This window comes from Suncus etruscus, chromosome 7 (genome assembly GCF_024139225.1).
Source record: "Suncus etruscus isolate mSunEtr1 chromosome 7, mSunEtr1.pri.cur, whole genome shotgun sequence".
In the NCBI taxonomy this organism is placed as follows: Eukaryota; Metazoa; Chordata; class Mammalia; order Eulipotyphla; family Soricidae; genus Suncus; species Suncus etruscus.
The window spans coordinates 128,263,845-128,335,933 of record NC_064854.1 but is presented as its reverse complement, the minus strand read 5'-3'; the positions used below and the strand labels follow the sequence as shown (position 1 = coordinate 128,335,933).

The 72,089-nt window shown below is 42.4% G+C and overlaps 1 protein-coding gene across 1 annotated transcript; it reads left to right on the top strand.

The window, feature by feature from the left end:
• Positions 1-19,569: 19,569 nt before the first annotated feature.
• On the top strand, positions 19,570-37,621 carry WNT5A (Wnt family member 5A). The gene is made up of 5 exons (XM_049776205.1): positions 19,570-19,701; positions 26,006-26,139; positions 27,464-27,714; positions 32,534-32,826; positions 36,861-37,621. Exons 1-5 carry the CDS (start codon positions 19,696-19,698, stop codon positions 37,317-37,319), a joined length of 1,143 nt encoding a protein of 380 aa, XP_049632162.1. The 5' UTR covers positions 19,570-19,695; the 3' UTR covers positions 37,320-37,621.
• Positions 37,622-72,089: the final 34,468 nt, after the last annotated feature.

The following is a 72,089-nucleotide window of genomic DNA, read 5'->3' as shown; positions in this document are numbered from 1 at the left end:
AGAATATATAGGTTATGCATCCCCACAGGAAAAGATCCTTGATGCTGAGATAACATGCTCACAGCAAACATTAAGGCGACTGAAAAATAGTACAGTGGATATAACACTTTCTTTGCATAACACTGATCCAGGTACTGTCCTTCGCATTCCATATTGTTCTTCAAGTCCATCAGGAGAAGCTCCTAAATGCAGAAATAGGAGTAAACCCTGAACACTCTCGGCTGTGGCCAAAAAGTAACCACTTCCACAAAAGGCATTAAGGACTGGTTTAATTATCTTTCCAATGGATATTTCCCCTAGAGAATAGCAACTGGTTGTATGTTCTAATAGAAACAGCATCAAGTTTATAATCAGGATAGCTCAGCTAAAATCTGTTTTAAAACTCCCTTGTTCTCTGGTTATCATACAATCACGTAACATTATGCATTTTCTATTTCAGAGAACAATCCTAGGAATATCTCTTGCCTGCCTTCTTGAAAGGACATAAGAGAGTAAAATGAGCAAATTAATGAAAAATAAATTAGAAAAATATTTTCCCATAATATAATCTTTCCCCATAATACAGAAGCTATAGACTGAAGTGTTGCTATAAAAATTGCCAGAGAGATAGCACAGCAGTCTGGTGTTTGCCTTGCATGTGGATGACCCAGGACAGATCAAAGTTGATCCCTAGTATCCCATATGTTCTTCTGAGTCTTCCAAAAGCTAGTTCTGAGCACAGAGTCAGGATCATATGGGATGCTGGGGGATCTAACCAAGGTCCATCCTAGATCAGCTGTCCACATACAAAGCAAACACGCCCTACCGTTGTGCTATTGCTCCACAATAAAGAAACACTTTTTCTTTGTTTGTTTTTGTTTTGGGGCCAAACCTGGCAGTGTTTAGGGGATATTCCTGGCTTTGCACTCAGAGTTCACTCACAGGATCATATGTGGTGCTGGAGGAATTGAATCATATGTATAAAGCAAGCAACCCTACCCACTATGCTATGTTTCTGGCCCCAAGATCTGAAACTCTTGATCTGGAAGTTAGTCGTATAGACATTTTGGTTTATGAGAATGCCAGTGGCATACTTTGTGTTTATGTGGTTATCTATTATAATACATTTTAAAAGATCATCTTGAAAATCTCTAATGCCAGTCAATATTAATTCCATTTCAAATTACAGAAGCTGGACAAGTAGAGTTCCTTAGGTGATTTAGGCCTTAGGTAATTATTGTCTGGACAGCAAAGTACCTTAGAAGTTTTTGACAGCATACTAACAGAAAACATGGAATCTGGGAGCATAGGAGAAGTAGACATGGACTTGGTGTTGCCTTCATTTGCCACTAAAAGGCCACCTACATCCCAGAGCAACCCTACACATAATTGAGTTTGAAGCCTCCAGAACTATTAGAATATTGACCTCCCATACTGTGGTTCCCATACTAAGCTGGTTACTTAGCTCCCTGTTTGTTTCTTCATCCTGAAATGATAGTATATTCCAGAAGGTTGATTTTTTTTTACATCACCCCCTATATTTTCTTCCTTTTACTAGTGCTGGGAATGGAAACCCAGGCTCTAGCTTACAGAGCAAGTGTTCTACTGCTGACCTACATCTCCAGCCATAAGGCTGTGTTTTGTTTTTTTCCTGAGGATCTAATGGACACTTGCCACAATTTTAGCCACATGATCACTGTTTAACAAAGTGAACTGGTATGCCATTTTAGTAGTAATATGATAAATAAAAGATATTTAGTAATATAAAAATTGACTCTCCATTGCTGCCATTCTGAGTCATGCTCCTACAAAAACTTCTGCTGAGCTGTTCCTTGTTCAGATTCGATTTGCCACGTCAAGGTTTTCTCTCAACCATGTTTAATAACCAGTTTCCAGATCTGGATATTGGGGGCTGTAAATTTCCCTGGTGACTGTTGCCAATGACAGAGAAGGAAAGACTTGTGTAATTACCACTTGTACTTCCACAAAACACACGAACTCAAGTCAGGAGCAAAAGTTTTGGAGAGGAAAAATAAGCTACTGAGTTTTTTTTTTTAATGTCAAAAAAATCTGGGTTTGTTTGATAAGAAATGTGAGTCTAGTTAGAAAGATTTTAAAGTTCTAATACCACAGGGCCAAAGCGATAGTGCAGCACTACGGTGTTTGCCTTGCATGCCGTTGACCCAGAATGGATCTCCGTTCAATCTCTGGCATCCCAAGCCAGGAGCGATTTCTGAGCGTAGAGCCAGGAGTAACCCCTGAGCATCACTAGGTGTGACCTAAAAACAAAACAAAAAAATAATAAAGTTTTAGTACTACTATGGCAAACAACCAAGGGGAGGCTTTGCACTAACCAGGATCCTTTCTTTCCGAAGGTTACATGCATCTGGAAAAAAAAATGGAAATGTTAGGTTTAGCCATGGGTTGGTTGGAATCATTACCTTTGCATGTGGTCAAAATATATGAATCTATGTTTTATTATTACTTTAGTTGATTTATATTATGGTTGCTTAATAGTGATACCATCTTGTTCAATACCTTTCAAGCAGGGAGTTTCATGGGTAATAGGTCAAGATAACAATATCTTTTTGAAGATCATTAGGAAATGCTCAAAATAATTTTTGCCAGGTGGTGGACCAAAGTTCCAAACTTTTAATGCTTTGGCTTTGGAGTAACTTCGTTTTATGAAAAAGGAAGTTTAAATAAGTTGCAGGAAAGACATTTCTTGACTCAAATCCCACAAAGTGTTTTGCTGGATTTGGTGATGGGGGATAGGGGAGATTACCTTTAAGTTTCCTTTCTTCTTGCAGTGTTTGTGCATTGGCAAGATGGCATTCCTTCTATGGACTTAGGTTGAGTTTGTTTCTGGAAGGAGCTGTCCACATCAGCACAGGACCAATGAGTTTGAGAAAGGACTGAAGAGACAGAACAGTGATAATGGAAAAAAATTGTAATTTGTTAAAATTAGCTTTAAATTTTCTTAAATTCTGGAAATTATGAACATGTTGGAGAAATATTTCTTTGAGAGTTTGACTTGTCTGGTCATAATAATAAAATTCAAAAAATTCAAAAGTTACCAATATACATTCTTTAATAAACAAACTCAAATTATGTCATGTCATCATTTTTATGAAAGTACATCTTCTCTTACCAAATTAATGAAGTGGGGTTATGTTTTCCTTTGTACAATAGTTTCATTGATATTTCCTATTGCCCTATACCAGTTAAATGCTGGTAAATAAATTTAAAAAATCTTAAATTGCTAAAAGTTCATATTGAAAAGAGGAACTACAATTTTTCTTCAGGATTTTGGAGAGCATGACCATTTTCAAGATTGGAAAACAGGAATCATTTGCAGAACTTTCTCCAAACTCCAGTATTTTGTGCATCTGCATTAGAATCATTAGCTCAAAGTATGTTTCTCCAAGCATATATGGACATTGACTCTTGGGTTTGGGGGGTTTGGGTGTGTTTGGACCACACCAGGCTGCACTCAAGGGTTACTCCTGGTGTTAGTGCTCTGGGGACTGGCAGGCTCTGGGACCATATGGGATGCCGAGGATTGAACCCAGGTTGGCTGTGTTCAAAAGAAACACTTCCCTGCTGTGCTGTCTCTCTGGGTCCCGGAAGTTGACTCTTGTTCCAACCTGTTACTACAGTTCAAATAATTAAATCCACTATCCAAAGTGTTTGTGCGTTTCAGAGAGTTTATATTTGCTCAATTTCAATATCAGAATAAATTTTAAGATCACCCCTAAACTTTTTGGTTACTATTGATTGTCTTCTAAGAAAACAATACAGGGAGGACTTTTTATAGAGCAATTTTTCCACTACCTTGCAAAATTATGCTCTTAAGAGAGAGATAAAAAAAAAAAGCATACACTTTTTGGAACAAAAGGCGGTATTCTGCAAGAGTCAATGGTTTGGAAAACTTTGATGTTTGTACATAGATAGTAAACTAATCTCTTCAATTTTATGCAAATGTAGAAAGCTAACTTAGAAACCAGGTTTTCTTTCTTTCGTGTGTGTGTGTGTGTGTGTGTGTGTGTGTGTGTGTGTGTGTGTGTGCTAAAGGCTTCTCACTTAATTCCTATCAAATGATGATTATTAGCCAATCAGGTTGTGCATTTGATAGGAAGTACAGAAAGTAATTATTTTATTTCCAGGACCACTATTAGTTCACCATTCGACTTTAGACAAATTGGTTCTTCTCTCCTGGCTTTAGATGGTCTATCTTGAAAGTAAGAAGAAGAAAAATCACTTTAAATTCTCTTATCTCATTCAGTTATTAAGTATGTTAATAAATTTACATTGTAAGGTCCTGAAAATTTCTCAGGAAAGTTCTGCCACTTCACTCTTACAATTACTGCTGGAAATATTTAGAGCCATAAATATAAAGGACAGTATTGGAGGGGGAGGGTCCTCATTCCAGATGGATATGCTCTGCTTCTCTATAAGAAATAAACTTTTTGTAGCATTATTATAAAATATCAAATCCCTGGATCTCTTCTGTTCATTCAAACAATTTGAAAGTCTATAGAATAACAAACTTTCTTCTCTATTTAAATGATCCAATGAACTTCATTGAACCTTCCCCAATTTTATTATCTTCTTCAGAGAGTCATCCAGAATCCTTCTGGAATCAATGTGTCTTTTTTTGGTCAAACAGACTTTTTACTTTAGCTCTTTTCTGAACAAGAAACGCAAAGAAAATCTCACAAACTTCCTGATCTCCAGAGCTTAAGACCAGGAGGTTCTGACTTAGTTCAATAATTGGTTTTCAGAAAAGATCACCCATATTAAAACTGCAACAACTATACCTATTGGCTTGCTGTGTAATTCATGAAAAATTATAATGTGTGTTTGTCTTCAAGAGAAATTACTCACACACTTTCTTCCTAGCCTAGATTAAAACACCCTAAAGATCCTCACCTGACACATTAGAGATCCCCTCCCGTGCTGTGTTACATGTTTTCACAGTATTCACTCTATAACTTTTTTAGGATAAATCAAAACAGAATCTAAAAGTGGTCACAGATTGAGATTATTTAAAAAAATTAACTTTATTGATTGATTGAATGGTTTCTGGGCCACACCCAATGGTGCTCCGGGTTTATTCTTGGCTCTGTACTCAGAAATTGCCCCTGGCAGGCTAGGGGACCATATGGGAAGCCTGGAATCAAACTGGGTCCCTCCCAGATTGGCCACATGCAAGGCAAATGCCCTGCCACTGTACTATCTCTCTGGCCCCTGATCAAGATTATCTTAATTTTTAGGGGATGAGTGTCATACACAAGTAGGGAATAGGCATCTTCCATTTAACCTCAACCCCGTGTTTGCCCATTTTACTTATATGTAGATTTTTCTAGAGCAACCAAACTTTATTGTATCATCAGAACACTTCAAGCTGTGTGAGATGCAACTAACTCACATTGATTTCATGATAGGAAGTGAAGAGGGTAAAAGGACATCAAGCATTACTACAATCAAGAATTCAACAAGAGGGACTGGAGCACAGTGGTAGAGTGTTTGCCTTGCAAACAGCCAATCTGGGACTAACCCACGTTCGATTCCTGCATCCCCTGAGCCTGCCAGGAGAAATTTCTGAGCAAAGAGCCAAGAGCACTACCTGTCCCCAAAACAAAACAAAAAAGAATTCAATAAGATTTAAATGTAAAAGTTTTATTTTTTTCCACCTCCATTTCTGGGATCTGCTTACTTTTACCTTACCTTCCTTTTCATTACTACTTCTCAATCCCTCATGGAAAGAAATCAAGTTAGCAGCATGATACCGATTCTTGTTAGAATTCTAAGACCAAATACTGTCGTCATATCTGTGTCAATGTGATTAGCATGCTCATACCTTGAGTCAAGGAAGAAATGGATGCACTACCACCAATTCATCAGGCCTGGAAGGAGAGAATTTTTCTATTCTCAGAGAATCAAGGACTCTCAAAACAGTAAGTTATGAATCAATGCTGAGTAGGTGTTCTACGAAGTAAGACACTAGAGCTGATTTATCTGGCCTTTTTTATGGCATAATATTTCCCAGTGTTCAAGGATTCCTCCTGGTGTCCATGGCTTTCAGAGGACCATACATGGTTCCAAAACTTGAATGAAGGTTGACCTCATAAAGAGCCTTAACCTTTGCACTATCTCTCTGGCCCCTGTGTTTTGTTCTTATCTTAACATTTCAAGCAAGGACTTGATTTTCTTTTCAAATATGCCTCATATATCCCACTGTGAGATTAAAAAGTTTCATACATTTCATTATTATTTCCTGTGTTTGGGTATTTTGCTTTATTTTGAGTCCCTGAGAGAAAAATACCAATGTTCATTCACTTCTGTATCTCTAGTGCTTATCATAATTCTTGAGAGCATTGGTACTTCAGGGAAGGTTTAAAAAATAAATGAGTACAGGGCAGGAGTGATAGCACAGCTGGTAGGGCATTTGCCCTGCATGCAGTCGACCTAACTTTGATCTCTGGCATTCCAAATGGTTCCTGAGCCAACTAGGAGTAACTTCTAAATGCAGAGCCAGGAATAAAACAGGAATAATGCTGACGGGCGTGCCCCCCCAAAAAAAAACCCCCACAAAAATGAATACATCTTTCCCTTTATATTTTTCCCATAAATTTTATCCCTATTTTTTGTTTTTGGGCCACTGCAGGGGTTATTCCTGTCACTGCATTCAGAAATTCCTTCTACCAGGCTTGGAGATCCATGTGGGATGCCAGGATGGAACTTGGGTCAACAGCTTTAAAGGCAAATGCCCTACTTGCTGTGATACTGCTCTAGTGCCTTTCCCGTATGTTTGGATCAATCATTTGAAAATCGAACTCAAGGGGCCAGTGATGGCGCAGCGGTAGGGCTTTTGCCTTGCACATTGCTGACTTAGACTGGATTGCAGTTCTATCCCCCAGCATCCCATATGGTCCCCCAAGCCAGGAGCGATTTCTGAGTGTATAGACAGGACTAACCCCTGAGCATCACTGGGTATGGCCCCAAATTAAAAAAAAAAATCAAACTCAAGGTGTAGGCAACAGAGTTTAATGGTATGGACATTATTTTATGGTTCAAGAGAAAACTGTCTATTATGAACAGTGAATCCTGGAAGCTTCTAGGTTCAAAATAAAATAAGGAAAACAAAAAGGACTAATTTTTACATTGTAGTCACAAAGCAATTTATTTCTATTTCTATTTAAAAATAAAACCTGTGTTTGATATCCTGTTTGCTGATTCTCTATACAAAGAGTAGAGAAGTCCCTCTTTTTTTTTTTTTTTTTTTTTTTGGTTTTTGGGCCACACCCGGTGACGCTCAGGGGTTACTCCTGGCTATGCGCTCAGAAGTCGCTCCTGGCTTGGGGGACCATATGGGACGCCGGGGGATCGAACCGCGGTCCGTCTCCTAGGCTAGCGCAGGTAAGGGAGAAGTCACTCTTGAAGAATATCTTTATATCTTCTCTTTTTCTTAATTCTCTTATTTCTCATTCTTTATTTCTTTCTCATTCTTTCATCTTTCCCACACACCTTTTTCTGCTGCTTTTTCCTTCCATCACTCTCTTCTGCTTTTCTCTCCTTCTTCTTGTTTTCTTCTTTCCTACTTCTGTTTTCAGGATTCAGGGATCTTGTGCTACAGGTTTAAAGTGTGACCCTAATCTTGATGCTAATTCCTTCTAATTCCTCAGTTTCTATTCTTTATACGTGATATCAATATGATGAATTTTAATATTACTCAGGTCAGCTGAATAATACTATGTATGTAAATGCTCATCACAGACCAGATTGAGAGCTCTTGAAGTGAAATAACTTTTATTTTCTATGTGGATAGTTGTAGAGTTAAATATTTAATGATGGTGCTGGATGGTGGATGGAGATGAAGGGGCCTTTCTGTGCCATTCCAGGCCACGTGGCTCTGCAACCCCCATTCAGCTGGCGGGTCCCAGGTTTAGGTGAATGGCGGAATCAGACTCATCCAGAGACAGGCATCAGGAATTATCAGCTTTCTTCATACCTTATCCACCACATGTGTGGCCTATATCATAACCAATTAAGCATTCAGCCATTTTTAGCTAGCCCTGCATCTTAACTCCTTTCAGCCATCTTCCCTTTAACCTCCATGCTGGCCAAAGATCAAAAGACCCTAGTCAAAGGCCTTATATAACCTTCCAAGACCACTCCCCGGAATGGGAGGGGTCTTGCAGGTAAGGTTACACGTAATATCCGGTTCCCAAGACCCCTCCCAGAAATGGGCGGATCTCAGGAAGATACACCTAAATCCAGGGTGGAGTTACAGATAGTCAGAATTTAAAAAAAATAAACATTTCTTGTTGTGTTTTGTTTTGTTTGGGAGCCACAACTGGCGATGCTCAGGGGTTACTCCTGGTTCTACACATAGGAATTACTTATGGAAGTGTTTGTGAGATCCTATGGAATGCCAGTGATTGAATCCGGGTTGGCTCTTTCCAAGGCAGTATGAAACATTTTAATCCCACAGTGGGATATGTGGGGCACCCCACCTGCCATACTATAGGTCCAGCCCCAATAATCAGGAGTTTAAAGAAAGTTTATTTTAGGTATACTTTCTCCTAAACTCAAGCCAACCTTCATAAACAAGACCTCGGATTATTTTTTCTATATGCTTTCTGTTGAATGATGATTCACAGGAGTTCAACAATGATATGGCTGCATAATATTTGTCTTATTATTTGTGATCCACAGAATCAAAGCCAGTCCTTTTTTTATTAAACCCCTTCAGAAATTCTTGGGTGGCCAGCCAGCACAAGAAGGAATTCGTATGTTGAACTTGGTTAAATTCTTTAAACTCTCTTTTAAACCCTTGAGCTCATAGGCTAAAGATCCAATGACCTTACCCAAGCAATAACGTCCAGGATATGTTTATAAAGATATTTAGGGTGTTTTCATTTCACCCATAGACTGGTGTTGGGTTAAATGCCATACAATCTCTCAGACCTTGTTCAGGTCTTGTACTCAGTAAGTACTCAATAGTTATCTTTGTACTAAACTTAACATAGCAACATAATCTGATACATGAAGCATTCATTTGACAAAAGAGTAAACAAACATCTCATAAATGCTCTTCAAGTAATTGTTTAATGATTCACCATATATGATCCATAGATATTTGTAGAATGGAGAAACAGTGAAGTGACTGAATGAGTAAATCAATTAATGACTATACAATCAGTCATGTCTATAGCTGTTATACTTTGTGTGTGTTAGGCTTCTCTTTGATTTATTGTTTGTAGCTGTGTTCAGTTCCAACAAGCAGACTCTCCAAATTTATTGTTTGTTTTTATTTTCTGTTGTCAAATTTTGAAATAGTTGATGCTATCACATGGACTGAATTCCATTTTCAAATAGCAAAGGGATCTTTTCAAAGAGCCTTGAATTGAACATGAGGAACAGGGGAGGGCTGGTGCTTATGTACCAGCTAATCTCTGTTATGACATATCTGTATGACTGAGAGGATCATGCTTCTTGGTTGAGAAGAAGAAGGCTGTTCATGAATGACACATGAGCAGAGCCATCATGTTACTGTATATACTCAGTAGATATATGTATAGGCTGGAATAGGTAAATATAATCCTCTGCTATTATTCATTTCACTTTCCTGAATTCTGTGGTATTTCCAAGGAGTGGCTGCTTTTCCTCTGGGTTAAGTAGAAATCTTTGCTTAAGTCAAAACCACTTACTTTAACTATGCTCGCTGACAGTGGGATCTTTTGCCCTGGGAGTGTTTCTCGTGTTTTTCAAATTCAATATATTGTCAACCCTAATGGACACTTATATATCACTGAATCAAGGGTTAAACAGTGCGGGGTAAAAATAAACTTTTATCCAAAATTCACTGATTGAGACAATTTTGAAAAATCACAACAAGACCATGTTATTGAGTTTAGTAATTGAGTAATTCATACAAAATTAAAATAATTTAAACTTTAAAAGATTTAATGATTAAATTTAGATTTATTTGAGGTTCTTTTTAAGAAGATAGAGGATATTTGCATGGAAAAAATATTATAGCCACTCCAGTTCAAATTTTGTGAAATTGCTATAATAAGATAAAACTTAAGTTAGTCTTAAGTTTTTAAATATGTATTCAACTTCTTCAATGTTTTATGCACTACTGGGTGTTAGATTGACTCAGTAATTAAATGACTAAACTGTGTTTCATTATGATATTATGCTATTAAATTTTCTGCACTAGCACCTCTAAGATGACTCAATGTATTAAAGAAATTGCTTAACAAGCACAAGACAAGAGTTCAAACCCTACTGCTGTCCGTAAGTGCTGATGCTATCCTGCCAGGCCTATTGTTAGGAGTTCCAGCAAGAAGGAGCCTTGAGGATGACTTAGATTCTTAATAGGTGCCTAGGGCAAGCATGAGGTTCTGAAATCATGGCCAATACTAGAATAGAGTATGCCTCCCAGTCTCCCTAGTCAAAGAATAAACAAACAAAATGCATATCTTTTTCATTAGACATTTTTAATTAAAATTAAATCTCCTATGACTGAAATAAAGAGAAGTATTCCTATTTTAGGTAGCTCTAAGATGTTGGCATACACATTTGTTTTTCAGTCAAGGACCATTTCAATCCATACTAAATTTGTCCTAAAGTTAGGCCTTGCAGGTAGCCTTGGAAAGAATACTATGTGGAAAAATGCAATTGCTCTAAATTAGAATCCAGTTAGAACTGAATCTGAGCTTTATCCGGTTGCTTTTGAATGAAATTGTATTTGTCTGCCAGCTACTTGCAGTTCCACTGAAGTCGAAAACTTTAAAAATGATCACATGTATGTATATAAGCTTTCAAGAAAGAAGAGCTTAACCAAGGCATCATAAAAATTGTTTTCAAAATCCATTTTTTTCATATAGTAGTGAAAGACTTTACTTTTGTTCTTAAACAACTAGTGATAATGTTCATGTACTGAGCACTGAGTCTGAACATTAAACAGGAACACTGAGCCTGACTATGAGTAGAAAGTTTTTCAGGAACAAAATGAACTAAGAAAAATGGCTAAATAAGATTCCCAAGCCATAAGAAAGATTTAGGTATGTGAGATTCAAAATTGTAAGTAATAAATAAAGGTAAAGTCTTCATGGCAGAATTTCCTTCTTTCTCACAAAACAAAGTTAGCTTCTTCCACATTAGTATAAGAAATTGTTCTTCTACGTCCTAAACTCTGAATCTTGTCATAGTGCTCCTCAAGGAATATGTCACTTGCTTCATAAGAAAATGTTAAATATGACCAACCTGGGTTCAATCTCCAGACAGTCCTAGGTATGGCCAAGAGAGATGCCTAAACACACTGGGTGTGCCCCCTCCAAAAATATCAGTCAAGATGAGGTAGTTTTACAAAGAAAGAATATATCAGGGGCCAGAGAGATAGCATAGAGACAGGGCATTTGTCTTGCATGCAGAAGGATGGTGGTTCGAATCCTGGCATCCCATATGGTCCCCCAAGCCTGCCAGGGGTGATTTCTGAGCACAGAGCCAGGACTAACCTCTGAGCACTGCCAGGGTGTGACCCTCCCCCCCCAAAAAAAAAAAGAATATATCAGAACAGGAAAGTAATATAATTCTTCTGAGAATTATCCTTTGAATGAGTTTTGTTTTTTTATTTTCCTGTAACATTTTTAAAATGACAGATAAATACTGGATAGTCCCTCCGCCAGACCAAATCATCACCTATTTATTTTATTTTATTTTATTTTTTGGCTGGGGGCACACCCAGCGGCTTTCAGGGGTTACTTCTGGCTCTACACTCAGAAATCTATCCTGGCAGACTCGGGGGACCATTTTGGATGCTGGGGATTAAACCTGTGTTCGTCCTGGGTAGGCAGTATGCAAGACAAACTCCCTTCCACGGTCCTACCAATGGGCCCCATTCACACCTTATTTAAAGTTGAAACAAACTGACATGTCACAAGACACACCAGAATCTGCTCTGCCTCTTCCCGAAACACTGCTCCTCTGATTTGGACATCCTTACTTCACTTAGAAAAGGACTTCAGGGACTGGTCTCCAGGCATCCCATATAGTCCTCCAAAAAACAAAGAAAAGGACTCCAGTGTGCCTATTAAGTAACTATAGTTCCTGATCCCCCACCTATGAACCTCTCTCATGTTGTCTGCCTGTATTTTTTGCATCCTTATTTGAAAAGAGTTTATCTCAGTTATAGTCATTTGTGTCTACATGTGCCTACTTACTGACGTCTTCACTGACACAGTAGAACATAGAGTTCATTTTTCTGTTCAAACTGGCCAGTGACTGACACAAAGAAAGTCATCATATATGAGGAATGAATGAATACATGAATGATATTACTGATAGCTACGTAATTTCTCCAATAAACTCAGATATTCTGAGGTTTACCTGCCACACTTTACATATATATTAAATAGAGTGACATCTTTGGGGAAAAAAATGTTTCTCAGGTTCCCAAATGTGCTCACACCTCTTTTTCCTGGTCTCTGCTACACAAGGTTTACTTGAAGTGGAAGAGTATGCTAATATAAATAATTTTTCTCTGAAGAAAGTATTATGGAGGGCTGGAGAGATAGCACAGTGGTAGGGCATTTGTCTTGCATGCAGCCAACCCAGGATGGATAATGGTTTGAATCCTGGCATCCCATATGGTCCCCTGTGCCTGCCAGAAGAAATTTCTGAATGCAAAACCAGGAGTAACCCCTACATGCAGCTGGGTGTGACCCCAATAGTAAAATATTAAATTAAATTAAATTTTAAAAAAAGAAAGTATTATCTAGGCCACAGAGATAATACTGCAGGTAGGGTATTTGCTGTGCACGTGGCTGACTGAGTCCCAAGTATGACTAGCACTGATTCCTGTGTGTAGAGTCAGTAGTAAACCCCGAGTACAGCTAAATGCAGCCTCCAAAACACCAACAAAATCCTATTACTCACCTAGTCTGTTTCATCTTAACTGACATTTTTAGGTGTGCAAATATCATCTCCCAATTAATAAGTTGGTTCCCTGTTTGGTTTTATAGTTGTTTAATTTTACTGTGCAAAGCCTTATAATGTGATGTAGTCTAGTTGACCTTAGCATTGAGTGTCCGGATACATTCCTGATATTGAAGATATCAAGTATGTATTTTATTTTTGGGGATCTAATATACAAGACTATGGTGTTAGTGATCTAGTTTTTCTCTTCCATCCTCTCTTCTTCCTCTTCCTTTATGTTTTATTTTATTTCTGCATGTGACTATCCAGCAATGTAGACTAAAAGTTGTATGGAATTAATTGTGTGTGGAATCATTCAGAGGACATTTATTCTATTCTATTGGTCTGCCTGTCTGTTTGGATCAATGCAATACTGCTTCAATTATTATTGCTTTGCATGATAGCTTGAAGTTAAGAACTATGTCACTTCCATTTTTTCCTTTTATCTCACAACTGCTTTTGCTATTCTGGGTCTTCTATACTTTATAAAAACTTGGAGTTCTTTGTTCAACTTCCTTAAAAAATAGTATTTTGATATGGATTTGTGTAGATCTTTAGATTTCTTTTGGCAAGATGACCATTGTAATATTTATTTTTCCAATTCATAAACACAAATTTCTTTTCGTTTTTGTCTCTTTCTATTATAAGATAAATTTATCTTATAATTTTAATGAAGAACATTACACTATTCTCATCTGTATTAAATTGTCAGAGAGACAAGACAAACAGTTAAATACTTGTCTGCTACATTTCTGTATTCTCCTCAGATTTCTGCCCCATACCCTCTTCAAACACTTAGAAACAAACATTCTGGTGTTAAAGTACTTTAAGAAATTATTGCCAGGGGTAAAGGCTGAACCAAGGCAATTAATATACCATCTCAGCTGTTGGAATGCAAACCACATTTTATTATCTTCACTTTGCTAGTGAGAACATTAAAATTCAGAATAAGAAGTGACTATGCCTGCCTGTCGAGAAAGTGAGTCAGCCAGAGGCAGAGAGGGATTCAGAGTGGCTTGAGGAATCCTGATGTCCCTTAAACTAAAAAACACCTCAACAAAGCCAAACAAAACCCAGAGTGTCCATTCAGCCCTCCTCCTTCCCCCAAAACAATTGACTCAAAAGAGTACTGAAAGCTAGGTGGGCACATCAAATAGGACCCATGCAAGGAGAGCCTGGAATTTTGGAACAGCCTTCTTAAGTAGAGTGGCTTGTCACAACACAATGTCCTGGATTACTTTGACTGTGGCCATGTGGTGTGAAGAAGCCCGGACCCTTCCGGCTTCTTTGTCCCCTTTAGTGTCCCATTGGCAAGGCGAGGCGGGAGTAGGGGGCCAGAGGGTCATGCCGGCAACCTCACTGGTCTTGACTCTGAGGCAGAGGAATAAACATCTTGAGTCTCTTTATTAGTTCATTTAAGAAGACGGAGCCTGTTTGTCCCTGGGGCCCATCCCTCTTTTATGGCCTCCTGCCCTTCTTGACAAATTCTAGTGACTGGAGAGAAAACCGTTTTCTACAGCGATCATTAAAACACCACCATAAACCTGGGGCCATAAAATATTATGTGCTGGGCATAAAAGGGGGTACATTTTTTCCCCCAGAAAGACAACCCAGCCTCTGCTTTCTCCCACTGGGAAAGGAGGCACAGAGATGTGATGGTTCATAAATTCCTTATCTTGTACTCTGTTTTGTGAAAATAACCCTTTTGGGAGAGCAGCCAAAAATATTGATTTATTTGTTCCACAGACTCAAAAGCATTTTTAATGAGCAGAGCAGGAGATGCCTTGCCAGTGTGTCTGCAGATGACTTAATTCGAGCGCACACACCCAAATACACAACAAAGCTTGCGAGGAGAAACGTGGAATTCCACAGATTGGAGGTCTACTGAACTAACACCTTAGAAGATAGAGATATGGTTCTCCCATTTCCTGTCTTCCAACTGTCTGCTCATCTGCGAATGAAATAACACCCGGAGAGGGAGTGGATTTTGCAAACCAGAGCGTGATTTTTCCAGAACAACATCCTGTGATTGAAGTGGTTGAAGGCTAGATGTAGATTATTTCATGATACCCATCTTCTTCTGAACGTAATATTTCCGTCCACTAACTCATTCTGCTTGGCAATTCAACAGGATATTATTACCCGCTTACCTCAGTGCTGGAGCTGGACCTCATGTATTGAAAAACAGTGTATTTTCCTGTGACTATCATTTCAACAAGCCTTCCATTATCTGGTCAGATACAATGCATATGCCCCTTTTTGAAATTCTCAGAGTCAGATAGGTTTGTTGGGAATTTTGTAAAGTTTTTGAAAGATAAAATGGGGGGGGGGGTAATGGTTATGTTTTCAAACTACCCTACTGAGTCTAGGGAAGTACCCAAGAAACCAACATAGTTCCTATTTCTCCACTCACTAAAAATGTATGAATGTTTGCTTCAACAAAATTAAGTCACAGGAGGCTCAATGTTGGCACTATGTGAAATGGAAAATCTGTTTTCTGCGTTGTTTTTTTTTTTTTTTTTTGTTAGAAGAGCAGGAGGTGAAATCTGGGATGAGCTGGTCCTATACTAAGTATTCCATAGGGTTATCCTTGTGCTTTTCCTACAGCCCTGATTTTCAAGGTCATTTTCACTGCATGGCCACCATGGAACACCATGGTGTTCCTTATACCTCTCTGCGTGGCGACTGTATGTGATCTGAAAGAATTCTAGGACCCTGAGAGAGAGGCTAACTGCCTTACTGAGCTATTACGATTCCAAAATGGGGGACCCCAGGCTTCAGGTATGGCACCACCTAAGTCCACCAGAGGAAGTCAACCACACAGAAAATAAAGCTGTGGTGGCTGTGTCTACACACGCAAGGAAAACTGGAGGGAAACAATTAGACAGATAATTTAGAACATAGTATTTAAAAAATGTATGTAGGGAGGAGAAGAAATTGAGATTGTAACCCCAGTGTTTCCGGAATGGCTAAATGGGTGGAGCACATTCTCAGGTTAAAGGCCTTCCTCAGCAATAGGATCCTGTGCACACTGCCCTGAAGGCACTCAGGTGCTGAAAGGCTTCTCAGGCATCCTTAGGGAATGCCATGCTTAAGCAACTCACTTCAGACTTTACTTCAGAGCCTCTCCAGCCCTAGTAGGTTTTCTTAGGAGTGACTCCCTTGGGGTCATGTCTTGGGTGTTTGTCCAGGAGGTATGAATTGGTGTTTGGCTAGAGTATCCCAGGTTGCAACCCCAAGGCAAAACGAAGGTGTTTCCACAGGTAAAAGTAGAGGGAACACAAGGCCCAGAATTGACTGGCCCCAGGCAGAAGTCAGTCCCTGGTTTAAGGACAGATGTCTCTGGCTAGACTGGGAAATGCTTGGTCAAGATCTAGAGAGGGAGAGGAGAGGACTTGAGAATTAAAAGGAGCAATCCCATAGAGGGAGGGCTGTGCTATTTGGACTCCCCTTTAAGGCTGAGGTGGCCCCTAGTGAAAGCAAGCAAGCTTTTTTTTTTTTTGCAATTTGTGGGAACACCCGACCCCCTCCCACTGCTTGTTTGGCGTGCTAGCAACAGAAGGGGATCCAATAGAGGGGGGCAGGCAGTAAGCCAGAGCATGGACCAGCTTTGTGGGATAGCCTGGAACTTCTCCCAGAGTTCCTGGGGGCAGTCACAAGCCAGGGGGTGAGGGGAGGAAAGAAAGGATGGCTGGGGTAGGGGGTGGCCGTGGTGGGGTGGGGTGGTGGCAGAAAGAAGAAAACAAATCATCAACCTCAAGTAGAGCGTTTTGAGGTCAAGTGTGTGGAACATGGAGGCTTGAGCACAAGAATAGCAGGAGGCACAGTTTGGGGTGGTCTCTCTGGCCTGCGGAGCCTGGTGCATGGAGCACAGGAAAAAAAACCCCACCCACCCCAAAAATCAGCTACCCCTTGTCTGAAGGAGTCCCTGGAAATTCTGGTAACTGGAACCGGCTTAGTTGAATTTTGCAGGCATCTCACCTGAGAGAGCCTGCAGAGATCCCCAACCCTAGGACCCCCAGATGTGGATGTTAGTCAGGAACGTGCTCAAATCATGCAGAAGCATCCATTCTCCTCTGGCCCCAGGGCGAGGGACCCTTCCCAAATCCCCCTAGAGTAAGAATCTGGAGAGTTGGTCCTCGATGGTGGTGGGGTTCCTTGCCCCGTATGCAGCATCCATGCAGTCCCTGTGGGAGAAACCCAGGACAGCTTAGCCAGGGGGTCCCCGCGTGAAAGTTTAGGGTTCAATTTTCCTGCAGGTCTGCAAGTTTTGGAAAAGAGAGAGAGACAACAGTCTAGCCGCCGGCCGGCAAGAAGCAGAATGGCCCTCACCGACTCTCAGCAGATGCCTGAGGGGGATGGGGAGCCCGGAGAAGGGGGGCTCCGGCAGGGAGTGGAGTGTATCCCGCCTCCTGTGCACCCCAGCCGGTGGTACGGCTTTAAAAATCCGGCTGAGTTTGTCATAGGCCGACCTCATGACGCATGCGCATGGGCAAAATTCAGGATTTTTTTTTTTTCTTTTTCTTTTTCTTTTTTTTATACCCCCCTTTTCCCCCTCTCTTTGCAGTCCCCTTCGGTTCAAAAACTTGGGAGGGGGGGAGAAAAAGAAAAGAAGTTTTTCTTTTCCTTTGAGAACACCAGCAGGGGGAGAAAAGAAAGAAGAAAGAGGGGTCTGGGGAGAGAGAGAGAGAGAGAGAGAGAGAGAGAGAGAGAGAGAGAGAGAGAGAGAGAGAGAGAGAGAGGGAGGGAGGGAGGGAGGGAGGGAGAGAAACAGAGAGGGAGAGCTAGAGTAGAGAGAGGGAGAGGGAGAGAGAGGGAGAGGGAGAGAGAGGGGAGAGAGAGAGAGAGAGAGAGAGAGAGAGAGAGAGAGAGAGAGAGAGAGAGAGAGAGAGAGAGAGAGAGAAAGAGAGAGGCAGCTAGCTTAGCTGGCCAGGAGGGCCAGGGGTGGGTGGGAGAGACAGAGAGAGGGAGAGGAGAGAGACAGAGAGAGGAGAGAGAAAGAAAGGGAGAGAGGGAGAAAGAGAATAGAGAGAGGAGAGAGAGGCAGCTAGCTGGCCAGAAGGTCCAGGGGGTGAGTGAGTGAGAGAGAGAGAGAGAGAGAGAGAGAGAGAGAGAGAGAGAGAGAGAGAGAGAGAGAGAGAGAGAGAGAGAGAGAGAGAGAGAGAGAGAGAGAGAGAGAGAGAGAGCTAGGTAGCTGGTCAGGAGGGCCTGGGGGTGGGTGGGGGGACCGCGGTCGGTCCCTGCGGTCGGTCAGTCTGTCTGCGGGGCTCTCGGTCGCGTGGAAGGCTGCTTGGAGCTGCCCCCAGGCACCGCCTCCCCCGCCTGCCCGGAGTCCAAGGCTCGGTGCTGCCACTGCCCGGAGAGCTGCTCCCGCCTCCAAGGCCGTCTCCACTCCACTTTCACCGTCCCCGCCGCCTCCACCGTCTCCACCGCCGCCGCCTGGCCCCGACCGCTTTCCTGCTCGCCCCCGAAGCTCCTAGGCCCTGTTCAGGACCCAATCCAGGAGCGGGGCCACCGCTGGAACCGAACCGGCCACCGCCACCGAACCAGAACCGCGCGCGCGCGCGCCCAGTGCGCTTTTGCGCTTTTGCGCGCTGGAGTGGAGAAGGACCAACGGGGAGATTTTCCCCAGAAAGAGCCAAGAAGGGGATTAAGGGGAGAGCCCCAAAGGAGTCCAATCTCCCCTCCAGGGGCTCCTAAACCACACCTCGAAACAGAACTTTTCGGGGCGCACGCCTGGAACCCGCTTTGCGCCCCCTTTTTGCCAGACTCTGAACTAAAACTGAAATGCAAGGACGCGAGTCGGCGCTGCCGCTGGCTGCTCGGATGGAGACTTGCGCCCTGGCAGCCGCGTCTCCCGGGGAAAGAGCCACGCGCCACGCCTGAACGTGTCGTGGGACCCCGCAGTTCGCTCCCCGGTGTGGGTGTCTCTGTGTCTCTGTGTGTGAGTGTCTATGTGCGTGTTTGGGGGGCCGGCGTGTGCGCACACAGAAGCCCACAGACTCCTCGGAGCCCGCGGGAAGGGAACCCTCAAGACTGGACACGACGAGATATTTCCGCGCAGGACTTGCACCAGAGGAGGAGCTGAGCATCTCTGCAAGCCTTGCGGTGTCCCGAGTGTACAGAATCCATGGTGTGAATGAACTGGGGGTGGGGGCACCCGGACTCAAGAAAGATCACCCACCCACTTATCCACCTCTCCCTTCTGCGCCCCAGGGCCAGAGTTGTTGGGTTGAAGTTGAATAGTGGTGGGGCTTTGGTTTTTTGCTTCACCTACTTGTGAAGACTTTTATTATTATTATTTTTATTATTATTATTATTATTATTTGTTGTCAAAGTCTTTTGCACAATCACGCCCACATTTGGGGTTGGAAAGCCCTAATTACCGCCGTCGCTGATGGACGTTGGAGAGGGAGCGCCTCGCCGCCGAACAGTCGCCTGCGCGCCCTTGCTAGAACCCGCGGCTCCCTCCTTGCACCCCAGCCTGGCTTGGTGGCTACTGCGGCGGGGGTGCCCAGAGGGTTTCTGCACCCCCTCGGAGCCCCGGAGCATCCTAGCGCAGCCGGGGCGCCCACACCCGGGCGCCTGGGACCCCTTCTGCTCCTGTCGTCGCGCTCCGTGGAACCCCAAAGGCTGCTCCGGATTGTCCCCCTTGGCTTAACCCGGCCCGCTGCGCTCCGCTGCCCTCGCCTGGGTGGCGGCGACTTCCTCTCCCTCCCCTTCACCATGAAGGTAGGTGACTTTGCGCTGCCACTTTTTTTTCTTAAAGTTAACCAAATTCTTCCCCCCCACACACACACCTTGACCTCCTCCTCCAAACCTGCCTAGTCCCCACATTTCTCCCTCTCCCTGTTAGACCCGCAGAGCTAGCAGGGACACCCCCCTGTTTTACCCCTTTGACCCAATCCTCCACCCCAGCGCACAGCCTCGGTATGGTGGGGAGACCTCCGGGGCCACCCCAAATGTGCCACAAACCTTCCCAACTTTTGGAAAAAACAGTGGACAAGCGCTAAAGGCAAGAGGACGGGACTGAATCCCGGTTCAAGGACGAGTCTGCAGTTCCCCCAAAGAGAACCCCCGCGCGTAATTTTGCTTTGGAGAGATTCAGTAACAGGATAAGGATTCAATTCAACCAACATTTACCAAAGCGCCCACCGCGCGGGCACCCAGAGGGTGGCAGGCAGGGGTTGGTTAAAGGAGAAAGGAAAGTCCACGATGGGGGGGGATAAACTGGGCCAGCAAACCCCCAAACCCGAGCACCCCGTTTCTACCCAGCTCTTGTCAAAGGAAGGCCAGGTTGCAAGCTTATCGCAGGCTTGGAGTGGGGGAACCCTAGCGCACGAGGCCCTGTGCCTTTAAGAGTGCCTGGCGGGGGTCCAGCGCGCACCCCGACTCCGGGTGGTGTTGAGGGGGGGTAGGGTCGCCCTATTAGCATTATTAGCCGCCACTCGGGGAGCTCCAGTCTTTTGCGGAGGCCTTGGGGGGCGGGGAGAGCTGGCCGCGGCGACTCTTAATTCTGTCCGCAGGGACCGCGCGCCTGGGGCTCCCTGCGCGGATCCCTCCTGGTCCTTGTTGGAAACGTTCGGGGCCTCTGCGTTGGGAAGGACGGGGCTGGCGGGGAGGGAGGGGGCCGGTTTGTGAACCCTTGTTTGTTTTAATTGTCAGTTGTCTGTAGAAGCCGAGTCCCACACTTCGCGGGTCACTGAGAGTTCACTTTTAGGAAAAGTTCCCATTTTCTTGCCTGCCTTGGAACTGGCTGTTTTTGGCGACCAGCTTTTCCCCTCTATGTCCTTCAAACTCTGATCCTGAAGTCCTTCCCCGCCCCCTGCGTTTTTAGAAAATATGTTGGAAGTGGAAAGATAATGTTTCTTAAATCCAACAAAACCTATCTTTCTCCATCCCCCCTTCCCCATGGGTAGAACAAGCAAACAAACAAACAAACAAACAAAAACAAAAAAAACGCAAACTACTAACCCAAGGAGACCCAATAACTTCTTTTATTTTTTCCCCACTTCCAAACTGGCCTGGCATATGGGGGGATCTGGTCATCTCTGTCTCTCTGTCTCTCTGTCTCTCTGTCTCTCTGTCTCTGTCTCTGTCTCTGTCTCTGTCTCTCTCTCTCTCTCTCTCTCTCTCTCTCTCTCTCTCTCTCTCTCTCTCTCTCTCTCTCCCCCTCCTTTCTGCACATAACACAATCCTCTGGGAAGTAACTTGGAGCTCAAGGAGGGACTTCAGTGTTTAGTTCGTTAGTCCAGGCCCTCCCTTCCAAGCTTTCTCTCCTGCACTTGGCCAGATGCCCAGAGAGTTCCTTTCCAGGCTGCCTTTTGCCTGGGGAGTTCCAGGCCAAAGGAACCCGAAATAGAGCTCGTGAGCGATGCACGGGCGGTGTAAGTGTGTGTTGGACTGTGTTGGATCCCCTGCGTTTGTATGTAGTAAGTGTGGGTGGAGTGGAGGTGTCTAGCAAAAGGGTAAATTTGCTGATCCTGGGCAGACTAGCCTTAGTCCCGCCCGACACCACAAAGGAGGACCCACCCCTAGAGGCCCGGCCCTAGCCTTCCCCTCACCTCTTTTACCCGGCTCTGGTACACAAGGGGTTAGCCCCGGCGCTTAGAGCTCGGCTCAATCCGCTGCCTTTGCTGGCCAGCCGCGCGGTGCCGGCTGCCCCCTGTTGACGTTTTTGAGGTAAGACACTTTCTGGGACGGCTGGCGGGCTCCACTCCTCTTCCCTCCCATCCTTGGCTCAGAACTCACCCATCCTTCTCAAACCAGCACCAAGTTCCCCCGCTCTACCTGGGGAGGGGGGCTCCTCTGATAAATAAACCTCAGAGGAAGAGTTGTTTTACGCAGCTGCTGGAACGATGACCCCCTTGGGTGCGCGCCCCACTGAAGGGGCAGGAGGAGTGAAGGCAAAGTGCTTACCTCTTCTCCTAGACGGAGGAACAGGAGGCACTCACTCTAAGGGGGCCTTGCTCTGGTCTCCACTCAGCAGTTATCCCTCAGTCCCTAACCCGGTGCTGCTTTTTTAGTGGACTTTCTGGCAGCCTCCTTTCTAAAGAAGAAAGAGGAGAGGAGGCTGAATTGATTTTTTAATTTGGAGATGAACCCCCATCCGCCGCTGCCCAATGGACTCTGGGCTTTTCCTCTGAACCTAATGGAGACCCTTGCATGAGAAGGGTGTGTGTGTGTGTGTGTGTGTGTGTGTGTGTGTGTGTGTGTGTGTGTGTGTGTGTGTGTGGTGTTGGTTTTCTTGTTGTCTTTCAGTCTGGCTAGGGAGAGGAAATAGAATTGAACTTGGCCATCCTTCCCTTGGCATCTCCTTGATCCCAGACCCTCTGTCTTTTTTCTGAATCCAGAGAGTCAAAAATTCATTGCACTCTGCGCTGGATTTCAAAAACCACCTCCATGCTCTCTCGCTCTCCACAATTCATGGTACAGTGGACACATCCCACCAAGATCCCCTGTATTCAGCAAGGGGCTGTATGTTGTTGCAGAGGTTCCTTGCTACTTCCCCTACTACAGACCTTTCATGCCCATCACCTCTGCCCGCTGCTCTTCTGTTTGTCCCCCTCCTTGTCCTCTGAAAGGTGCCCCGACTTTGTGGATTTCTCTGCCACAAGTTTCTTCACTTTTCTTCTAGATTAGGGGGTGGCTATGTAAAGTTTATTTCCTATCAAGAAGGTTGAATCTAAAAGACTCCTCTCCCTTTCAACATTACAAAATGCAGGTCAAACTCACTTTTTCTGCTCCAAGGGACTTGTGTGTAAGGGAGGCATTCGAGATAAAGAACCAAGAGAAAGAGGAAGGCAGTTTTTAGGAGATCTCTGGCCAGAAAAGTGTTTACCTTCCCTATGCAGAACTTCTCTTGAGGCTCCGGAACCCCGAAAGTTTAGGTGCCACTCGGGTTCGCGCGGGCTTTAGGATGCTTTTTTGTCGCCCCAGGAAATTCTTACACCAGGGTATAAAATATTCTTACACCAAAGATGTAAAAAAAAACAACAAAACTTGACATTTTGCCATCTCTAATCCCTCGCCCTGCATCCCATTAGAAGAGTTAGGAACCTTTTAACCATTTATAAAGACTGGGGAGAAGAGGCAGAACAAGCAACCTCTAAGTTGAACAGCACTGGGAAACGGCCATTGCCCCTGTCCCAGGTCTCCCCCCTTCAGAGCGCTGGAACCTCGAATACCCAACCTTGTCCTGGTTCTGGGCTTTTCCTCTGAACTGCGTCTTACTTATGTACCAGACAGAGAGATTTAAGGGACCTTCCACAGAATTGGTTTCCTAGGCCCAGAAAATGTTCGTAAAACCTTCAATGGTACTTTGGGAAACTCATCCTCTGTCCAGAATTTTTGTTTTTCATCCAGGGTGATCATTTCGGGGTGCAGACTGGTTTTTAACTCATGTTAAAAAAATTATTTTTAATTTTAAATCACATCTTGTAGTAAATCGGTCGGGTCATTTGCCCCGCCTAAAAGCTGCTTTGGAGTATATTTTCTGCGCTTCCCCTTCACCTCAGACTTGGGGAGGTGGGGAACTTTGTGGGGTGGGCAGATCTGGGTGATGAAAAGGGTCAAGGTGTTTCGGGGCAATCGCTCAAGGTTAAGTGGAAACTGGCTTCTTTGGCCTGACTGCCTAAATCCCTTTGGGAACCCTCCGGGCGCCTCCTTTTCCCTCCCAACACCAGCCTGGAGCTAAGGGTGTCGGAAAATGGTGAGCCTCGGTGGCTTATTCCCACCTCTGTCTGAGGAAGGGTGGACAGACTGTCTCCTGGGTCCTCTGTCGGGCTGATCGCGCGTTGAGTTTGGGTGGCTTCGCCTCTAACAAAGAGATCCCCCCGTAATCCGGCGAAATCTGTTATCAATTTTCCAAGGCCCGCGCTCCGCCCAGCGCGCCCCGCCCGTCGGGAAACTGGGCAGCGGTCCCCAAGCGCGCGTGGGGGTGCGCCTGAGGGAGTAGATGCGCCCCTAAAATCGCTCGTGTCCCCAGGAATGTGTGCGCTCCAGGCCTCGGCCGCCGTCGGGGGAGAGAAGACTTAGCAGCCCGGGCCCCTCTCCAAGACTGTCCCCCTAAACCCACCCCTCCCCTGGAGGAAACTTGACACTTCGGGCAGGGGGTGGGGTGGAAGACCAAAGGTCCCTGCGCCCAAACAGGGGAAACCCCAAGTTTCTGTCCTCCCAGTGGCATCTCCAGTTTTGCAGCTTTTGTGGGAGACAGAAAACCGGGTCCCGTTGCGCACAGATCCCCGGTTGGCCGACCATGGGGACCACATAAGCATTTCCCACTCCTCGACGCCCCGAAGTGTGTCCAGGCTGGCGGAGGGGAAACCTGGACAGGCTCTCTGCTCCCTCGCCCCATTGCACGTTCTATCCCTTCTTGCACCCCCGGGCAGGGCAGGTCCTTTGGCTGCCTGGAGGAGGCTCGCTTTTCCTCTCTCTCTTGAGCTAGGGTCTCCCTCGGGGACTGCGGGCGGTGAAGAGCGGCCGAGTTCCAGTTCTTGGAGACGTTAAGGGGCGACTTGGAAACCCGCTCCTCCCTCCCACCCGCACCCGCCAAGGCTTCGCTGCGGAGCCGCCTACAGGTGGACAAGTCTCCAATGGGGGAGAAAGAGCAGTCCAGCTGGAAGCTTCCAAAATTGCCCCCTGTTCCCCCAAATTCTTCCCCACATAGAAGCAGAGGAGCGGGGCTCGGATGGGGAGGTTCTGGGACCTGTTCATTTGGGGGTCCCCGAGAGCCTCTAGAGCTTTCCTGGACCGCGCTCAGCTCTGCGCACCCTTCCAGAACCGAGTCCGAAATGGGCTGGGGTTGGGTGTCGGTGGGTGACTCCAGCGCAAGAGCCAGGATAAACCCCCTTCTCGTGGTGGAGAGATAAGGGCTAGACAAACTATGTTCCAAACTCAAAGAAACTGAGGTTCTCTTGGTTACCTGTTGATTCCTTCTATCTTGGCAAACGCCACGCATGGAGACCCCGAGAACGAACACTCCCAATCCGGGGGTGCGTCCAGGCAAGGCAGGGTAGGGTGCTCTCCAGGGGGACTGCGAAACCTAGACCCTCTCCAATCCCACAGCTCTGAGCTGTCACTCCTTCCAGGAGGAACCCAGAGTTCCAGGAGGAGGAGAAGAACGAGAAGGAGGAGGAGGAGGAGGCCGCAAGCTGAGACCTCTCCCAGTGGGGTTTCCAGAGTTGGGGGAACCAACCCTTTCCCCCTTGCGCTTTCCACCTCCCCATCTCCACTCCATTCTGTCGGTGTGTGTGTGTGGGGGGGGGGGGGTAACCAGGATGCCCTGCCCCCTCTGAAAGTGGGGGGAACCCTCCTCCCCAAGGGGAACTGATTAGGAAACCTTCATTCCAAACTGCGTTTCCCAGCTGGACACACAACAGCGCGCGCGCGCCACTCTCCGGGGCCTCGCCCCCCACCCACCCATCCACCCACCCCTTGCCCTTCCCTCCCGCGTCCTGCTGCTCCCACACACCCCACCCCTGCGCGCGGGCCACCCCGCCTCCTCCGCAGCCTCCGGCGGCTGCGCTTCCCTCTCCTTGCGCGATCCTCTCGCCCATGGAATTAATTCCGGCTCCACTTGTTGCTGGCTGGGCCCAGGTTCGGGAGAGGAAAAGGGTGGTGGTGAAGGCGCGGCGGGTGCCCCAGCAGAACCCCCCACCCCAAGGAGGGACTGAACACTGCGCTGTGCAAAGTAGAGGGAAGCCAAAGGGGGACCAGGACGCACCAGCAAGGACTTTGAATCTCTCCACAGCATTAAGACATGTTGGTAATCCCTGGCTTGCCCTGCGCGCAGGATCCCAGCGAAATCAGATTTCCTGGTGAGGTTGCGTGGGTGGATTAATTTGGAGAAAGAAAAAAAAAAAAAACTACCTATATCTTGCCATCCCCCAAAAAAAAAAATCTTACCAAGGAGACGCGCAGTCAATCAACAGTCAAACTTAAAGAGACCCCCGGATGCTTTTCCCTGGTTTAAACTTGTATGCTTGGAAATTATCTGAGAGGCCATAAACATCTGCTGCTTTTTTCCCCTCTCCAGAAGTCGTGTGGAATATTAAACCCAAGAGTTGCTTTGGGGTCTGCTGGAAGGGCAATGACTTCCAAGTTCTTCCTAATGGCTTTGGCCATCTTTTTCTCCTTCGCCCAGGTTGTAATAGAAGCCAATTCTTGGTGGTAAGTTCGTTTTTTGTTTTTTTTATTTTTTTCTTCTTCCTCGATTGGTCTTTCTATTCAATTTACTTTTATTTATTTTATTTTATTTTATTTTTTTTAGACATTTGTTTGTAGAAGGCAATGCCTAGAGTCAAAGCGTGAGTGTGAGTGGTTTGGGGTATGCTATTATATAGTATTTTCAAAAGTTAATCTTTAAACAGAGCTTTCTTTTGATTCGCTAATATCGTAAAAAAAAAAAAGTATCTTTATTTAGCTCCCAGGGAATCAGAAGCTGTAATTCTAGACATTTTTTTAATGCTTAAATCTGAGGCCCTCCTTGAGATGTGTGTGTGTGTGTGTGTGTGTGTGTGTGTGTGTGTGTGTGTGTACTTGTAGTACAAGGCAACTGAAACCCAGTTCTTGAAGAACTGTGAGTCTATCTAGCCAATGGATTTTTGGCCACCTCTAGATAGATGATCCAGCTTTTCAATGTTCTGGCACAAGAGAACCAGGAGGGCCTGAAGCAGACAGTTCTAGTGAGTTTCTTGGATTCCAAGAGAACGTCTATGGCTTGGAATCTGATCAAAAGGAGGTTGACATGAAGAAGACCAATGTCAGTGCCTCAGAGTTCTTTCTGGTAGGGGTTTTGCTGATAGACTGCTGTATATCCAGAGGATTATTTCTGACGGGTTCTGGATATTCTTTCCTTGTGAATGAACAGTGTTTCTCTGAGTGTCAAACACGACTTCTTTTCACTGGATACCTTGTCTTGGGCCCTATAAGGAGCCCTTTTAAAATATTCAGAACATGGCGGATTTTTCTCCCATATGTATACTTGTGCTCCTGTACTCCCATGATCATCCTGACTTGTCCACACTATCCAACCACTATGTCTGCTTTTCAGCACTGATATTTGTGCTTGTTTTTGTTTTTTTTTTTTTTTCCAAGCAGACCGACCCAAATTTGTGGAGCAAAGTGAGCCACTTTAGCTCAACATTAGAGGCCTGTTCCCCCAACCACCATTCCCCCCCCCCTTTCCCAAGTCCCTTTTGGAAATGCTGGTTCAAGTCTATATGGCAAAGGGCAGGCAGGGCTGGAAGTGGAGTCTGAGGAAAGAGCCAGATGGTAGGATGAGGTCTGCACAATACCTCCGTTTTCTGAGTGGAGTTGAAACAGAGAAGTTTTATGAAGCCCTTCTTATACTTTGTCATGAGGACAAGCAGGAGAGAAAAAGCATCTGTGTGCTTAAGACCATGTATCGCTGACATGTTTTCCTGGGGCCCACCTCGAGGAGAATTCACGTAAATCTTGAATGCACATCTCCCCCCCTCCCCGCCCTTTTTAGGTCCCTAGGTATGAATAACCCTGTTCAGATGTCAGAAGTATATATCATAGGAGCGCAGCCTCTCTGCAGCCAACTGGCTGGACTTTCTCAAGGACAGAAGAAACTCTGCCACTTGTATCAAGACCATATGCAGTACATCGGAGAAGGTGCGAAGACGGGCATCAAAGAGTGCCAGTACCAATTCCGACACAGACGCTGGAACTGCAGCACAGTGGACAACACCTCCGTGTTTGGAAGGGTGATGCAGATAGGTAGGAAATCGTTTCATATCTTTAAGAATACAACTCAACTTCTCTCTAGGCGGCGGAAGACTTGTACGTTGGATTCCAAGCATGAGCAGTGAATCTTCTTCCAGCAGAGTGATTGATAGCTTAGGGATTTGTTTTTTCATGATTCTACTTTAACTGTGGGTGCTAATTCCTGTCACCCACACCTGATTTCTGAGTTTTGAGTTTTGTTTTATCAAAACAAGAGAACACACTTTTTATTCTCTGCCCAAGATAGTTTTCTTTATAAAAATGCATTTTGTTTAAAACAAGAAGCAGAGTACTCACTTTGGTTTCTCCCAAGTCATTGAGGAAATTGAAGGTTTTTTATATCCTTTCAAAGTTGAAAACTTTGAACTGGTAATTGTTTTTTTTCCCCTCCCTAAGTTTTAAACCTCATTTCCAATGACCTATGTACCAAACTCAAAATTATCATCTTCTAGAATGTTGGGTATGTTGGAAGCAAATAAGGTTTTCATTTTCTTAATGTCGATATTTCCTGAGGCAATGGAGATATATATGTTAAAAGCTTTACTTTTAGTCCCAGAAAGAATTTTAATTAGAAGTGATCCAATTTACATTTGTGATTTGAGCAATTGATATAAAAGCACATGCCTTAGATCTCAGAGTAGAGACCAAAAAAAAAAAAAAATCAAATATATCACTCACAATTCAAGCCTTTGTTTTAACTATGTTGTTGCAGTCGATATTCAAGATATTCAATTCAGGGAAGAGATGGCATGACAACTGGGCTAAAGACTAAGAACTTAAAAAAATCAGTTCGCCTCTGTTTGGGTTTAAGGGCACAGGATACTACATGGCAGACATCCTGCTGCTTGTTTTCTAGCATGAATATTTTAGGTCCCTCTACTTTTATGCAAACCAGTCCTTATAATTAATCTGACTGCAGTGTCTCCTAAGAGAAGGAGCACTTTTTCAAAGCAATTAACTGTTTATACTTACTGAAGTTTTTTTTTAAAGTTGGCTTAATATTCATCATGGATGGATAAAATGCTTTCTGAAACCCCCTGAAAAGTGCATTCATTGAGAACAAAAAAGAGTTGTCAGTGGATGTTTGAGCCAAGCAGCTTCATAAACCAAAATAATACAGGGACTGGAAGCCATTCCTCTAATTGAATAGGAAAATGTTCTGCAGCCTCAGCCTGCTAAGTTTCATAGGGCTTTGTCCTTCCTGTTAATGATTAAAATGTGCTAATGTATATACTGGGGTCTGAATTGAGGAGTTCAGCTTCAGGAACACAAGAGTATGGTCTGCCTTATGCAGTGAACTGGAGCTCGGATGGAAATTTCATTCTCCTGATCCTGTGAGGGAGCTAAAACAGTTTTCTTTGAGCTCTATCAGGCTAGTAAGTTGTGAGTTTCTGACCTTCATTCACCTTTGCCCTAACTGTTTCTTCCAAACTGTCTTTCTTTCAAACCACTGAATCACTTTCTGCCTGCTTATGGATTAGCAAAACCCCGATGCCTTTCTAAAGGGAAATAGTAACTGGAACTATTTCTGCATTGCAGTCACTCAAACACAGTATGATTTAAGGTCTTCTCTTCATGTGTCCAGGGGCCAAAATGTTCGCAATAAGTTATCATTTGGTAAGTGGATTTGAGAACTGCTGGAGATTTATTTAAGATGAAATCCAAGATTCAGAGGTTCGGCTTCCTCTGGGAACAAACTTGAACCTCTGGTGCTAAAATTTATGTTTAATTGTCCTTTGCGAATGCACCATCTGATCCTTTCGAGGGGTATCAACGCCTTGGCTGATGAGAGTAGAACGGAGTAGAAGTTCTTTACAGCTTCCATAAATGCACGGAAGTCCCCCAGTATTATAACACAGCCTGTTAAAAGCTTGAGAAAATGAGAGCAACCCCTACCTTTCTTTTGCCAACATCTGCCTCCATCCTTTCCCTGGGGGATCTGAACAAACTGGGTGGCTTGTGGAGAAGGTCCTGATGGGATCTTCCCTTTATTTATTAAATAAAAAAGAGAGTGAGATGGAGAGAAGAGAAAACAGTGTCGGATTTTATTGAAGAAGCTTCAGCACAGATGCAGCTTGAATAGTGGAAACGTTATTTAACTTTCAATCTCTGTTTAAAGGTTTGTTTAAAACAAATGAGCTAAAAGGACATTTAAAGTCTCCTTGGTGCTGAAGCTCTTGTGTGTGCCTAGTCCAGAGTGCTTAGTAGTAATGCATCAGGGAGGGTCCTGGCGAGAAATTCTGTGACAATTTGACCATGGGATGGGGCCAGTTTCTTAGAAACTCGGGCTGCCACCTCCAACCCCTCAACTCATTTTTCTAGGACCCCAGTTTCCCCATAGGCACTGTCTACAATTGCCTCACGGAGGGACTTGCTCTTCATTTTGGAAACTTCCTCATTTTTCACCATGCTACCCTTGCCTCCCAGCTTTTCTCTTTCTTTGTCTCCATGCTGTGAAAAGATACTACAGAAAACCACTATCTTTAAGGACTGCGAGGATCTGAGGAGATACAGATCTCACAGAGACGAGGAAACCTCCCTTAAGCAGCAGGGTTTCATTCAGCATGACTGTATCGCTAGGCCACTGGCCAAAGAGCACTTTTTAAACTGAATTTTTTTTTCTCTGCAGAACCAGTTAGCTTTGAGAATTTTACTGGGTTTGTATTCTGGAGAAAACAAAAGGGAAATGCTCAATACAAACTTGGGGGGGGGAGTGTTATTATATTTTGTATAAAAAACCCCTTTATGCTCTGTATATTCAAAGGCCACTGACTTACTTTTCTCTCTCTCCAGAGAATTGTTTATCTCTTCTTCCTCTTGCTCTAACCTCTTTATTCTGCGCATCTTCATGCATGCCACAGCTTAATCCTCCAATAATTCCCTCAAAATCTGTCTTCTCATTTTTTTTCTACTCTCCCTCCCCCTGAGGCTCTTTGCCTAATTTGAGTTCCCCATATAGAGCACTCCTCGCCCCAATCCCAGGAACTTTGGGGATCCTTCTTGCCAATCACCACCACACTTCTCTAGTTATTCATTTTTTAAAACCTTGAGAGGGAAAGTCTGTGGTAAATGAGAATCCAGCGCTGCCATTCCTGGGAGGGGAGTCAAATGGCTCAAGGCTCAAGTGTGGAGAAGTCCAAGGAAAAGGGGCTGGCTAGCAGGCTTGCTGAATATTGGAGCTGGCAAAGCCAACCCCTTTACAATTAGTTCCTGTGGTCACTTGCTCTTATTCCACCTCTCTGCACCCCAAAGAAAGATGGTTAGAAAGATCTTTTAAACGGAGGAGAAAACGTTTTTCTAGGGATTTCAGAACCAGTAGGAACTTCTGCCTAAGAATTTCATTCAACAACTTCGTTTTATAGTTGAGAAAAACCGGGTCCTCTAGACCCATGCCAGGCCCAGCTTCAGCTGGCCAGGTCTTAACCCTTTTGCTCATAATACCACCAATTTTTTAAAAGTGATTTCTCATGGCTTACATGAATGACTTTGTAAACAAGATCACCTCCACTTATTTTGCTCACATATAATTAAGACTGTCTAAAGTCTTCACAAGTAGATCTTTTTGAATTGTTTTAGGCATGGAGAAAATTCTGTTTTCTGGTATTTCTATTATCTTTGCAAGTTTGGAGAGAGAGAAATTTATTTTTTTCCCCTTTCTCATAGAATGTGCTTTTCCCCTTTCTTCCTATTATTTTGACATTTGGAGTCAAAGGCTTTCAGGGAACTTCAGAAAGCAGATGTTGTTCAAAATAAGCATTCATTTTAAATGAGAAGTATGAGGCCAATCAGCTGACAATTTAATAAGGGGCCAATTTCTTTTTTAACTCTCAAGGAACCCATTTAGTAGTATATTCCGGAAAGTAAAGGCTTGTTGAAACTAAAGACAGCTACCTGGGCAGAAGGAGGGGTGGAAGCCCAGCCTGGCTAAGTGGGGGAGGGAGAAGCCAGGCTCTGAGTGTGACCAAGATCCCAGCAGCAGCTACAGTATCTGGGTGCCCATAAGGTCCCTAGAATTTTATAGACTCTCCAAGTCTAGGCCTTGCAAATCTACTGTTCCTGCTCTGTAGGTAACTCAAAGTGAAAACAATGCTCAGGAGTAAAATGAGTATAAGAAACTCTCCCATATTCTCTCTTTTCCCTCCAAGACTTTTTTTTTAAATTTTTTTTATTTTATTGAAATAATTATGATCAACAGTATCCTACATAGTTGAATTTAAGATATACAATGAGTCACGGCCCTTCCTACCACCAGTGTCAACCTCCTTCCACCCCACCCCACCCCTGTGGCCCCAGAGTGCATCTTATTTCAGCACCTTTTGCCCCTAGCCTGCCAGTGTCACGTCACAGGCCCCTTTGAGTTTAGATTGTTAAAGTTTAGGTCTCTTGATTCTATTTATCGTTGACTTTGGCTTGGTTATTTAGTCCTGTCCTTATTTATTTCGCCGCCAATGCATCCGAGACCACTTGGTCCCTCAAAGAGTTCTTTCATGTGTCTATTTAGAACTTAAGTTCTGGGTATGCTTAAAAACATGCTGGAGAGAGAGAAAAAAAAATCAATCTAGCAACGTCTTAGAAGTCCACCTTAGGCTCCCAAATGGAAATGAGTGGATCAAAAATCTAAGCTTGCCATCCTAGGCTGAGGTTGTCTTGAGTTTGGAAGTAGGAGTGGCAGTGGGGAGGAGAACCCAGAGCCTTTTGGTTCCCCCCTGGGAAAGTGCCAGATGTTGCAGGGCGAGCTGCTTCTGCACACCCCCCGGTTTGTGGGTCTGCCTGGGAAGACTGGATTGGTGTGTGACCCCGTCCTTGCCTGCAGGCAGCCGTGAGACGGCCTTCACGTACGCTGTGAGTGCGGCAGGAGTGGTGAATGCCATGAGTCGAGCTTGCCGAGAGGGTGAACTTTCCACGTGTGGCTGCAGTCGGGCTGCGCGCCCCAAGGACCTGCCCAGGGACTGGCTGTGGGGTGGCTGCGGTGACAACATAGACTACGGTTACCGCTTCGCCAAGGAGTTCGTGGACGCCCGGGAGAGGGAACGTATCCACGCCAAGGGCTCTTATGAGAGTGCTCGAATCCTCATGAACCTGCACAACAACGAAGCCGGCCGCAGGGTGAGTGTTCCCACATATTTGGGCTCCCTAGCCTTCCTCCTTCTCTCCCTCCCTCCCTCTGCCACTCCCTTTCCAGATGCTCCCATTTCTCTCTCTGTCTCAGCCTTCTCTTTAGACCCTGGAAGAGGACACCCCTCTTATTTTTTTTCCTGGAAGATCTTTTTGTGCTCTGAATCAGACCCCTGTCAGCCAAGATCCACCTGATAAATTTATTTCTCTGACTTTTATTTATTTGTTTATATAATCACCACGATTACAAATGTGGTTGTAGTTGAGTTTCACTTATAGAAAAAGAACACCCTTCTTTACCACTGCAACCTTCCCACCACCAAATGCTTCCCATCTCCTTTTAAAAATTAGTCCCAGTTTACACTAGCTAGCTCAGAAGCCCTTGAGGTTCCGGGACATGTTTGTGTGGGGGGCCAAAATGTGGGCAAGGGATTTTGTATCTATGATCTATCAGCCTCAGTGCTTGTTGTCGACTTTGAGAGCTTCCTCTGGGGGCAGAGCAATAGTGCAGTGGGTAGGGCATTCACTTGCATGCTTTGACCTGAATTTGATACCAAGCACCCTTCTCGTGCCCTTTATGGATCCCTGCCAGGAGTGATCTCCGAGCACAGAAGAGGAGTAAAGCTAAACCTCTCCAAATCAAAAATACAAGCAAGCAAGCAAATAAATAAACAAAACAGAGAAAAGGAAAGCCTCCTTTCATCCCAGCTTAAGCACCTTCTCCCTTCTTCCTCCCCTTCTCCCTGTTGGCTGCATTTTATTAAATATAAACAACAAACTGGTTAGATTTAAAATAAAAAAAATAAAGAGTCTTTCTAGGAAAATTTGTGCGTTTTCAGAAACGTGGATCAGGCCCATTCAAAGGGGCTCAGAGAGAAACCAGTTTTGCAATTGTCCAGAGAGGAACAGGCTTGGGAGTCCTTATGAATTTCTCTGTTCTGCATTTTTGCTTCCCCTGGTGGATATCTAAACTTCTTTACAATAGTTAAAAAGAACCCCCATATTTTTGCCCTGTGGTTAAACACATGGTACTTTATGGCTGTTTTAAAATGAAGCGGCGAAAACTTTTCTTAACTTTGGCAGCATTGAAAAACTAGGGCCATTATTTTTTCACAGAACTCAAAGAAGGTGCCAGGAACTTTCTGGTCAGAGATTTTACTCTTATGTATTTTGGGGTGAGGAAAGGGTAGATAATCACAGAGTAAAATACAGAAGATTGGAAAGAACCTTAGAACCCTTTGACGGCACAGCTTCATTTTAAAGATTGAGAAATTAAGGCCTAGATAATCATCAGAACATCATAGTAGAAAATTAATGGATTGGAATCATAGAGCCTCTTCTCAAAAAAAAATCATAGTAGAGGGGTTAAAAAGCAAGATTTAAAATGAGAAATTCAATTTTATCTGAGCCTCAGTTTTCACATCTGTTAAAATGGGGTTGTGAAGGCTGGAGCTGTTCAGTAGACTGAACCATATGAAATGACCACTATTTGACCACTTTTGGCCAATCAAAATAAGAGTTTTGGATAGGTCAAACACAAATCTAATAGCATCTGTGTCAGCATAATGATGCTTGATAAATGGTAACTAAACATTAAGAAGTAAGGCTCATAGAGAAGCCAAGGATGAGCCAGATGCCTTCAGCTAACCTATTTTCTCCTCAAATATGATGTTAAACATGGAGAGAATGGTGTGCAGCAGAGGACAAACCTGCAGAATTCTCTCTCTGGAGAGGTCAGATCATTGCTCCTGAAGGAAATAGGTCTCTTTTTCTGGGTCCTGTATAGCTGGGAACCTACACTGTAGTGCTACTTACCACAAACACAGTTTGCCCAAGACCATGCCATGAGTATGCCCTGGGGTCCCACAAATCTTTGTTCCTGCTCCCCTCAATATCTCCTCACTATATGTACAGTGAGCTCAGTGCCTCCTATCAGAAATGTTTGCAAGTCTGAATTCTGGCTCTTCCAGACCTTGTGTGTTTGTGTGTACACCCAACTTTGGGGATTTTCCTCAGTTTTGCACATAGAAAATTTGTCAGGGGCTTTAGGCACCAAAGAAAGAGGGTCAGCATATTTGTTCTCTAAACTGAAAGAGAGAATTATTGGAGTGCAGGAAAAGAACCTTTAGTACTATTAAATTTTATTTAATGTCTACATATTTTAATAGCGAGGGGTTTTTTTTTTGTTTGTTTGTTTTGAGGGGGTGGTGGTGACTTTTATTATTTGAGCAGTAAGCATGAATCCTGACAGATGTGGGAAGAGGACAGTTTTTTTCTCCAGGGGAAAGGAATGGGGTGGGGAGTTGGATTTCTTGCCAGGAGATGATATTCGAACCCCCCAGGGCGGTTTATTTATTTATTTATTTTTTGGTTCTGTTTTTCTCAAAGGGGAGCAAAAGTTACAAACATTTTCAAAATTCTCTCTCCGACTAGCTGCGTGCCTTATGTGAAGAAAGGAATAATAATAATGCCCTCTGGCCTTCTTATTAAGAAAGCCACTGATGAATTCCTGGAGGACGAAGTTAGCCAGGCTGCATGGAGACATCTTTTTCATTCATGCGAGCCTCTGGGCTCCTGACAAACCCTCCTCTGCTGCATGCCAGCACCCTGCCTGTGTAGGAGGATCATGGACATGGGAACTGCGGGCAGTTAGGAATATAAATAGGCAACCACCACCTCCCAAGCTGCTTCTGGACGTAAAGTCCTGTGGGGCAAGTCCTATGGGCACTTTTACTCAAAGGCCAAAGACACTGGGCAAGTGTCCATAAGCCTGGGCTTCTCAGCTCCGAGGGAAAGCAGATTTCCTGATTGCATCCTGCACGTCTTTCCCTGCCTTCTACTAATTTTATCCTGTAACAATGCTGCGTGGTGGAGGCCGTCCCAGCTTCCTGCACAGATGGAAAAAGACATTTTTAGGAAGGATGTTGCTGTTCTGAATTCATGAGACAGAATGCACATCTGCCCAGGTCCGGGATGGGTGCTAATCTTAGCCTAAGGGATAGGAATACAGGAAAGAACAGTGTGAGGACCAAGCGTAAGAATAGCTGGGATCCAGGCCCAGTTTGCCAGACCTATGCCCCTCTTGTAGACGTTTGAAACACACCCCCTTCTTGCCCTCCACCTCCATCTTCCTCCCTATTTTACTCTGTCATCAGCTGTTTAAACTTTTGTGCTAACATTACTGGGAGGATTCTATTGGATATATTTTACCCTCATGTGATGGTGCCTGGCAAAGCCAATTATCAGTTATAACAATGGTACCAGTGAGTAAAAATCTGAACCCCAGTACTTTCTCACTAGTCTTCTTGTTTGCTGGCTGTCCAAGGGCAGCCTCTGAACAGGAGCTTGGATTCTACCTGTCTGCATTCAAATTGTGGCACTCACCCCTACTTTTTCAATGGGTGTAAGTCATGTATTTTCTCAAGCTTTTCTTTCCTTCTGTGTTCTGTGTGAAGTGGGTGTGGATGGTAGTGTAAGCCTCCTTTGGTATTGCTATTCACAGTGATTTCTGAACATATAAACCGGGACTTAGACAGTCCTTGTATTTGACAGAGTTTTCGACATGTGTTATCAGTTGTCGTTTTATTATAAATACATACAAAAGGAAGTAAGTCACCAGGGGTCATATTTTTCCTAATCCTCATTCAAAAATTGCAGTGTTTCTTAGTGACGAAGTTCTAATGTCGCCAGAGAGTGTTCTTTATAGTTTAAAAGATGGTGACACAAGGGACTAGAGACTAGTACAGTATTTAAGGCACTTGCCTTGCAAGCAGCTGACCTGTATTCAGTCCCCAGCACTAGGTATGGCCATTTGAGTTCAGCTAGGAGTAAGCTCTGAACATACACAGATGTAACCACAAAACAAAAGAGATGATAGTGCAAGACTTTGATAGTGGAAGTGGATGAGAAAATAAACCCATGTGATTTAGCTGGTGATGGCTGTGGCTCTCTTGAAAAGTGGTGACTGGGTGTGCCATTGGGCTCCTATACTCCAGTGATGATCCCTGTTTGTTTTTTTTCTGCAGACGGTGTACAACTTGGCTGATGTGGCCTGCAAGTGTCATGGAGTCTCGGGCTCCTGCAGCCTCAAGACCTGCTGGTTGCAGCTGGCAGACTTCCGCAAGGTGGGAGATGCTCTGAAAGAGAAGTATGACAGCGCTGCGGCCATGCGACTCAACAGCCGGGGCAAACTGGTGCAAGTCAATAGTCGCTTCAACTCGCCTACCACCCAGGACCTGGTGTACATCGACCCCAGTCCCGACTACTGTGTACGCAACGAGAGCACTGGCTCGCTGGGCACTCAGGGTCGCCTGTGCAACAAGACCTCCGAGGGCATGGATGGCTGCGAGCTCATGTGTTGTGGCCGGGGCTATGACCAGTTCAAGACGATCCAGACGGAGCGTTGCCACTGCAAGTTCCACTGGTGCTGCTACGTCAAGTGTAGGAAGTGCACAGAGGTCGTGGACCAGTACGTGTGCAAATAGTGGGCACTCGAGGCCTGCCTGTCACCCCATCCCACTCCCAGGACCCACTTATTTATAGAAAATACAGTGATTTTTTTTAACATTGTTTTGTTTTTTGGTTTTTTTTTCCCCAAGAATTGCAACCAGAACCATTTTTTTTGTTCCCATTATGAACTCTGTGGTTTATTAGTAATATTATGACTATTATTTGGCAGTAACATGGGGGGGGTGGGAACCAAGACAAATATTTATTTTGTGGATCTTTTATAAGGTAAGGTTAAAAATAATAAAAGGTAAGGCAAGACATCTTTTGATGGTACAGAATGAAGGGGCCCGGATTCCCTTATCTTAGTTGTATGTACATCTGAAAGGTAAAGGAAATATACTTTCTTTTCTCAGCTATGGGGTCCTATAGGACTGGTCATATAAAGGCATGGTGGGGGGGTGTACAAAGCTATGCACAATTTAGCTTTTGTGACCAAAAAGAATTTTGAACGCTCTGATGAGAGTTGAAAGTTCCAACAATTGAAAAATACGACACCCCATCCCACTGTTTTCTCAAAGGTTGCCAGCCTGAAATGATCAGAATGGTATTTTTTAAAATAGGGGAGTAAAAAAAAAAAATCTCTTAATTCTCAAAACAAAAAAGGTAGAGCCTATGTTTCATTTGTCTCAAGCATTCCATCTGCAGATGATTCTATTGTCATGGCTACTGAAACTTGGGGAGCAGAGAGTCGTCCTCAACTCTTTAAAAATATTAAAATCTCATTAGGGCAGTGATTTGGAGTTGTTATCGGTTATTAGGCTTCCAGATAGAAAAGGATCCTTGAATGATCCCGGGTGCTGGATTTTGTGTTTGGAAAAAGGCCTGGATGGTCATACTAAGTGTAAAAGGGAATACATATTCTTTTGGGTACCGAGCAAGTGAAAAAAGACTGAAAATAATACACAAATTCCTCTCTCAAATCTTCAGTCCAGGCGACAAGGTAATCCTATGCTGTTCAGCACTACACCAGCAGAAAGCTTGTTTAGGACAAAAGATGAGATTCCCTCTCACTGGACCTTTTTCCCCTCACACTCTCACCTTCACAATCCTCTCTGATTTCTCCTGTCCTTCAATTCTACAGCACAGTAGTGGCCTCATGTCCAAACAGAAGCTCCGCTAGGTCCCCTTTGACCTTAGGACAGGAAATGAAACATTAAGACTCTCCACTTGGGAAAAGAATTCACTACTTAGGAACCTTTCCCCCCTAAACCTTATCTTTTGAGGAACAGTAGTTGATTTCTTTTTAATATGTGTTCTTGACATGACTTGGTTCAAATGGAGTACACCAAAATGTTGCAAGCCCCACTGTTAGGATCCTGTGTTTAGACTCTCTGCTCTAGCTTTCCCTATGATACTGCAGGTGTACCTGAAAACTGTTCCCAGTGTACTTGAGCAGTTGCATTTACAGAGGGGGGAAATGTGGTTTAATGGTGCCTGATATCTCAGTCTTTTGTACATAGCATATATATATAAATATACATACATATATATAATTATAAATATAGTTATATCTCAGTGCAGCCAGTGCTTTAGACTGACAGTTTACTGTGGGTTTATTTCTCAGTCTAAAGAATCATTGTTCTTCACTGCAATCTAATTAATACTTTTCCAAAGGGCTTCTGAAATAAGCTGGAGCTACAGGCCTGACACGGGGTCATACATAGAGTGCCATGATGTAGCCTTGTTTCTGAGGAGTCTGGAAGGTCTTTTTGACAGGCATGTTGGTTTGAAGATTTTTTTAAAAATTGTTTTTTAATCTTCCCAGTCCAACCCCATGCTCTTCAATCTCCTTGCCATACACCTTCCAGAGAGGGCATTACTTGTTTTTCTTAAGAGTCAGAAATGAACAGATGTTCCAATCTCAGAAGCATTGTCGTGGTTTTGCATAGTTCATTGTGCAGAATGAAAACTAGTGCATAGGAAAATACTAGATCTAGGAGTATTCATGTGAGTGCCTAAGAAAAATAAAATACAGCTCTCAAGTTTTATTATTTTTAAAGTAAGAACACCCCTTTTCAAAAGATGCCATCAAACATGTTCAATTCTCAGACTTAGGTTGCTTTGGAAGTCTGGAAATGTACGCATCTCTTGCTACCCTCTTGGTTTGGGGGACCTTCATATCGCGCCTTCTGTCATTGGGGCTCTTAATTTATTGCACAAGGCTATTCACTTTCCATAGGTTGCAGTGAATTGCAAGCAAAGACCTTGAATTTGAAAGCACTAATTAGCTTAAAATGTCACTTTTTTGGTTTTTATTATACAAAAACCATGAAGTAAATTTTTTATTTGCTAAACCAGATTTTGTTCCTTTCTAGTGATTCATGTTTATGAAGAGAATTGAGTTTAACGATCCTAGTTTTTAAAGAAACTATTTAATGTAAAATATTCTACTTGTCATTCAGATATTATGTATATCTTCTATGGCCTTTATTCTGTACTTTCAATTGTACATATTTCTGTCTTGCGTGATTTGTATATTTCACTGGTTTAAAAAGAAGCAAACATTGAATGGCTTTTGCCAAATGGAAGATAGAATATGAAATAAAACAATACTTGTATATTGGTAAGTGGTTTCAGTCGTCTTTCAGATACATCAAGTGGAGATTTTTGGGGAAACCATGAGGGAGAGTTCCAAATAATAGGAGAGTGGAGAATTTTTAACAAAACCAAACTATTCGGAAACTTCAAAAGATTTCTACAAGTAACGGAACAAAAGGGAATTTTCCTTTCCTATATATGTTCCTCCAAAAAAGAAATCAAGCAGATGGCTTAAAGCTGGTTATAGGATTGTTCATATTCTTTTAGCATTATGCATGTAACTTAATTGTTTTAGAGCATGTTGCTATTGTAACAGCTCAGGGAAGAACCCAGAAGGGCCTGTCCTTTTATCTATGACTAGAATTTTAATTTAAAAAAAGTACATTTGTATTTACCCCTCTCATGATCGCATTTCTTGTCCGAGGTTACTCTGGACTAAAGTGGCTGTATATCCTGTAAGTGGTATGAAATCCAGTCTCGGTCTTCAAAGTGAAAACTCAATGGAAACTAAAGGTTCGTTGTATTTAATGCAAATAATACGAGTTTCTGATCTTTCTGAAAATGTACACTCAAATCTAGCCAACCCTGTACAGATTGATATGTTAGCCTTATGCTTTCTTTTTTTTCTTTCCGGATAACCTTGTAACATATTGAAGCCTTTTAAGGATGCCAAGAATGCATTATTCCACAAAAAAACAGTAGACCAACATATAGAGTGTTTAAAATAGCATTTCTGGGCAAATTCAAACGCTTGTGGTTCTAGGACTCACATCTGTTTCAGTTTTTCCTCAGTTGTATATTGACCAGTGTTCTTTATTGCGAAAACATATATTCGATTTAGGAGTGTCAGCATATTTTTTCCTTCTCATCCTGGAGTGTATTCAAGATCTTCCCAATAATGGAAAATTAACAAAAATTTTTTATATAGGCGGTGGTAAACAGAGCCATGTTCAAAACAGTAATTATGGGCACAAGTAAAAGGGAAACTGTTTAAAGTTTTTATCCAGCCTATCTGCTCAGTTCTTTGACCTTCTGAGACCAGCCATGAACATGTTTTATTAGTCTACCCAAAGGCTTTTCTCATACGAGAAATTTTACCAGTGCTAATGTCAACTTGTTTTTGCAAAACAGTATGCTAGCCACTTGCTTATGAAATAGGAAACACTAGTAGAATGTTAGTGACTAGCACTCATTCACTTCAGGAGATCTATCCACCCCCCCCCATGAGTGGTCTGCAAAATAGAGACATATAGGTAGAAAGGGTACTTACAACTTGAAGCATTTATGTGATATAGCTATGCATCAAGGCATAGATCTATAAATCTATACTGTTTACTCTCAAGTATACTCCTGATTAATAATTTTATTAAACTATTTTTTAACCTTCCCTTTTCCATGAAGTGGCAAAAGTCAGACACTGTGTTTTGAAAGTAGGATGATGAAATGAGCTTTTTCCTGCATGCATTCCATAGCATAATAAGTGAAATTTACTTACACAAATCTGATTTACCTGTTTGTACAAACTTAAATCTGATGATTGGGTAATATTTTAGTGAAACGTCAGTGTTTAGACCGCTTTTTTGTTTTTTAAATGGGTGTAGAGAGTTTAATGATTGGAATGATTTTTAAAAGCAAAGCAGCCAATTTGGATCTAGACTATTAATATGCTATCTCAATATTTCAAAGTGAACAAGGAAAATTGCATCTCAGATTAGTTTTATATGCAGTATACAATTTAGCAGACTAGACATAGGATAAAGCTTATTTTTGTTGAAATCTTGTAATTTTTATTAAAATCATTTTATGAAATTGGTGCAGTCTTGTGTGTGTTTAGCAGGAATGGTATATTGACAATAAAAATGTGATCTGGGTATGAAGTACAACTATGAGTTAAGGCATACAGAGTGAAAAATAATCTCTCCAGGCACATATGTGACATTATGGTTAAGTCTCAAGGGCATATTTTGCATTTTTTGGGGTCTAATCTTTTCATTCCCTATGTGTTCAGCTGCTGCTAAGGTGTGGAGCGAATTATTCCATGTAGGTACATAGAAAATTGTATAGGATGATGAGGCATTTCCAGGGAAAGAGAAAAAGATGAAGTTATTTGAGAAGAGAAATAAAATAACTGTAATTAAAACCGATCCTTTGGAATACACTACAGGTTGCGTGTTGTAATGATTGCCAATTAGATATTTGGATCAGTGGTGTTAATACCATTTGGGGATGGATAGTTGGTTTATTTATTTATTTTTTTGGTGGCAGTTTATCCTGTGCAATATTTTGTAGTATCTACTCAGTGGATGCCAGGAGCAACCCTATCCTCACTCATGACTATCAAAAATATCTCCATACTTTGAAAAATGTATTCCAGATTGCAAAATCACCTCCAGTTGGGTGTTTCTAAGTGAAGCAAATAAGGTTTGGCACATTTGGGGAATACAGACCCCCATTCAATAGAAAATAAAAAGTGGACTAGAAACCGGCCAACTGCAATGATAGTTACTTTCCTGTGTCACTTATGAGCTGGAGAAGTTCCTTGCAAAGATCCCTGTGTAGAGGGTGGATATGCAGCACCTTCTACAGGACAACTTGGCTTAGGACATTGATTGTGAATTCTGACTATGGAGGTTAGCATTTAAATACTGCTGCTTTCTGTATCATCTCAGCAAGTTGCACAACTCTGTGCCTCCGAGTTCTTGTCTTTAAAATAGGAACAAGTATGAGAACTACCTTGTAGGATTGTTGCAAAATTAAAATTGAGTTAAATTTGGGATACTTAGAGCAGATTCCATTTGCAACAATTTCCTCCGGTGAACCAGTTGTAAAAACAATAATATATTTTGGGGCCACAAAGGCAGAAAAAATATGTCTTAAAATATTTCCCTATATATCATTAATACCTACTTGATTAATATCATTTAATGAGATGATCTATAATATATTTGATACAAATTGATTGTACATATATTCACTATAATACTATTAGTACATGACCCAGATATACCATATATTAAGGAACAATATTTTTTTTTGCTAACTTCCAGGGAATTTCTTCAGTCTAAACCTATTCTTCAAATTGGTGATTGAAAATCATTGATCTTTGTAAGATCAATGTAAGATCTTTGTAAGGTCACATTGTAAGAGCTCACAACTGTTAACTAGGTAGGATAAACTATCTTTGAAGATTCAACCCAAAATGTGTGAGCAGTGATGCTGAGCAGTTAGCTCCATTCTTGGAAAATACCCAAGGTGTGGTTTTGAGTCATCTGACTCCATTGAATTCCAGATGTGTTTCTTAATGGGGAGGACATTAAAAGATATAAAATGAGCTTCCAATATTTAGACAACTATTTTCTCAGTCAAATTTGGTTTTCTGTTTTAAAAAGCAGAACCAGGGCCCGGAGAGATAGCACAGCGGTGTTTGCCCTGCAAGCAGCCGATCCAGGACCAAAGGTGGTTGGTTCGAATCCCGGTGTCCCATATGGTCCCCCGTGCCTGCCAGGAGCTATTTCTGAGCAGACAGCCAGGAGTAACCCCTGAGCATCGCCGGGTGTGGCCCAAAAACCAAAAAAAAAAAAAAAAAAAAAAAAAGCAGAACCAGCCAATCCCCTGTATATGTGGTATACAGAATCTTCTATAGTAATATGGAGTAGAATCCCAGCAGCTAGTAGCCAGCATTTGTATCACCTAACTTGGTGCTTTTAAACATTTTCCACTCATGACCGCACTTCACCTGAGAAATTTTTATGCAACCTTGAGAACACAGATACATAAAGCGGGAATGCCAGTTACATCCTGGGTGGCTTGGTGGGAAAGATTGTTTTCAAGGAAGCAAGCAGAGGAGCTCTGAGGCATAAAGAGATCACAATGTGGGAAAGAGGGAGTGAGGGAAGGCAGAAGAGTAGAAAGAGGTTAAGAGAGAAATGCAAAAATATAAAAGGGCAAAGAAAAAATTGGAACTAGTGAAAACCTAGATATATTTAACCACTTACCAGCACATTGTATTTCTAGTAGGTTTTAAAAATGAGTGGAGGGAGCCTGGAGCAGTAGCACAGCAGTAGGGCATTTGCCTTGCACTCAGCTGGCCCAGGATGAACTGAGGTTGGATAGCTCCTGGTGTCCCATATGGTCCCCCAAGTCAGGGGTGATTTCTGAGCATAGATTCAGGAGTAACTCCTGAGCATCACCAAGTGTGGCCCAAAAAACAACAATAACAAAAACAAAGCCCCCCCCAAAAGTGGAGGGTCAGAGATAAAGTAGACAGAATAGGGTTGCTTGCTTTGCATGTGGCCAACCCAGATTAAATCCCTGGCACACCAGATAGCCCCTCGAGCCCACAAGGAGTGAACCTTGAATGCAGAACCATGAATAAACCATGATCATCCCAACAGGGTATACATAGCCACCCTACCCAATAGAAAATAAAACTAAAAAGTGGAGTAGAAACATAGAACATGACATTTATTCTACATTTGGTGCTTGCTAGAGAAAGTTTTCTTAAATTTTTTATTCGGTTAATATTTATATTAGGTTTCCAGGAATCTTCAGAGGTAAGTCAGACCTAAGAGACCATGTGTCCGCCCAAAATTCATGCTCTCCATTTACTGATGGGGGGGGGGAGGGGGCACAGTGGGAAGTGGTCCAACCCAAGCTGCATTCTCATGCTAGCTTGCACCAGGTGTGATCAAAGGTGTGACTTTCTATCTATGGAAGGCAGATAAAAGTAGTGTGGATTCCTCTGGGATATGGGATGCCAGAAAAGCTGGTGTGAGTTCTCCATCACTTCCTTCATCCCCCAGTTAGAAGCAGAGAAATCTGAAGTGCTAGTACCTAGAGGAGACATGATGTGGAAGAAACCTGGGTTCTAATCTGCCAGAGCCTGTTTTTTTTTACCCCACTTTTTTTTCCACTGATGAAATGATATCTGTCCATGGGATTAAACTACAGAATTTGATCCAGTAATTTGGTTATTCTATGCCTGTATTTCTCAAACATTTTCTGATCATGGTTTCCTTCAGACTTTGTTTTCTTCTTCTGGCACCCCATCCTACAAGTTGGCTCTCAAGTCTTAGGCTGTGTTTTGCCACTGCTAAGAACCACTGGCACCTAGAAAGCATATATTTCTCCTCATAGCTCCATCATACAAAAGGCTTTGAACAACCCTGACTCCCCACTTTTGTTATCAAAAAGATCTTTTCCTCCATCAACTGGATTAGCACCCAATATAATTAGAAAAAGAGAGCCTCATCTGTATCGTGGAGCCTTTTCCTGCTTTTGACAAATAGTGTGGAACTTGAGGACAAGTTTGAGAAGCTGGTTTTCTTTTAATCACTTCTGTTCTTGAGGGATCCTTTCAAATAATTTATTGCCTTGTTTTTAGCATAAGGAAGGAGGATAGTTTCATGGACCTGATCAGGAGGATGGATCCCATGGGTCCACTGGGATTGGTTCATGGGAGGCTGTCTTTGCTGCTGTTCTATGGGTCCTGGCAGACGGATTTGGGATAGGGAGTACCCACATAAGCTTACTTATGCGCCAATAGTTGCTTCTGGTTTAGGACCAACCTTCTCTCAATGTGGTTGGACTCTTAGAGGGACTAGTCTGGGATCTTTGACATCATGGTGCCACATTTTTGGTAGGTGGGAAGGGAAGCTTGATGCCTGAAATAAGACTTCTGTTTTGGGGCCAGAGAGATAGCATAGAGGTAAGGCATTTGCTTTTCATGCAAGAGGTCATCGGTTCGAATCCTGGTGTTCTGTATGATCCCCCGTGCCTACCAGGAGCAATTTCTGAGCATGGAGCCAGGAATAACCCCTGAGCACTGCCAGGTGTGACCCAAAAACAACACACACACACACACACACACACAAAAGACTTATGTTTTATAATTCCCTATGTTCTGAGTGCCAAAGCAAGCTTCAGGCACAGTTCAGAATCAAAGAAGTAGATTAATAGATCTCACCTTTCCATGAGAGGACTGACAAAGCCATGCTGCCAGGAGGCTATATATTGGATGAGAGACGTAGTTGCAGCATCTTTGCCAGTGGCTTCTCCATGGGGCACCATACTGCCTTGTGAACAGTACATTCTTTGAAAGTAGGGCAGGCCCTCTGTCACCTCACCATGAGTACGGTTTTGAGGTAGGGTGAAAAAAATGTACCATATTTTTGCTCTATAAGATGCACCTGACCAGAAGACTCACATAGATTTTAGATATTCCCTCCCCTGCACTCAGGCTTCAGCTTCAGGCTGCATTGGTTCCATAAGACACACTTTCGGGAGTGTGTGCATCTTATGGTATGAAAAATACGGTAACCAGGAAAACAAAGGTCCAAGCTTTACTCGTATTATTTGCGTGTTCTCGGGGCAATTCCTTGCTTTCTTGGGGCTACATTGGCTATTCTCCAGTGTAATGAGGAGTTTATAACATAAGATAATGGCAGTGAGATCAACTAAACATATAAAGGAAAGGTCCTGGCACAGACAAACCACTCAGCTATGTCAGGGTGAGATAATGGTGCCGACACTCACTGGCATGAGGACAGACCAGCAACGTTTTTTTTCATCACTGCTTTTAAGGACTTATGACCTTCCTGGATTCAGAAAATTGCAGGGTATTTCCATAAAGGGACCTCCTGAAAATTTCTGGTTGTGTGGAGACTGCAGAAGCAGTGGGTAGATTCTTCTCCGCTCAGACACATTGATTCCTCCCCTTCCTTGGGAAATTCTGGCAAGCTTTCCCATGTCTTAAACTAGCATAGCTCAAACAGGGACTTCACTGTTTGCTTCATTTGTTTTGAGAGCCACATCCAGTGGTACTCAGCACTTAATCCTTGCTTTGTATTCAGGGATCACTCCTGGTGGTGCTTGGAGGACCAGAGGAAGTGCTGGGGATTGACTTGAGTCAATGATGTAAAAGGCAAGCTCCCTGCTTACTTTACTATCCCTCTAGCCCCCCAAATGGAAAAACCTCACTGTTTACAGAGCAGATTCTGAGACTTGGAAAAGTTGCTCTTGAATCCTATGCACCCCCACCAAGGTCACACTCTCTGCTGTCTCCTTGGGCTTAGCAAATGGTTCCCTACTGTGTGAGCTCAGATCTTTCTCTGATCATTTCCCTCATCTTTGAAGTGGAAGCAATAGATCCTGTGAATCTCATAACACAATTCTAAGAATTTTTCAAGCGAATTTAACAGAATTTCTTTCCTTTAGGAAGCATGGACAAGTGTTTTGGCGGTTTAGAGGTAACTTAAATGTCATTACTATACTTGATCTCGTGGCATCTTATGTAAAGAGGGATGCCTGCTAATTATACTAAAGAGAAGGCCCAGAAAGTTCTCTCTCGGGCCCGGAGAGATAGCACAGCGGCGTTTGCCTTGCAAGCAGCCGATCCAGGACCAAAAGGTGGTTGGTTCGAATCCCGGTGTCCCATATGGTCCCCCGTGCCTGCCAGGAGCTATTTCTGAGCAGACAGCCAGGAGTAAGCCCTGAGCACTGCCGGGTGTGGCCCAAAAACCAAAAAAAAAAAAAAAAAAAAAAAAGAAAGAAAGTTCTCTCTCCTACACTACAGTCTCAGTGAGAAGCAAAGCCAGGTCTCTGATTATTGCTAAGCTTGCTCTTACTTTGGAAAGAGAGCAAAAGGAAGGGATGCTAGGAAGCTCAGGGATCCTAACTCAGGGGAACTCAGAAGAGGAAAAAGATTTAGATGCTAACAATCCCTCATTGCACTCCAGTCTCAGTTGCTCTCTTGGTTTTCAGACTGGAATCACTGAAAGGCTCTTCTGGTGATATCACCTTGGCTATTTTTGTTATTTTTAAAAATGTGGGTCAGACATGGAGTTCCTAACTTGAGGCTTAGTTCTGGTTTTGCACTCAGAGGTCACTCTTGATGGTGCTTGGGGATTCTGAGGTACTGGGGATCAAACACAGATTGCATTAAAGACAAGTGCCCTACCTGTGCACTATCTCTCTGTCCCATGGTCTCATACTTATGCATGGACAAATCTAAGAAGTTTCCTGTGTGCTTGAAGAAGGCCTAGGAGAACTCTAGACCTGGGCATTCTGTCTGGCCTTTTAGGATTGTTCATTGGCTGTACACTACTTCCACATTTGACTCCACTTTACTGTGAGACTTTGGGCAAATTTCTTCTTTTCTCTTGATCTCATGCTGACATATGCACCAGGGCAGGCTTGAGATTCCCTGGACTGCAGTCTCTTGTTCAGCAATCTCACACCAGGTTTTCTGCTAAGGTTGAGAAGATAGTGTCTATTGAATTATGTCGTCAGGTGCCAACACCAGAACAATGGAGAGACATGGGTCTGGAATCATATGGCAGTCTGGAGAATAAGTCACACACACATACATGTAGAGAGAAAAGGAATTTTAGGAGTTACCCCAAGTTACCCTTAGCTCCTAGCAAGACACAGCTCCAAGTTGCCACCTCTCAGGAGATCCTTAAAATGTAAGGCCACACTCACTTCCTCTACCTCAGAGTTTTTAACTTGAAGAACTCCTCACATCTGCAGGTGGGGCCATCTGAGCTCAACACTTACCAATCCAAGGTGCTATATTCAAAGATAATTCCATCTAATGAGTGAGGTAGAGATAGACCAATCCAGTAATCCCACAGGTCTCAAACCCTGTTACTGGGCATGGAAAGGAAAGCAAAGGAGATCTGGACAAGGCTGCTTCAGACAGGTAATGCCACATACAGTGACTTCTCTTTGGTACCATACCCTGTGCCCTCCCTGAGACCCTCTTCCGCCCTATGCCAGTCAGCTCTTTAGGTTCCCTCTCTTGCAAATCACAGAGAACAGGGTGTGGAAAACAGGAAACAGGAGCACCGATACAAATTCAGACAGTTTTCTTGACCATTCTAAGAGTGTCTTTCCTTATCTCTAAAAGGGGGTACACCATATCCACTGCAGAGTTTTTGAGGGTGATGAGGATGACGATTAACAGGATATGCAAGTTATTATTTTACCGTTTTAATTCACAGCCCTCTGGTTCACCTCCTGCCCCAAGTACTACCTGGTAGAGGGAAGCCTGGTTATTATTTAGTGGCGGCCAATTTTTCCATAAATCCAAACATCTAGGTGTCTTCTGCCTGCCTCACCCCCAGCAGTCTTTAGCCATTCTTTCTGGCACTGAGGTGACTTCTCTCCCTAGGGTCTCTTCTAACTTGCGTGCTTTTGGCATGTTTCAGGCTGTGTAGAGGAGTGGGAGGCTGTCTGCTTTCAGTCTGTCATCTCCCTTTCCCCACATGCCTCTCAGGGGTCTGGCCTTTGGTGAGGAGGGGGCAGAAGTCAGTAAGACCCTCTTCTGCGTCTAGGAGTTTAGGTTCTACCTCTGACCCTTGGGGCAGCTCCCGGCCAAACAGGGGAAGATTATGCCACTGTGAATCCCAACGGGAACCTCCCTGGATTGGCCTGGCGAGAAAAACCACACTCCAAGGCTGTTTGTACGGAGCAGCTTCAACCACTTGAATTCGGGTCTCGAAAAACCAAGAAACCAGTTCTAAGTGTTTTTACCTCTCCCACTGCTTCCTTCTAAATTTCATTAGGGCTGACAATTTGTAGATCCACTTACAGAGTAATGTGATTTAAAAGGCTGACCGTAACTGTCAGGGATGGAGTTTTTCATGGGTGTGGGAGCAGGGGAAGCTTTGGGGGGCTCCCAGTGGCAGCAGGCAGGCACACAGCATTCTGCAGAGTTTTATAGGCCAGAATGGGACTTGTCAGAGGGGTCTGCTCCAGAGATGGTCGCTTCAACCCCCTGGCCCACTTCCCTCTTCACCCCACAGTCACTTTTGTTCTTGGAGACAGAGCAATCTTGGGGTTTTCGGCATGCAATAAAGCACCCTTCACCACAAGGCTGAGGCGAGCCAGGACAGCAGGAGGAGACAGCCAAGCCTGCTGGCCGGACGTCTCCATGGTTAGTGGAAATGATAGTATGCCTGCTGCTCTGTGGCTTTCCTTGTTGTTTTGGCTTTGTAACTAAAACAGAGCCGATGCTTCAGAGGGGAGGTTTAGTTCTATTTTATCCACTATCTAGAATCACATACATTGTGGACGTATGTGCATGTATGTATGTGAGTGATGATTGTATTCTGAATGGAATCTGGGTCTAAATTTTTGCCTTGCCTCACTGTTGGGGGTGTCCCATCTTCTCTTTTGGAGTCTCCACTTTCCCCTGTAAAATTCAGCTGGAATTTCTTGCCTGGCATGAAGTAGATGAAGTATGCGGATATTGTACTTGTTGGGACCTTTAGCTATACCTGGCTAAGGCAGAGGCCATTGGGTATACCTGGTTCTTGACATTTAAATGAATTGAAATAAAATAAAATAAAATATAGATTTTTATCATTTGTTCATACTACATTTCCAGAACTCAGTAGCCACATATCGGAAATAAGTACTTTGTTAGTTCGGGAGCATTTTGTTGGAAAGTTTCTTTTCAAGTTGTGGTCCAAGGCCATACCTACATCCACACTATTTAGGCACCGGAAAGGAAAACGGTAGCTAACACATTTTACCAGTTCCAGGGCTTGCAGTCACTAGGAAATTAAGTGAAAAGTATATCTTTTGGAAAATAATTTATCCAGAATTTAGAGTTATGAAACTCACAGATCAGCTGCCTTGTTCTTAAGGACACCTCTTTTGGTAAGTAAAATGTTCAAAGATGGGCTAATATGCTAAAGTGAGGTAGCTTCCATGTCGGATCATTTATACACACATATATAGACATACATATACATATATCCACATATGTTGTAAATATATTCACAATATATACAAAATCCAAATTATTGTGCTGATCAGAGTAACAAGGATTCTGGGTCATATTTATTAATGTCATTTTAACTAAAATCAGAGACTCCAACCTCACCTAGGGTAAATCACAAGGCAATACAAGCTCACTGGAAGATGCTGAGATTCCCTTGAATTCAAGGATATATTAAATCATGGAAGTGGCTTTGGGGACCTAACATCAGAAATTCATGACCCTGAACTTCGATGTGCTTTCTAAATTTGATACAACTGCAGAATCAACTAGAATATTTATACAATAAAGGATCTCCCCTTTGAATGTTCAGATTCCTTATGCTTGGAGTGAATCCTGGGAATGTATATTTTTCTGGCTCCCTTGGGTGAGACTGAACAGCCATCTGGAAACCTGAGTTTCCTGATCTCTGAGCTTATGTTCTTTGTAGTGTCTGTCAGATAGAATGGCGTGGTCAGAGCCAGAGGATCTGATTGGCTCATCTGTCTGTTCATTTTCCAATCAGTACGGGGGTGGGGTGGGAATGGTGTTTCAAGTTTTAAATCTGACCTCAAGAGTAGGGGAGTGGAATACAAATTCAGTACTTCCAGTTCTAAAAGACTATCCAAAAGACTGAATTCATGATTTCAGAGAGCTCTTTGAACATTTATGTTGATTGAAGCATTTTTGTTAACATTAACATTACATTTTGATAACATTAACAATAAAACATTAAAAAAACAAACATTCTATGTATCGTTTAACAGATATATGGATAAAGGGCATTTAACCGATTGTGTTGTAGAAACCCCCAATGGGATGTTATTCAGTCTTGAAAAAAATGAAGTCCTGCCTATGCCACAAGATGGTTGAACTACATGGATTTGTTACTAAGTGAAACAAGCTCCGTGGTGGAAGGATGCACAACAATAACTCTTCAATATCTCGAATACAGTTGAATATATAGACATAGAAAGTAAAATGGTGAATTACAGAGGTTGAGGGGAGGAAGGAGAAAGCAGAGGGTTTCTGTTAAATAGATAAACAATTTCAAAGGAAAGGTGTATGTTCAGAGATCTGTACAATTTGCAGAGTTAACAATATTGCCTGTAAGAAAGTAAATTTATTTTGGGTTTCTGGTTTCAGAATTGGAAAACCATATGGGATGCTGGAGATCATGCTGGGATGCTGGGTTGGCTGCATGCAAGGCAAATGCCCTACCCTCTATCTATCACATAGCCCACACACAATTTTTGTAAACAGATTAGATCATGTTCATCATGCTTACTTTGAGAGAGAGAAGGAAACAGAGAAAGAGAGAGAGAGAGAGAGAGAGAGAGAGAGAGAGGAGACCTGTAATGTGAGTCATTAGTACAAGGAAGTGAACTGTTACATGTTTGAGACTGAACTCATGGCACATCTTGGCATATCTCTAACATCACTTCAAATCTCAACTTTACAAGCGTGCTCCTTGACACCAAAACAGAGTATGTGCTCCATTCATACTACAACAACAAAAAAGGAAGGGGGAAGAAAGGAGAAGGGAGGGTGAGGGAAAGAAGAGGAAAGAAAAGGAAAAGTAGGGGAAGAAAAGGGATATAAGAAGTAAGATAGGGGCCGGAGAGATAGCATGGAGGTAAGGTGTTTCGCCTTTCATGCAGAAGGATGGTGGTTTGAATCCCGACATCCCATATGGTCCCCTGTGCCTGCCATGGGCGATTTCTGAGCATAGACCTAGGAGTAACCCCTGAGTGCTGCCGGGTGTGACCCCCTTACCCCCCCAAAAAAAGAAGTAAGATAATTTTGATCAGGTGTTCAGAGAACAAGGGTCCCTTTGTAAAGGCATAATTTTCCAATGAAAACCATTAATTCTGGGAATAAGCTATTTGGAAGTGTAAAATAAAAACTCCACTAGTTATGAGATCACCCCACACACCATGTTTCTAACCCCTTAGGCAGACAGGTCTGTGAAGCAGGGTAGCAGTGAAGAAATAATCAACCAAGCCAGTCAGGAAAGAATAATCAAGGCATCTATGGCCTTTTTCCTTATGCTTTCTGCCTTTAGCCGAAAAAGCCAGAGCCCCTCTTTCTCTCTTTCTTTATTCAAACCAATTCCCAATACCAAGAGGGGGCAGGGAGAGAGAGAGAGAGAGAGAGAGAGAGAGAGAGAGAGAGAGAGAGAGAGAGAGAGAGGGAGAGAGAGAGAGAGAGAGAGGGAGAGAGAGAGAGAGAGAGGGAGAGAGAGAGACAGAGACAGAGAGAGACACAGAGAGAGGCAGAGAGAGACAGAGACAGTGAGAGACACAGAGAGAGGCAGAGAGAGACAGAGACAGAGAGAGAAACAGAGACAGAGTGAGAGAAGGAGGAAGAGAAAGGAGGAGAGAGAAAAGCACTACCAATGGGCTTTACATATCAAAGAAAGAGGTTTTAGGAAGAAGGAAGTTGAGTGAACACCTTTATTTGGGTTGAGACTGGGTGTCATCTTACAGGAAGGGGTTTGGGCCATACCCACAGTGCTCACTAACTATCATGACTTGGTGCTCAGGAGTTCATTTTTGGTAGTGATAGGGGTGTATTGAAAATGCCTTCTTCCGGGGCCCGGGCGGTGGCACTAAAGGTAAGGTGCCTGCCTTGCCTGCGCTAGCCTTGGACGGACCGCGGTTCGATCCCCCGGTGTCCCATATGGTCCCCCAAGCCAGGAGCAACTTCTGAGCACATAGCCAGGAGTAACCCCTGAGCGTTACCGGGTGTGGCCCAAAAACCAAAAAAAAAAAAAAAAGAAAAAGAAAATGCCTTCTTCCTCTCCTGGCACAGGAATGACACCAGCCGTACAGGAGTTTTTATGTGAAAGGCTTTAATAGGACAAAACAGGTAGGAAGGAAGCTAGGGACTTACAGAAAATCTGTTTGGAAAATACAGCCAGCAATCACCATCAATGCAACCTCCAATATCAACCACGACCACACCAACCAATCAAGCAACCCACCAACCAACTGTATTCCAGTTTGGGTTCTTATGCCTCCAGGGCATTTACTTCTCAATTTGATATAGGAATCTGTAACTGAGGGGATTCTTTGCTCTTAAAGACCCCCATTTTTTGTGATCAGTCTCCAAGATAGTGTATCATATGTGGTGCAAGAAATCAAAATGGGATCAGCCACATTTAAGGCAAGTATCTTTACCCCTGTATATTATTTTTCTCCCCTCGAATGTGTGCTTTTTTCAAAAGGATACTTCAAAGGACCATTTTGATGGTATTTGAGAAGTTATTGTGTCGTTTCTTCCCTTACACTACATGCTTGCTTTCATAATAGCAATGGATGAGTGAAAATATCTGTGAATGTATGAAAATAAAATATCAAGGGAGCAGGAATGATAGCACAGTAGTTAAGGCTTTTGCTTTGCCTGCTGACCCAGGTACTATCCTCAGCATTCCATATGGTTCCCTGAGCACCATCAGGAATGATTCCTGAGTGCATAGCTGGGAGTAACACCAGAGTATTGCCAGGTATGGCCCAGACCCCCTCTTAATAAATAAAGTAAGTTATCAGTGCCGAATTCTATAAAAGCAGTCATGTAATTCTCCTGAATCTGTTTTTAATGGTATTAATTTTTGGTCTATATTTTAAATTAAAATGAACTCTTTGGAAATAAAACTTATTTTAAAAATAATACAAAGGCGGAGTAATGATTTATATATTTTCAGTGACTGTTGGTAAAAACTGTGGAAAAAGATGTCCCTTAACTGACATGCTTAAAACATGCACAACTTTTAGTTTCCAAGGGTGGAGGAATGTCAATAATTCGGCTCACATATTTTTTATTCTCCAGGAGGTGGTAGGAGCAGGATCTTTCTGAGGGCAGTTTTTCTGGATATCAAATACAATTATTTATCCATTTCTTTTATTGACCACATATCATGATACCCTCATTTAGTGCTAGATACTGAGGAATCAGGATAAACCAGAGTAGACTTTGGTCTCATGGGATTAGCTAGAGACCTAGAAAAACAATCAACCCATTACAGTGATAAATGGCAAGATGAACTGGAGACTGACAGGATGAATTCAGAACATTATGAACATTTAAAAGATGGTCAATTGAGGAACTAGGTAATGTTTTCTTCCAAAAAATAAAAACTGAGCTCAAGTTTATGCTCACTATTGACTAATCTGGAGTTATTTGAGAAGTTGACCCAGTTTGAGAATTGGAAAACTGTGGGTCCAAGTTAGAATATTTTACCCATAGGAAATAGTACAGACGAAAGACCTGAAGGAAACCAGTATCCCATGAGCCCAAGGCATGCCACATATGACCAGAAGACCAAGTCATGTCAACTGGGGTTGATGACAAGTTTGCAAATTATTCATGAATGTTTAGAGTTGAGACCTAAAATATTAATTTCTATTAGTAATTCTTAGTAGAATAAAAGAAGTAGAAAGCTACATAATACTATAATAAGAGAAGGCAGAAAACTAGTTAGACAATTAGACATTCTTTATTACCAAGGAAAAGAGAACATGGACAAGCTCCCAACTCTATTGGGCCAATATTTTGTAGACAAACTATAGCTATGTTCCCTATCTGGGGCATTATTAAAAGGAGGGTAATTTGCTGAGTTTCATATTATAAAGAGAAAAAAGATGGATGATTAACTGTAGTTTTTTGGCCACACCCGTTTGATGCTCAGGGGTTACTCCTGGCTAAGTGCTCAGAAATTGCCCCGGCTTGAGGGAACCATATGGGATGCTGAGGGATCGAACGGCGGTCCTTCCTTGGCTAGTGCTTGCAAGGCAGACAGACACCTTACCTCTAGCACCACCGCACCTGCCCCAGATTAACTGTATTTTTGACTTATTTTTTTACTATGATTGATAAAAGGTCAGTGCCAGTAATTATCTGATTTGTTCTTCCAGGTGCCTGTTCCATTTCTTGTCAAGTGTCCTTTCCTTTTTCCAAACCTAGAATCAGTGTTTTTCAGATTCTGGGATCGATCTTCAAATTACATAATTGGACTCACATTTGTGGTTCCATATTATTTCAGAGTAAAATAGTTTTCATTTTCTATGAGCCAGAGTTTATTTGCTTGTTTTGAATTTGGGCCCCACCCTGCTGCACGCAGGAGTTACTCCTGGCTTTAACTCAAAAATCACTCTTGGCAGGTTTGGGGAACCACATGGGACGCCGGGAATTAAACCTTAGTTGGACATGTGCAAGGCAAACTCCCTACCTGCTGTGTTATTGCTCAGGCCCCCATGGTTTATTTTTATTGGGGTCACTCTCAGTAGTTCTGGGAAGGGTGTATATAGGACATTTCATGGCAATGGTTGACTTAGAAATGTGAGTTTGATGGTTTGATGATTTAGTGTTTCTGTCAGATATTTCAGTACTCCTTAGGGGACCAAGGCATGCTACATATGAAGGTCCTTGGGAGACAATATGAAGCTGAACTCAGGGCCACACACCTGTCAGGTATATACTATACCCAGCTGAACTAACTTTCCTTGTCCTTGTTAGCCTTTTAAGTATATATGTTAATAAATTATAAATAGTTGTGCCTGTATCATATTGTATCATAGAGGTTTCATGGATCAGATACAACTCTAAATAGGTTTCGTTTTGTATTTAGTTCTTTGTGAATGGAATTCTTTGTTAATACATCTTCATCCTATGTTGGAGTTTAATTTTAGCTTTCAGATAAGTTTTAAGTACTCTAAAACATAACTCTGCAATGTTATTTGCAGTTCATTGTTGTTTCCAGGTGTAATTTAGGTAATGACTAAGAGATTTTTTTTTCTTCTGTTTTATGTGAATACATTTACTGAAGAGCCTGGTGAAACAAGCAGTCTTTTATCTGGTTTCTGGAACTTTCAGATCAAAGCATCTTTCTGTCCACTCATTGGCTGTGCTGTAGCTTGGGAGAATGGAAGGAATATGGTCTCCAAAATAGAGTTAGGTTTTGAGTCCTGGGTGCACAGTCACTGTTGAGTGCCTGGGATAATTATAAACTGTCTAATCTATCAGGAATACCATTATTTTGTAGGAGTGAATATTATGCCTCAGGCTAAGAAGTTACTTATATGCATACTTATTGCAGTGCTTAGTACTTAAGAGCCAAAATAAGGAAACAATCCAAAGATCCAATTACAGATGAGTGAAGGGGTCAAGAAGAAGTGGTATATATACAAAATGGAATACTAGGTTGCTGTAAGAAGGAAAAAAATCATGCAATTTTGCCATTACTGGGTGGAATTAGAGCTTATCAGGCTGAGTAAAGGTGAGGGCTAGATACAGAATAATCTCTTTCATATACAGGATAAAAAGATAAATGGTATAATAGTAACAAGCACAAGGAGATATGGAGAGTTTGTCTATAGAACTGGGAGTGGGAGTTGTATGGAAGGAGCCACTGGAGACCTTGATGAAGGGAAGCCGGCATCCTAATGGCAGTGTGAAGTGGGAACAATATATACAGGAGGCTACGATTAATAGTATATTTTTATAATTTTTATTGATACCAATGTGAACTACAAATCTTTCACAGTTATATTTATGGTACATAGTGGCAGTGAATTAGGGCCATTCCTGCCACCCGTGTTAACCTCCCTATTCCACTGTTCTCAGCATGCATCCCATATCTATACCCTTAATCCCCTGAATGCTGGTGTAACAGGTCCCTTTTGTGTACAACTTGTTGTATTTTGGGTCTTTTGATTCTATTGTTGTTGACTTTGGGTTGGGTATTTAGGTCTGATCATTTTTTATTTCCACTCAGTGCTCTTGAGATTGCTTTACTCCTGGTAGCATCACTTCTTTTTTCTCAATTTGGAGGAAGTCAAAGAAATATGAGGCAGAACAAGATGACTTACGTTATATGGCTCTGTCTAAAAAAAAGGAGGAAGAAGACAGGAGCCCCTGTCTAGAAGGTGTAAGTATAAATTTAAAAGAAGGAAAAAAAGAGACAGAAAGAAAATTAAAAAATTAAAAAGGGGGGACTGGTGTGCCAAGTATTTTAAGTCATAATATCTTCAATTAAAATAAAAGAGGAGGGCCTGAGCAATAGCACAGAGGTAGGGCACTTGCCTTGCATTCAGATGACTCAGAACACATCTGGGTTTGGTCCCCAGCATCTCATATGGTCCCCCGAGCCTGCCAGGAGCAATTTCTATGTACAGAGCTAGGAGTAACCCCTGTTCACTGCTGTGTGTGACCCCAAACCAAACCAAAACAAAACAAAAAAAAGAAAAAAAAAGAACCAGTTACATTCAACCTTGCTGAATTCTTTGACTATCTATTCCATAAAACTATGTTGCTCAGATTCCTGTGGCATTTAATAATTATTTTGGTTATTTATCTCTTTCCCTTTGTTGTTGTTATTGCACACATTTGCTTATGGACCTCACATACCTGCCTGCATTATGTGGGTAGTACACACGTGTTATGGTGCCAGGAATTTCAACATTGTGCCACCAAGGATTACACTGAGAGATGTGGGGCAGTTTGGAGGAGTGAATTCATATCTCTACCTACAAGTTAAGCACTCTGCCACTTAGTGGCATCCATGCCATCTCTTGTTCTTTGTTTGGCTTATGCTTCATTTTTTGAAAACAATGCTCTCATTCTATTTGGTATCAAATTCAGTAGACATTTTCCCTTCCAGAGCTAGATGATCAAAACTGAATTATGCTGGTTACTTTTCACTAGTACTTAAAGTCATGAGCAAACATTGTATTGTATAATATGTTCTATTATATTTAAATACTGTTATTTATTACTTTGATATGACTATATATAAATAACAAATACATATATGTTAATACTAATTATATATGCATATATTGTTTATATACTATATATTAACAGTATTAAAAGATCAAAATAAAGGAATATTTGGTACTGAAGTAATATTCAGTACTGGTGATCCCATGACGTTCTCCTAAATTGGACACTAGGTGTGGGTCTTCAGTCACAAAATGGCTTAAGAAGTCAGTCTCAGTAATATTGGTCCTAGAAATCAACAATAAGGATATATCCAGGAATAAGGGTTGGTGGATAACAGTGCAAAAGCAGCAAGCTCCCTAGATAATTACTGGTGGTAGTGTACTATTAGAGGTAGGAAATTGGCACTGGTAAAGGGGGGGTATACATTTTATGACTGAAACCCAACTATGGACATGTTTGTAATCATGGTGCTTAGATAAAGGTAATATTTTTAAAAAGAAAATTACCTGAATGACGAAAAATAGGGGAATGGGTATATCTAGAAGATAAACTATTATTCTCCCTTCAAGATGCAGTTTACAAATAAATGTGGTGTCCTCAGGATTTACTCCTAGCTCTGCTCAATATTATTTGGGGCAGTGGTTGGGGAGAATTATATGGAATGCTGGGGATCAAACCCAGGTCACCTGCATGTGAGGCAAGTGTCCTGACTGCTTTCCTATTTATCTGGCCTGAACAAAGAAATTTTAAGTATGAGAAAAAAATATCTGATAGAAAACTAAACCAAAATTCTGATTTTAAAAGAATATTTGTAGCTTGAATTCAGCTATGTAAGAATCTTACAAAAACGTCTTTCTATTCGTATAAGAAATGGGAATAACATACACAACATATTATAATTTATCTTCTGGATGAAAGGATTCGCATGTATTTTCTTTTCTATACTTAAAAGCACATATATGCATATTTATTTATAGTGTATACTATTTTTTTCAGCTTTAGGAAGAGGAACTGCATAATGGTGGTGAGTTTCTATAGCATGGCCTAAGCTAGTCAACTAAATTGACTAGGCAGCTTGAACTACAAACTCATATTTTTTCACCATCCTGGAGGCTGGAAACTGGAGTGAGAGTGTATATATGGTCAGGTTTGAGGATCCTCTTCCTAGTCTGAGCATTATCACCTTCTTAAGAGGTACTTACAGGACAGAAAAAATGAGACGGGAAGGGGACATGAAACTAAGGTTGAGAGGAAGCAAAGGAGAAGAGAATGGGAAGGAGAAGATGCTCTCTAATGTTTCTTATGAGGACACTAAGTGCATCAATAGGACCCATCTAATAATTTTAGACTGGTGTTAAAATTTCAACAATAAAAGTATGAGGAACTCAAAACAATTGCAACTAATGTTTGCTTGGACTGTAGAAAGTCAATTTACTGCAATGTTCACATCTTCCTCATTAATAACTCATCTAAAGACTTTGAAAGGAAACCAAAAATGATGTCAGTATTGTTTCTCAGTCTGTGTGACTTTATATCCTGGCTAGGAACATATATGACACTTATTCTTACTTACAACTACTGTTTGTAAAACATGGAGGAGAGGCACCAGTAGCCACCATTTTAAAGTCATACCACATTAAATTCTCATTCACATAGAATTCCCTGAGACAATTATTGAATTATACAGATGAGGCACGGAGGAATTAAAGTATCATAGTCAAAATCATAAACTTTAAAAATTATAAACCTGAGATTCCATCTATCTTCTTACAACGCGAGATGACATAAAAACATAGTGCCTGAATGCATGGCATTGGAACCTGACTCCACATGAATCAGAGTAAAGTACCTTCATGGTGATGAGTCTTGTTTCTTCACCTGTAAAACAGACATCGAATTTCTCACAAGGATTTACTGCAATGAATGAATACTTAAGATGCAAGTACACGGTGAAAGTCAAAGGAATACAAACTGCAGGGTCTTCCTTTAACTTCCGTGGTTCATGCTTTTGGTAGCGACAGACATGGTCTGAGTAGGTCTTGTGAAATGGGTTGTGGTTCCGCAGTCCCCAGAGAGGGAAATGGATCCCCTTGCCCCAAGTCTGGGTAGGACATAGAGATGCAGATCCCGCAGCAATTCTGACACAGGAAATAATCCACACACAGTTGGGAAGGAACAGCAGACCAGAAACTCACACAGCAAGCTGTTCACCTACAAGCCATTGGCTCCACCACATGGAACCAATAGCCAAGATGGCAGCTTCCCCTCCAGGCTTCCAAAACAGCCTTTTTTGGGAAAAACAAAGCCCACTCCCAAGGGGAGGAAAAAGCCAGATGAGGAGGCAATGGGGAAACAACTTTTTAACATGTAAAAAGCAAAGGAGCCAATTGAGAGATATCTAAGAAGAAGACAGTATGAGGACCAATCCAAAGACCTCTACCACTAAGGTCACATGAAACCTGCCAGGAAGGCAGAGTGGATAGGAAAACGAAGACTTCCTGGGTCACAACAGAGCCAGGAGTCAACCTCACAGCCTGGAAGGCTGGGAAGAGTTGTTTAGAGTTGATTCGATCTGAAATGGGGAACCCTGATGAGCAATGGAGCAGGGAGGGGCAGACTTCAAAGAGAAGAAGGTGTGGCTGGTGCCAGAATCAGCGGAGCTCTAATGAGAAAGAAAAAACATCAGGTATGGGCTGTGTCTGGGGCACCTGATCCCCGAGGGTGACAGAAACCTTCTCTCTAGGGTGTTGTGATCCAAAGGAAGTAGACCAACAAGTGGCCCATTAAAAGGTAAAACAACTCATGTATTTTATTTAACCTTACATATTAAGATATTTATTATTTAAAAGTGTCTTCGACGTATATCTAATTATCGAAAATTCATGCATTTCTCTATGAAGTCTTTGTGATCCAGTGTATTTTACACTTACGTGATCTGCTTTTCTTTAGATACCAGAAAGCAGAGGGTCTAGACTAAGTATAAAAATGTGTGTGTGTGTGTGTGTGTGTGTGTGTGTGTGTGTGTGCGCGCGCGCGCAATTGTAGTTTATAGTTATATCCCTTCTCCAATTTCCCCAGACCCAGAGGGCTAGTTAGAACAGACCTTTTTTATTTTTTTTAAAAAAGAACATTCCATTTTTTGAAAATAATTTTCATTGAGATCAATGTGAATTATAAGACTTTCACAGTTGTATTTCAGGATCGTAGTGACAGTGAATTAGGGCCATTCCCACCACCATTGTTGATGTCCCTCCACCACAGTACCTAGCATCCCTCCATACCTCTACCCTTAACCCCCTGGACTGTTAGTGAAACAGGTCCCTTTTTGTGTATAGCTTGTTGTACATTGGGTTTCTTGATTCTTTTGTCGTTGACTTTGGGTTGGGTATTTAGGTTTCACCATTCTTTATTTCCACTCAATGCTGCTGAGACCACTTGACCCCTGAACCTCATCCACTTTTTTTCTCTTTTCTCAGTTTTTAGGAAGACATAGAAATATGAGGCAGAATTTTGCTTTCGGGGGGCTACATCTGGCGATGAGCAGAACCTATTCTTGGCTTTGTGCTCAGGAGTGACCCCTTCTGGTGCTCAGAAAACCATATGAGGATCCAAGAATTTGAATTGGGCTTGGAGACATGCTATGCAAGCATTTTGCCCTCTTTCTGTCTCTCTGGTCCTGAAGAGATATTAAACTTTATTTTTTTATATCTCTCTGAACCACTCTTTAGTCTGATAATTTTTACTTAACCCCAAATAGATAGACTTATGAATTGATTATATGTCAATTATTTACTGATGATAAAATATAAAGAAATTTATTTTAAAACTAACGGTCAAGATTTTTTTGTTTGTTTTTGTTTTTATTTTGGGACACAACTGTTGTCACTCAGGGGTTACTGCTGGCTATGCGCTCAGAAATCACGCCTGGCTTGGGGGTACCATATGGGACGCCGGGGGATTGAACCAGGGTCTGTCCTAGGCTAGTGTTTGCAAAGCAGATAGATGCCTTACATCTAGTGTCACCACTCCGACCCCTGATGGTCAAGATTTCTTATGATTTTCACCCCATTCATTAGGTGACCCTTTATGGGATTAGGACCAAAGAAGCTAGAGGCCTAGAGAATTTCTACCTCCTGCCAGGAGTCCTGAGCAGGGAGTATCAGCCTTCCCTGCTCTGCTCCACTGAGACTGGGGGATGGGCCATACCTACTGCATGGCTAGAGTTAAACATTAAACCTGCGCTACTTAGGGCGAACCTATGTGAGAGGAATTGTTTAAAGAAAGTGAACTCCACTAACTTCTGAAGGACTCCTGTGTTTTGGGGGAATGTGCTGGAGAGAGAAAGCGGGTGTTTGAGCAACTTTAGTTGTGCTAACTGCCAGTGTGTGTGTGTGTGTGTGTGTGTGTGTGTGTGTGTGTGGTGTGTGTTGTTGTTGTTGTTGTTATTGTGTTACATGCAGGTAACCCAGTGCCAAGGGCAGACAATTTCCTCTGCTTTCAGACTACTCCTCTCAGCTGAGCAACCCCCCCCCCCCTTGATTTTGGAGAGCTGCAATGAGCATTGAGCCAAAGCTTCACTATTTATGGCTACTGGGCCTGGTATGGAGGTGTTGAACTAAAAAGTTTTGGTGTTTAATTTCAGCTTTGTGTTTCAGCTTTATACTCTGGGTGAGTTAAAATAACTTTCTGCCCCTCAGTTTTCCTACCAGTGGAATGGGAACATGGGATACAGATTGCCAGGGTGTTTATTCAAAAGATAAAAAGGAAAAAGAATAGGAGGACTCAAAGCTGCAAACTAGGGGTAGTTGGATTGGGTGGGATTGGCAACCATGTACTCTGGAATATTGGGTAAATTGCAAAGGGCATTGATTTCCAGTGTCATTATGTGGGAATCAGTTCAGTCTGTGAGCTCAAAATCATGGGATCTGATATTAGTTTCCCAGGATGCAATCTAATCCATTACTTCATCTCTTATGGACACTTCATTTCACCTAGGTGGACCCATGGGAGTTGCATGACTTAGTGTTCAGACTATAGACTTGGGAGACTATCTGAGCTTTGCTATAAACTACTTGTGGTGTTAGACCAGTTCCTCAACTCTCCTCTGACTTCTTATAACAGTAATAATACTCCCATCACTGTACAGATTTAGTGAGCATATGCAAAATTATAGGGTTAAAAATTACAGCTGATAAGTTCTTTTGTACACAAGAGATAGCTTCATCCATTCTACCTACTTCAGATGATGTCATGGGAAAGATAGCATTGATGGTGGCCCTGAATTTTTGTTGTTGTTGTTGTTGTTGTTTTCCATGTGACCCAGATTGTTTCTCTTATCCTTGGGATGTTTAGATAGCTGTATGCCATGTGATGTTATAATTGGATTAAGCCAATGGACTCTATTTTCTTCTTGGTAGGGAAATCTGAGAGGAGAGATAAAACCAGAAAGATTCGAATTTAACACTCTCCCCTTGTCACCTACTTTATGGAACAATGGTGCAAGAGCATTTTAACATGAAATAGATGGTCTCTACTTATTTACTTCTATTGATCATGGGACAGTCAGTGATGGCCTCAAATCAGTAATGAGAAAGGGATTAACTGAAGAACAGTCATAAATAACAAGATTTTAGAGAATAAAAGCCACTAGAATGAAGACCAAGTCTTCAGGTAGTAGACCAGCTCCGTGGTTGTAAATATTTCTTAATCCATAGTTTCAGAGCATATGTACCATAATGGTGGAGAGAATTCACCCCTCTACACTTGCCTACTGCTGAGCTGGGGATGGGGGAGGGCATCTGGGAGAAGCTCTTCCTGGGCAGTAACATGTATGTAAATGAGATCTACAGGTGTACGACTTTCCCTAGATGCTGGCCTCACCACCAAATCTACCTTGTTAACTTTCTCTCATATGAGTTCACTGGACCATGGACGTGATAATGGTGGTTTGGCATCTTCTAAGTGGCTTCCTGGGCTGTGAAGACTGCCTGAGACGGCATGAAGCCAATGTCCCCAAGATCAGACAAGAAATTATTGCACCCTACCTCCCTCCTTGCACAGAAGAAAGAAGCCACAGTCCATGACTTCTTTCCCCGTTTGTTCCACAACTTTGGTTTGAAGGGCAGTATTGTCCTGATGTGAAAAGAATGGCCACTGTGCTCCAGGGAAGCCTTTCAACTGTCACTAAAAGGCAGTGCAGAGGGAAAATGAGCTTGGCAAGGAATATGGTATGAGTTTGAATACCGATCTTGCCAAGTAACAGCTGAGTGGCTTACTACAATTTATTTGAAAAGTGGAATAAGAATCTATTTAGTAGTCTGCTAAAAGGATAAAAGTAGCATTCTACCTACTGGGATGCTTGCACAAAACATATCTGGTAAGGGCTTTATAATAAATATCTAAGGTATTAAAATTTCTAAAATGTATCAATGAAAACAAAACCACTAAAAACTAGTAGGCTTTTAATATATAGTTATCTAAAGAGGACTGCAGATTACTGGTAGACATGTGAGAATGTTTCTCATCACAATAATCAGTAAAATGCAAATTAAGATTTACAATGAGATACCACTTCACATGTAAAAGAATGAGCCTCAAAAAAAAATGGTGGAAGAGGAACTAGAGGAAAAGAAACTATACTACACTGTTAGTGGGAATGTACATTGGTGAAAATATATTGAAAAATTTTTTGAGGCTTATCGATGGAGTCAAAGATAGACCTACATTAGGCTATCTGTACAAATAATTAAAATAATATAAAATGATATATGCCTTAATGTTTATCAATGTGTTCATTACAAAATCTAAAAAATGGAAGCAACCTAAGTGCTTTTATAAACTAGGAAATGAAGAGACTGATTTATTTGTATTCAGCTCTTTGCCATTTTTAATGAAATGGAAAGAACTTGAAAATATTAGAAGACCTAAAATAAGTGAACAAGAGTCAAGTATTAGTCAATTACTGAATTATTTTACATGTGTGTAATACAAAGTTATAACACAGGTGCAGACAGAGCAAAATAGAGAGATAAACTAGTGGCTATTTATGCTAGGACTCGGTCCTTGAGAAGGGAATGGAGAAAAGGAAGTAAAGTAAATATATACATACTAAAATACCGATAAAATAATATTTTGGCTTTGGGTTGCACATACGTTGTTGCATTGCCTGGTATCATGGACTTGATGGTTATGCATTCAAATTGTGACTATAGGATGGTATGGTCCTGCAGTGCTGGGTATTGCCAGGGTTATCCCAATAGTTCTGGATGAGGGGCATGCAGTTTTAAGTTTAAATTTGGTATCTCATGCATGAAATATCTCTGCTTCATCCCTTTGAGCTCTCTATAAGCCACAAATCTAGTTTTTTTTAAAAATGATAAATGAAAGTTTTGAAAGTCCCTAAAAAAGATTACTAAATCACTTGAACTTGACCTAAGGAAGTTAAGAAATGTTTTGGGTACTTTAAGGTAGGTATGGCAGAGAAACATTGTAGGTCTAAAGCACTGTCTTCAACAGGATGTAAACAATATTATCTTGATCATAACAACAAAGAAAACACTCAATCCTTTGCATTTCACTAATTCTCACAATTTCTTGGTGAAGTGCTCTTACAATTGCTCCCAATGGCAGGTAAAAGATCAATCATTTAAGATCACATACCTAGAAGGTCCAAACCCAACATCCAGTGGTTTGGGGGGCATCTTGGTGAGGTATAATGCGACTATATGGGACTTCTTCAGCGATATTGTCTACTCATCTACCTCCACTTGTGGAGTCTGTTCATGCCATCCCTTAGCTCAAGAGATTCTGAGAAAATTGCAGAATTCTCATGTATGTTATTGAGAAGCAGCAACGATCCTCCAGTATGTGTGAACCCAAGTCCCTTGAACTCTAAAACTAGTAGGCATACGTACACCACAACCAAGTGAGTTTGATTCCTGGACAACGTCGGTGCAAGCACTGCACGTGCAATGTCCCTTATTGCATAAAATGGGTACTAAGAGAGAGGGAAGGGGTAAGGAAAAATCAGTACATATATAAGGACATGCATAGATAAAACTGGCGCTATATTTGCAGGGGTATCAGTCTGGGAGACATAGTTGATTGAGAAGCCATGAAAGTGAGGCAATTGAATGAATTTTGGGATGGACCAATGGCTCTAGTTGCTGTATCTGTCAGTCCAGGGAAGGACATAATAACATTAGGTATGTGTATGACAACTCCTAAGACCTGTTTCTTGATTTTACTGCAACTTAGTTTCCCCATTATAAACTGGGAGTAGTGAAAGTGCTGAGTGAAATAAGGCCATTTGTGTGATATGCTTATCACTTAGCATGTATTATATATGTAAACATATTACATGCATATATGTATGCCATATATACTATATATGTGTATACTATAACACTACTATAGAGTATATGTATAGAATATACATATGCCACATACACTACACATACATGTATATGGGTTTGTATGTATAAATATACTACACATATATAATATGTACTAAGTGGTAAGTATATCATACAAATAACCTTTTTGTTTAGTTTTGGGGCCACACCCGGTGATGCTCAGGGGTTACTTCTGGCTATGCCCTCAGAAATTGCTCCTGGCTTGGGGGACATATGGGACGCTGGGGGATCTAACTGCGGCCCGTCCTAGGCTGGTGCAGGCAAGGCAGACACCTTACAGCTTGTGCCACCACTTCGGCCCCACAAATGACCTTATTTCACTCAGCAGTTTCATTACTCCCATTTTATATACATATATATACATATATATAATATTTTATTATATATTACAAATAATATATATAAATAGAATATATATATATATTATTCTGTGGCAGAAGAATAAGAAGACAGCTAGGACTCTAGTCTCCTAGAAGGAGGACTCTGTCTTCTAATAGTTATGGCTCTGAAAGCACCAGACCATGATGCTCTTCAGGTACCTCTGGAAGAGGAACCAAAACTCCTCCCTGGGTCATATGGTGAGTTTGAGACTCTTGTGGTGAATCATCATGTGCATCCAGCCAGGCTGGGGTGGAGGGGTAGACTAGAAACAGAAATGTCTACTCAGAGTTGGTGATGTTTTTCCAGGCAGTCTGTGAAAACTATTTTGTCATCAGCCACTCACAGGTTCCCTTGGTCTTTGGGAATCTTCACCAAGTAACCGAGAAAAGAGGAGGATAGTTTCATGCCTTAACATCTACCCTGGACCTTCGTTGCTGGTCAACACTTCTCATAGGGGATATTTGGGAGGTCCTTCTAGCCTGAAAGCATGCAGAAGGATCTCTGGGGTACAAATTAGGTAATTTTATGCTTGCATACTTACAATATGGGACTTGCCAAGGAGATGGGGAACTGGTGCCAATGGTGCCTGAGAGGCGACCTTGCTAATGGTTTCTCAATGACCCAATGAGTCAAAACCGCTTGCACAAGTCTAGAGCGCCTTCTCATCTACCTAACTACCTCGGCATTTCCAAGTCGAGCTCTCCTGCTGAAAGCAGGAGGAGGGTTTTCACAGGCCTAGAGCTGCTTCCATTGAGCAGGAAGCATTTTTCATGAGCCCCGTATAATGAGGTGTGGTGACCTCTTGTAATGAAACCTTGTCCTCCCTCCAGGAACTCTGCTTCATGCCTGGGGACAGAAGGCAGTGAGTGATGTGTAGGACTTGAAGAGATAATGTGATTTGAAAAATGCTCATAAATGTTTGTCAGGTAGCCAGATGGATGTACAGAGAACATCTATGGCATCTATGGCATCTATGGCAGTGCTGACCATAGAAGCCTCAGACAGGTCCTGTAGGCAGGGAAGCCATCAGGTTATTAGTGGTATCTTTAGAGAAAATTTCTTTCTACCCACTACTCGCAGGGCCAAATTTCTTCTCTCACTCCTCCTTTCTCCTGAATTCCAGACCTTTTGAATTCACCCCATTTGACATCTTTTATTTGGTATCTCAAAGACAACATTTTTTTTTGGGGGGGGGGGTTCACACCCGGCAGAGCTCAGAAGTTACTCCTGGCTCTTTGCTCAGAAATCTCTCCTGGCAGGCTCGGGGGACCATATGGGATGCTGGGATTCGAACCACTGTCCTTCTGCATGTAAGGCAAATGCCCTACCTCCATGCTATCTCTCCAATCCTCAAAGACAACTTTATGATTAATTCCCAGTTTCCTCTATCTCAGTTATAGTAACATCTACCTAATTTAAGTGGCCTCTGGCCCTCACACTCAACTCTTCCCTTCCCTGACTTCTAATCTAGCATTATTTCATGGGTTGAACTTCTGAAATTGGCTATGGTTAACCTAATTGCATTTTAATGCCACTCATGGATCCATAACTCTTCATTTCCTCTAGGCCTATGGGTGTATTTTGTTATCCATGTCCTGGCTTATATGTGACCAGATATTGTCTGAGTCTCATCTCAATAGTCTTTTGCTTCCTTTACTTTCCTGAACATACATGCCTCAAGGCTCTTTTTCTTGATATTACCATTGCCTGAATTTTTTTTCTTTATGTCCCTTGACAAGTGAAGGTTTTTGCTGCCTAGGGATCACAGCTATTCAGTGACATCTTCCCTGAGTCCCACTATCGGCATTTCCCTGCCTCCCACCTTACGGTACCTTCCAAAGTATATCCTCATGCTGTCATTATCTTATTTTTCTGCTTAGTTTGCATTCTCTAGCAACAGACACTTCCAGAAAGAGAATATTTCAAGCACTGTGGCCATGCTGGGTCTGTCACAATGATTCAATTTTGCCGTCTCTGTGTGAAAGAGCACAATTGTGTAATACGTGAGTGAATGGGAGCAGCTATGTTCCAACAGCTTATTGTGGGCACTGAAATTTGAAATGGATATAATTTTTACATTGTTCTAAAATATTCTTTTGATTAAAAACTCTTTAAAGATTAAAAATAATTCCTTCCTAACCCTGGGAACTTCCCAATTCTGCAGGGGGCCTGGAATACAGATTGGTTCCACAAACTAGTATCTGGTCTTTGTTGTAGACTATAGGCCCCACAAAACCAGGGGGCCTGTTTGTCTTGTCCATCACAGTAATGCCAATAGTACAACTATTCTTTCATGTAGATGCCCAGTGAGGACTGAAGGGTTGAAATAATGAAAAGGAGACTATATCTGGAGCCAATTAGACAGGTTTCAAACCTACAATATCCAGGTTTCTGAAAATAATGACAAATGGACAAAGAATGAAAGAGAGACATCGGAAATATATGTGCAGACATTCCAGAAATATATCTCTGAATGTTAAGTTTCTCCTTCTGTTTCTAGCCAGGACAACATTTGGAGATGGATGACCTGTATTTTTCAAGTCCTAGACATGCTCTGAGTCAAGCAAGTAGCGATTGCTTTGTATGTAAAACCTTCCCGAGTAGCAAGTCACTGAGACTGTTACATATTTTTTATCCATTTTTTTACCCTTGTAAACAACAGTTACAAAATTGATTATGATTGAGCTTCTTTCACACAATAATCCAATACCCATTCTTTCTCCAGTACACATTTCCAACCACAAATGTCCTCAGTTTGCTTCCATTTTCTCTTCTGTCCTCTCCACCTGCCTGCTTCTATAGCAGACATTTTTCTTTTCTCTCTCTCTCTCTTCTTTTTTCCATGTTAGGGACAATGGTTTGTAATATTGTCCCTGAAAAAATATCATACATATTATTTTACATTTTTTAAACACCCAGATCTTGTCAGAGTGATCAGTTCCTACTATTACTGTCATATTGGTCCCTTCTCTGTTCTCTCCTGCTGTTCAAGACCAGATTCCTACAATGGACCAGTCATCCTGACCCTCATCTCTATTACCTTTTGTTTACTACTATATTGTTTCAATTTCTCACAAATGAGTGCAATCACTTTATTTCTATCCTTACCCGTTTACTCATTTTACTCTCCATAATCCATGCATGTATAAGCAAATCTCACTACTTCATTTCTCCTAAAAGTTGCATAGTATTTTATTGTGTAGATGCACCAGAATTTCTTTATTCACTCATCTGTGCTTGGTCACTTGAGTTGTTTCTAGATTCTGGTTATTGTGAATAGTACTACAATAAACATAGGAGTGCCGGTGCTTTTTCTGCATTGTGTTATTGGGTAATTCAGGTATATTTTCAGAAGTGGTTTTACTGGGTCATATGGAAACTAAATTTCTAGCTTTTTGAGAATACCTACCATATTTTCCGGCATATAACGTGACTTTTTTGTTTTTGAACGTGACTTTTTAATCCATGGAAAAGTTCTTAAAAGTTGGGGGTCATCTTATACGCTGGTATACAGCATGCTGAAACTTACTACAGCTTCAGGGACAAGTGATCCAACTCCCTCTTACCACCTCATTTCATCCAGCTGCCAGGTATCATCACTCAGTCCTCTGCTTGTCCTGAGTTATCTTTCAAGGCACAAAGAGGAGCTGAGTTAAGGAGCACTGCATTCCATCCAGCCACCGGGTGTCATCGCTGGTATGCGGCTTTCCAGTGCTCGGTCTTCTATTCAGTTTTTATGGGACACAGAGGAGGTGCTCTGTCTCTCTCTAGCTATCCTATTAATCACTGCACCCCAGCCAGCTGCTCTTGGAGGAGTCCCATCTCCCTGCTCTCGATGTAGATCACAATTCAAAAATCACAGTCACTTACTACAAATGACAGATGTAAAATGATTGTTAGCACTCCAAAGTCTAGCTTTATTAAACGTGTACTGTTAACCTCTGAGGGTTCTACTCTTTTTCTCTTACGTTTTTAATTTCCATTTGGTGTGTGTTAAAAGAGACATAGTCTTATATGGCAAATATAGCCCAAACCCTATATTTTAATAGAAAAAGTAAGGGGGTTGTCTTATATGCCCAGCCCAGTCAATTTATATGCTGGAAAATATGATATATCATTTTATAAAAAGGCTGAACTAGTCTACATTCCCACTAACAGTGAATGAGAGTCCCTTTCTCTCTGGCATCTGCATAAGCACTAGTTGCTCCGTTCTTCTTGATGTGTGCCAATCTCTGTAATGTGAGAGGATATTGCATCATCATTTTGCTTTACATCTCCCTGATGATTAAGGATGTTGAAAGTTTTTTGATGTGCCTTTTGGCCATCTGCATTTCTTCTTTAAATAATTTTCTTTTTTTGTTTGTTTGTTTGTTTTGGTTTTTGGGCTACACCCACTGACACTCAGGGGATACACCTGGATATGTGTTCAGAAATTGCTTTTGGTTTGGGGGACCATAAGGGATTCTAGGGGATCAAACTGTGGTACATCCTAGGTCAGCTGCATGCAAGAAAAATGCCCTACCACTTTCGCCCCACCCCTTCCACTCTGGCCCAATCTTTGAATAATTTTCTGTTCACTTCTTCTCACCATTTTTTGGATGAGGTTGGACTTTTTTTTTCTTTTTGAGAGAGTTGTTTGCCTGAAGAATTGTCTTCCAATATTTGACTTGTCTGATTTGTCAGATGTAGTTTTTTTTTTTTTGTTTTTTTTTTTTGTTTTTTTTTTGTTTTTGGGCCACACCCAGCAGTGCTCAGGGGTTACTCCTGGCTGTCTGCTCAGAAATAGCTCCTGGCAGGCACAGGGGACCATATGGGACACCGGGATTTGAACCAACCACCTTAGGTCCTGGATCGGCTGCTTACAAGGCAAACACCGCTGCGCTATCTCTCCGGGCCCCAGATGTGTTTTTTTTAATAGGCAGGAG

What these genes read in the sequence shown, in the direction of transcription:
- WNT5A (XM_049776205.1), top strand. An exon ending in TGGAAGGGTGATGCAGATAG is followed by an intron (nt 27,715 to 32,533) that starts GTAGGAAATCGT and finishes CCTTGCCTGCAG; the next exon opens with GCAGCCGTGAGACGGCCTTC. An exon ending in ACAACGAAGCCGGCCGCAGG is followed by an intron (nt 32,827 to 36,860) that starts GTGAGTGTTCCC and finishes TTTTTTCTGCAG; the next exon opens with ACGGTGTACAACTTGGCTGA.